Raw genomic sequence first — 71,890 nt, 5'->3', positions numbered from 1 at the left:
TTTTTTTTTTTGGTAATGGGCGTTGCAGGTTGTGGGAAGGCAGTAGTCCCGCCGAAGGAAACACTGAGTGTCGCTCGCTGACGCGCTGCTTGAAAAAAAATTCCAGGGATGTTCGAACCTTTCCCCCTCTTCTCCCCCGCCCACGCTCCCGGGCTACGCCCGCGGGGCGGTGTGGGCCAAGGAGGTTGTAAGAAGTTTTATACAACCTCCTTGGTGTGGGCATACGCAAGTACTTGTCTGGGAATTATCGCCCTTATGCATATTTCGAGCCGCCGAGGTGTGGGCGTTGCAATTTCTTTTTGTCCCTCCCGCGTGAGCATAAGCGCCCCCGGAAATGATGTTGCTGTTTCCGCTTGCGGCAAAATCTGCAAGCGATTATGGAAACCTGAATACAACGCCTACAATTAGCACCTGTCATCAGCTAAGACCCCTGGCCGCGTTGTAACGATTCCCGCTTCGGAAACCATATAGCAAAAGCTTTTTTTGTTTTTCAGGTATGGGCTGGACCACGCATGCGCCCTGATACTGGCGGCGCACACAACACGATGGACCCACAGCGACGGACACATGCCGGAGAGTGGACCCCGAAGCATTATACTGTATCCAGAAACCTTCATTGGTTTGTCAAAGCATTAAAGGACTCCGGTTTGAGAGAGAGAGAGAAACTCTTTATTAAAGAGGAAAGTGCAGAGAGGTTTGCCGACATCAGTTCGCCGGCATGCTACTCTGCGGGGAAAGGAGGAGAGGGAAAAAGGTAGTAGGTGTAGTGAAGAAAAGGAGAGTAGTAGTAGTGAAAAAAAAATAAAATCTGATCCTTCTTCAGGGTATTGAGTTCAAAGGCTCTTGAGATGGAGGAACGACTACAATTTCGTGGACACACCAATGTCCTGGAGGAATTCGAATAGCGCGGACAAGATTTTGCGCTGAGCGGAGGGAGATGGCCATGGTCCAAGTACCAATCTTAATGTCAATGGTCCAGGGTGGAGGCAATCAATTTTATGTTGTAAACGGCACCTTGAGTCGGCATAGGCAGAGCATTCCAGTAATATGTGTTCAACAGTTTCAAGTGAACCCCAATTGTCGCAATATGGGCTTGATGTCTGGCCGATCCGATGTAGATAGGAATTTGTTAGTGCTGCATTAAGACGAAGTCTATGCAGCAACGTCTCCAAGTGGCGGGGTAGACGCTCTGGCAGCCGCATTCTGACATATGGGTCTATGGTATATAAAAAGCCGTAATGATGCTGCTGCAAGGACCATAAACGGTTCCTTTCCGACAGAGCTAGTGTCTTCGTCATTGTGGCGGCATCATGCTTCGTGAAGAAAATCTTCTTTCTTTTTCTCATTTGTAGGCCCCTGCGGGCAGCCTCGTCCGCTTTCTCATTTCCCATGATGCCGCTGTGGCCTGGGAGCCATTGGAAGGTAACGCGATGTCCAGTGACGTATGCCAGATGGTGCAAATACTTTACGTCGCGCTGGACATGTTCGTGAAAGCTGAAACAGCTAGCGCGTTGTAAGCTTTGAAGTGCTGCTCTCGAATCAGAGAAAATGGTCCAACTCCGGTTTGGCTTACGTACTTATGCATAGTGCGGTTTTCATCTGGCTCCTTTACACGACACGAGAGCTATGCGAGAAAGCCACACACACGGACCGACTGCAATTGACAGCCTCCCTGGATGGACTGCACTGGACTGGAAAGGACTTTTATGGATCCGACCCGTATAAAAAGAATCTAAAGAGATCATGAACACGCAATACAAGTTTGGTTCATTCAAAAGACTGCTTTGCCCCATTAATAATGGCGCCCATTTTAACACAAACTTCTAAGAAATATTTTAGATTGGTAGCAAAACAACAGATGATAGGGGCGGCCGATAAACCGCTTCCTCGCCAAGTCCTTGTGACGAGCTTTTCTTTCATCCATGTTATGGCGTCAGAGTAACCTGTTAGTGTGACTGGCAGTAGTCACCGATCAAAGCTGCTACCAAGGAATTCAAGTGTGTGACTGTAGTGCTACGTCTAGTAGCCTTCCTCTTGAAGAATACGTTCCACTTGAATAATACACGAAGTCAACACAACTATATTTGTAAACTATGTGGTTTGACGCGCCTGTGCTACGAGGCACGCCGTAGTACAGGCTTCCGAATTAATCCCCACCACCTGGGGTCTTCAGCGTCAGCCGAATTATCGACACACAGGCGTTTAGCTTTTTGCCTCCACTTGAAAAGCAATTACAACGAATGGGAATCGAACCCGCGACCTTGGGCTAAGACACAACAACGCATTTGCTACTTATCCATAACGGAGGGCAACTCTGTTTTTAGAGGGGCTGTTCGATCATCAGTCTCAAACTTACGGCAAGCTCCCCGAGTTCTGAATTCACAATTGCTTAAGCATGCTTCAGTAACTGCTGCTGTAGAAAAGTAAAAAAAAAAAAAAAACTTGTTTAGAAGAATTTGCGATTTTTTTCTGTGACATAAAACTATCATATATAAGCACTTCTGCTGCTCTAAGCTTCATTTACATTATGTTTTATATGGGGGAACTGTCACCTCATATGATGAATTCAAACACATTGCAACGATTTTGTTATTACTGTGCAAGCTGAAAATTGAAAATAACTCGTTTCTTTAAAAAAAACGCAAACGGCAGTTTCTTGCCGTTCATGTCAGTTGTAGAAAGGAAACTTGTGTACGACAGCGCAAGGGAACACAAATTAATGTGATTTTTTAAACCATCGTCTGCATGCCGTCATGGCGTGGTGGTATCTTCCCCGATTTGCACCTGTGCGTGTGTCGACGTTTTTCCCAGTACTACTAACAATACAAAGTTTATTTTTTAACAGCACGTAAGCTGCGAATTTCCCGCAGGCACACAGAGGAATCCTAAATATTGTTTCGGCGAATGGAATGTGTCCTGCCCAAAATATATATAGAGAGAATAGTCTTTAATGATACTGGTGAGGTTAGCCTGGCCAAGGCGCCTAGCTTGCTACACCAGATGTATAAAAAAAATGAAATCGATGAAGAGATGATGATAATGACTGTGATGAAGATGACGCGCTCATTAAGAGAGTCCTGTTTAAAGAGTCTGATCAAGTCCTGTGCTTCGCAGGAAAGACAGTAGAGCTTTTGTCGCTCGAGATGCTCGTTTAGAGTTCGTCCAAGGGCCTAGCACGTCACTGAAAGTTAGGCCTTAAACACATAAAACCAATTGAGATCAAAATTGGGGCAACTGGGGATAACAATTGCGCCCCCGATGCCTCTCCTCTCCTATACGGCAAACGAGCTTCAAGTTCCGCAGCCTCAACGCCTTTCTATCACGAAAGCTTTATCTCGGAGTCTAAGGGTTCGAAGCAGGACAAGTTTATTTGTTCTATGCCCGATGCAGAAAAAAAAAAAGGAACATTGCGTTTTTTTTTTACATCAATTTTACACGCCATTCGATTAGAAACTAGGCAGCTATGTCAGAGCTATGGCAGAAGGGACTACGTCGGTACGAATCTGGAAAGCGTTTACCACAGCCGCTTGAGCGACATTACGTTGCCGCGATGCGATGTCCAAAGAGAAGCAGGATCACGGGGTTGCCCCAGTGACAAGAAGATAACAAGCGCTGCCCAAGAGCACCTTCCTCTACCCCAACAAAAAAAAAATGAAGGAACCTCACACTGACGCGTAGCATGTGAAGGTAGCGAAGCTGTGCGCAACCTTCACGACCGTCGTGGTTGGTTGGCTGGTTGGTACCAAAAATAAATGGCGCGTACCCACTCTGGGGGATTGGCCAAGTCAGATTGGGTAAACTGGTTAAAAATTCAATCTATGGGTAAAATAAAGCTGTGGAGAATGTGAGGGAAGTGATGTTGACAATTTTGAAAACCAAAAAAAAAAAAACTATAACATACTGAAGTAAAAACTGATACTGCACGTACCAGAAAAAGAATGTACGAGATGTGTTTTAACAGGGTAGGCGACCTGATTGTGAAATAAAAGCGTGAATGGCGCGACAAACATCCCCGTGGCAGAAACCTAAACCCGATGACCCAGATGACAGTAAATTCGACACAGACAAGGAAAGACCCAAGCGCCGCAGGGGAACCTCCAGGAATCGATTTCGGAGAGAGGAGAACCACCGGCAAGACAGCAGGAAATGTTCAATTGTCTCCTCCTCCTGACAAAGCTCGCATTGGGCCGAAGGCGCTATGCGTGCTCGGTGAAGGTAGACATTCAGATTGGGCACTCGGCAGCGAAAGCTGGTCAATGTGACCTCGCACAATCGCAACTGCATAACGTCCCTCTTCCACGAATACCGGATGTGCTCAATTTTCGGGGTAGCCAGAGATACTGTCTGGGGGCAAGCTGTCCAGCGAGCTATACCTGCGAAACCTGGATGCAACAACTTGGGCTATGGGAGGCACAGCATCAACCAGCGGTCCATTCAATGCCACACCTGCCAGATAATCAGCGGTTTCATTAAGGTGGATACCCCTGTGTCCTGGAACCCAGACCAGGCGGATTTCTTGTACATAGCGTGGTAGGAGCATCGAGAGCATTGGGCTTAGAGGAGTAGAGCTTGGAGTAGATAGGGTGGAGCAGACTGAAAGCGAGTCCGTCACAATAATCACTTTCGAATGGTCTTCATTGACCATGTATGGTGGTTTAACTCCACGATTTGCTTCTTCTTCTTCGCGGCCGCAACAACCTTTGCTCCATCATTATTGCTATAAGTGTGAGCTCCTTTCAGTTCTTTGGAAGTGGTAATCATTGGACATCACCTTGGAGGTGCGTACGCTTGTCTTTCTCCTTCCAAACAAGTGTTGCCACAATTACAGCGAACGCTGGAGTTTTCTTTTTGGCCAGTCTTGGCCAATGGGTATGCTTGGCTTGACAAACGTGCGCAGGGGACGCTGGGCGATCATCGCGAGGCACGCACACACGAACACTAGGCATTTTCTTGGTTTTGTTAACTGGCCGGCGCTTGTCCCGAGGCCCGCGCTCACGTGCGCGCGCTCACGAGCCCGCTCGGCAATATCTCGGTATTTTTAACTGCGGACACGAAAAATTACGATTTGCTTAACAGCTTCGCTGTAAAAAAAATCATGCCCCCCTTCATCGAACGACGACGACGGTTGAACGTAATGCTTTCTCGTGATGGATTTTTCGGTTGGCCAATCCCACACTGCGAGTATGTGCGAGTAAGAGAGAGAGAGAGAGAGAGAGAGAGAGAGAGAGAGAGAGAGAGAGAGAACTTTATTTGAGCCCCATGGGGCTAGTCTGGGTGGCAGGTGTCCGGTGGTGACCATTGCAGCTCGCTCGATGACCTTAGCCTGGATCTCACGATCTGAGCTGCACAACGCCTTCGCCCAGTGAGCTCCGTCTGTGAAAGGGGGAAATGGGTTTTGGAAGCACTGCGACATGCAGTGGTCTTGGGTATCGAGGGACCGTCAATCGGGGCACAAAGGGGTGGGGTACAAAGAAGGGTAGATAAGGTGAAGTCGATATCGGCAGGGGAGTGCGTAAGCCTGGGTGAGTCGCCACAGGCGTTCCTCTTCATTGGAGAAGGTCGGAGCGGCTGGGGGTAGTTGGCGGCGGGAGAGGCGGTAGTGCGAGGTTATGTCGTGGAAGGTAACAAGTATGTCGCGAGCTGATAGGGCTCCGTGGAAGTGCTCAAGGCCGGTACGCACCACCTTTCTATGATGCCCACAGCAACTCTAGGTTGTGCACTCCGTAATCCTAATGTTTAGGTTTGGGGTGTACGACATGAATCGGTAGCTGCTGTTTGGCGTTCAGCGAGCAATTTTTTGAGTGGGTGCCGGTTTGAAGCGTAAAACCCCAAATGTGACGTTAGGCCTACCGCCCTAACCATCAACGCCATTCTCACAGTACGTCCGCCTGAGTGTAACGGCTGTCGATGTTCACCTCACCACATGGCGTTGGGCCTGTTTACGTCGCGCTGTCGCACGCCTGCGCCACCTCCTCACTCTGCAGGGAAGCGTTTTAATTTAGCGCTTCACCCACGATCATCATCATCGGCAGAGAAAGTTGGCTTTTCTGCAGGGCGTATTCGCGTTACAGACGCCATCAGTGAGAAGTAACACTAAAACTTCACTAAAGAAATTGGAAACATGCTGCAAACAAAAGAAGCAAAGAAGACGCTGACAGCGCAGTCTGTCTACTTCCCTTCTCTTGTCTACGTATTTTGCGCATTTTTTTTCACCGTGTAATTAATAGCATCTTCGATAAACCGTACCGGTGCGCACCGGGGCGCACCGGTGCACCTTTTCATCCTCGACAAACAGCACCGGTGCGCACCGTCTGTCGATCTGTCGAGTCGACGGTGCGCCGGGGTGCAATCCCGAGATACATCCCGGACGACGCCGGTGAAGCGGCTTCCTCCGCCGTCTGCTGCAGCGACAGCGCATCGACGCACTCGTATGAAGGCGGAACAGGATGTATATTAAATGCAGAGCATTTCTTTAACTCACGATGTCACCCGGCGTTGTCGGCGTGCCTCGGCGTCCGCAACAGCCATTCCAGGTGCGCCCTCTCCCCCACTCCTCCTCTCCCGCATCACGCTACCCTCCTCGCTCTCAACAACAGGTCCGCACCCCTCCCCCTACACTATATAAAAAAATAATACTTACCGGCGCCTGGTTTCGATCCCACGACCCTGCGGGCGGAACGCAAGGTACATGGTGCTCTACCCACTGCGCCACAAAGCCGACACAGAATGGAAGGCTACGAACACGCCCTATATCTTTGACTCATTCAAACTACGTCAAGAAGCTGCTGATACAACGCATTCACTACCTGTGATTGATTGTGGGATTTAACGCGCCGACGCAACGCAGGCGATGAGGCGCGCCGTAGTGGAGGGCTCCGGATTAATTTTGACCACCTGGGGATCTTTCTCGTGCGCCGAAATCTCGTACACACGGGCGTTTTTGCTTTTCGCCTCCATCAAAAAAGCGGCCGCCGCGGCCGGGAATTGAACCCGCGACCTCGTGCTCAGCAGCGCAACGCCTTAGCCACTGAGCCACCGCGGCGGGTGCATTCACTACCTGTGGGCGGAACGCGAGGTGCATGGTGCTCTTCCCACTGCGCCACAAAACCGACACAGAATGGGAGGCTACGAACGCGCCTTATATCCTTGACTCATTGAAACTACGTCAAGAAGCTGCTGATACAACGCATTCACTACCACCAACTCCCCAAACACTAAACGTTAACGCAATACACCCACCCCCTATGCGACGCATTTACTCGAGTCCCCCTCGCGGGGAGATGGGCCCTTTTTTACTGCTGACAAGGATGAGTTGCTTGCGGATTCATCGGGCAACGATGCGACGGGCTCAGAACGGGCGCTGTAATGGCCAGCGATTGTAAAAGACGCGAAAGAAGGCTGCATGCATGGCCAGCCAGTGGGAGCTTTGCATTTGTTTCATTCGATTGAATTACGCGTACAATTACTGGAATGTCTAGACCACGAAGACCTACATGCTTTGCTGTAGCGGAAGGGCGGAACATAACAGGCACTCGCGTAATATGGTGGTCAGAACGAAGATGAGAAGCTTGTAGGTACAGTCAAACCCGTTTATAGCGAACTGCAATATGCACCGCGATTAGTTCGATATATCATATAGCCGAACGCGCGCCTATAACGAGCTTATGGAGCCCCCCGCCCCCTCCCTAACTCTGCCATCCGCGTATGCAGAAACGAACACAATTCAGTAGCCATTACCATACCAAAATAATCCATTTATTGCAAGTATCAAAGCTACTTTTCGCCTTAACTGCCCACGTTGCAAAAAAAAACGGTGATTTTTGTTTTCACTTTCGTTTTGGCGGCTTCAACTAGCATAGCATTCTCTACACGAAACATTGTTTGCACCAGTTTGAGCCCGCGTCCTCAAAAATCTAAGAAGCATTGGCGGAGCACATTGACTGCTGAAAGCGCTTCATTATAAGCGTCGGACGGATTTCACTCGCGACATCATCGGGAACGTTGGCGAGCTCTTCCCACAGTTTACCGATGCTGCTGTCTTGGTCCGGACTCGCTGACTGGGCGGGTTCCGTCGCGAGTCCCGCGCATCGGTAACAGTTAAGGAAAGTATTGGGCGTCACGTCGCTCCGTGCGAGGCGCGATGTCTCAGTCGCGGCTCCTGCTCCGTGGTCGCGGCTAGAGCCACTAGCGTAGCTTATTTAGTGGCTCTAGTCGCGCCCAATCCACATCTCAATCGCCGCTCCGAGATCATGCATTTTGGCGGCCATTCTAGGCGCCCAGAGTTCGATATATCGGATGTGAACTTCGTTATAATGAATATGTTTCCCATGTATTTCCGTAACTGAATTATTTTTGTTCGATATATGGCATAATTCGTTCTGTCCGGGTTCGTTATAGCCGTGTTTGACTGTAGCTGTTTTGTGGAAACGGTGGAAGTACGTTAATCCGTGCAACTGTGACGGATATGAGTTTTGTGTGCATATAATCATTGGCTTTCAATAAATACCATTTGTAGTAGCGCTGTGCCATTTTACGCTGCTTTATTGCCAGTTGTGAACGTATTTATGAGGTGCTTTCATAACTTAAGAGATGGCACTTGGGTAGAACCGCTCAGTTTGTTCTCGATCAACGCACCGTGCGGGAAACTGCGCACCGCGCCGGTTTCGGAGGCAACCCCGGTGCGTGTTTATCGAGGACGCCATATGTTTGCCTTCCCCTTCTTGCTGCAGTTTGGCCGCACGTCACAGGAGTAGTGCGGGGAAGCCCGTCGCGGGTAGCGGAAAACGCTGGTTCATTTTTTCGAACAAACTAATTTGCGAATTTATTCGTCATTTTCCAAGTCTTATTCCAACAGAGGCCTAAACGAATATTGCATTATTTGCATCGATATTTGAAAGTTACGAACATTCGCACACACCTATTAGACTGTGAGCGAAGTTCGTGCCCGTACGTGTGCGACGGTGAAATTCAAGCATCCCTCCTTGGACGCCCAACACGGTGAAACACACTGGCAAAGCAGTTGCGTCGCAAAGGGGAAAGGGGGGGGGGGGGGGGAGGGGGCGGGGGGGGGGGGGAATTTCATCAGAAACATCAGAAAGGAAAATTTTTGAGATAATTCCCAGGGCAGTGCTTTGCTTTTTGAGGCTAGAGCAGGTTGCCTGCGAACTAAGAGTTTTGTGAGGAAGTATTCACAAAATGATGGGGTATGTGTGGTCTGCGGAAGAGAAACAGAAACTATGCGGCACATAGTTTTAGAATGTGAGGGTATCTATCCAAATCTACATGAAGGGAATATTGGGCTTTCAGAAGCCCTGGGATTTAAGGGTATCAGAGAGGAAGTTAACTTCGAGGCCGTCGAGGGGACGAAAAGAAGATTAGAATGCTGGTGGACGAAAAGCAGAGAGGGGAATATTGCCTAGGACAGTTACCACCTGTAACAGGGGAAAAAAAGTATTTCGGGCCTAATAAGCTTTAGTGCCTGCCCTAAGCAGCGCTAGTATTAAACCAAGAGTGTAAAACATGATTATATTAGTCCTTTTTGGTAAGATGACATGTCATCACCCCGCTTCAAAGGGGAGACCAATAGCAATCATCATCATCATCATTCTCCTGGGACAGTATTTCGCACGCGACGTAATGAAATTGTCTATTTAAAACAATTCAGTGGATGGATGAGTTTATTCTAGCAAGGAGGTAGGCTATGCGAACAAGGGTAGGGGTAAATGGTTGAAATAAATCTTGTTCACGGCACTTAGACAGTTCACTTGAGCACGTAAGCTGTCGTTGCGGCCATAGGGATACCATACGCACACTGCTGGAATGGCGACGACACTCAGAGTTAATAATGAGACATCCCTTGTAGTCATTTGTAACAATATTACTAATGCCGAAGAACGACTGTGGCGCCTACTACAGACGAACACGCTGTCATGTCGCTCCATACTGCACCATATTCACCCGAATTTATTTCCGTCACCTAATTGCCCTGCGTGTGGTGCGAAGGACACAGTCGCCCATCTCATATGGACATGCACTGAAGACCCCTTTCCCTTGATCCCCTCAGACGAGCTCTGGGAGAAGGCGCTGGGCAGCTCATACTTGCAGACCCAGAAGAGTCTCGCGGGAAGAGCTGCCATGGTCACCGGCAGGCTGCGGCTCTCGGTCGCCGAACGCACTTAACCAAGCTTTTGAATAAAGTGTTCTCTCTCTCTCTCTCTCTCTCCCTCCCTCCCTCCCTCCCTCCCTCCCTCTCTCTCTCTCTCTCCCTCTCTCTCTCTCACGGTGTAGCGTTTCACCGTGTTGGGCGTGCAAGGAGCCTGGAGGGGTGCAGGAATTTCACCGTCACACACGTACGGGCCCGAACTTCGCTCGCAATCTAATGGGTGTGGGCGAATGTTGGTAACTTTCATCGATGCGAACGTGAAAACGGTCCCACCCGTGGCAACAATAAAGTTTAATCTGATCTGATCTGTGAACATGACATGTGTAAGCGATCTTGGTGAATGGTTTAGCTTTTTCTGGCGTCTTTGCGGTGACGCGTCGTAGACCATGTACTCTGCTCCGCTTGTCAGAGTTTCAGTAAGCCAATGAAGGAATAGGAAGGAATAAAGCGACAAGCGAAACGACGGGGGCAGTGGGCGTCGCTTTGCGCCCTTGTCATAGTGCTTTTGTACAGGGATACTGACGCCCCGAAACAGCTCAAAGCGGCGCCCCAACACCGAAACACATGGCGCTACCCCGTCGTTTCAAAACGACGCCCCTTTTTTGGAGAGTTGGCCCTCTGCTTGGCGGCGTCGTGTCGTTACCTGGCAAGGCCAGAGACTCGCTCTCTCTTAGCTACAGTGGTCTTACAAGCATCCATTCGCTTGGTATCAACTGTACGATATGGTGCGCTCTGCCGCTGCCTTCATTTTCCCCCTACCCCGCTCTGGTTTGGTGCATGACCCCCTATGCTGCCGCAAGTATATCTTAGCCACTTCTTTCTCGGCTGCTAACAGTGTTTTCATGCTCACAAGCGACACATCATGGGGCTGTTTACTGTTCGAACCCGCCGCAGTGGCTCAGTGGCTAAGGCGTTGCGCTGCTGAGCACAAGGTCGCGGGTTCGATTTCCGGCCGCGGCGGCCACTTTTCTGATTGAGGCGAAAAGCAAAAACCCTCGTGTGTGCGAGATTTCGGCGCGCGTTAAATCAATAACATATAGTGGTGTAGGAAAATGGAAGTTTGAGAGAATTATGCAGCAACACAGCAGCTCAGTCTTCAATGTGATTTAGTGTTAGCAGCTATACGCCTTAACCAGAGGACATATTTGTGGTGTCTGGCGGATAAACCAGACGGTGCCACCGTCCCCGGACGCACGCTTTCCAAGAGGATGATAAGAAGTAATCTGACAAAATGTGGGAAGAAACTGCCTTGAAAGCTTACGTTCACGTTCGTCACGAGCTCACAGTGACCGAAAAAAAAACAAGTATCCATTTAACTGGGTGTTTTTAATAAGAAGCAAGAACACTACAATATTTACCGTAAAAAAGTTGTGGTAGAGGTACTTTATGACACACAGGCATGCTTTTCACTGAAGCTACCCATATATCACCCCATTCTTTGATTAACACAATGAACATGTTCGATTCAGTCTACACTTTGTGTTCTTGTTAAAGAACTTCACTGAAGTGCTGTTCATCCTGCAGATGCGGAACAAGCCAGGTCGTTTTCCCTCCGTTTATGCAAGAATCCTGCGCCTTCTGTTTGCCTGGTAGTGCATGAAAAGCAGTGCAGCAGCTCTGCACTTGCCTGCACTGGGGCCGCCTCGAGCGATAAATCGAATTACCAAGCGTAGCATTAGCTGCCGACTGAACCGTGTGGCATGGTTTGAAACCTACAGCGCCCTGCAGAATTGTGGATGCTAGCTTAAAGAAAACCCCAAAAAATTGCCCTTGCAGACAACTAATCAAGTTACCTACTGTAAGCAAATATGTTATCTAGCTGTCACTTCAATGTTGATCCGGAGAAAGAACGCAATATGTGTACCCGCTTCATCCGAGTACAAGAGAGAGAGAAATAGAAAGAGAGAGAGGGTAAACTGTATTCTGCCAAGAGAGAGCACATGGTTGCCCAAGAAACCACAAATGTCCGTGGGACGTACGAAATACAGCCGAACATCCAATGCCCGTTTAGGACGTCCACTGTACGTCCACTGTACGTCCATGTTTGGATGTACATTTTTGGACAGACAGAGGACATCTAGAAGCGGATGTACAAGTCCGAATGACATCTACCAGTGGACGTATAAAGTTACTACGAAGCTAACGGATTCCTCATTTCAGGGTCCCGTAGGAGCTTGCTGCCTACGAGACCCCAAATACCACCAGCCAAAGCCGAGTTTCGCTGCTGGAGCTGGCCAGTTCTCTCCCACTGCTCACGGGAAGGGTTTGGGGTTGAACAATCTTTTTTTTTTTTTTGGCAGGCCCACACCATGTGGTTGTGGGTACAAATCTCACTGCAGTGTGGGCAGGTGGGGCTGTAGAAGGTGGTGTTGATGGTGTGAAATTTTGGTAGGTGTGGGAACGTGTTTGTTTGGAACAGCCTGAGTTTATATGCTCCTGTTCCTTGGACAGTCAGTGGGTGGGAAGGATGATAGTGTTGCCCACACATCTTGTAGCGCTGTGTGATGCCCTGGTAGGTTACTGGGGGATGAGCCGCTTGCAGCCAGTTGTCGGGCAGTGCCCGGTAGGCTAATTCTCAAGCTGTCGTGTGGGCCATGACATTGCCGCAAAGGGACGAGTGGCCAGGGGCCCAAACCAGGTGGAACTTGCATTGCGGGGGTCACTAGGGAAGGATTCCTGCAGCTGGTCGTGATATTCTTCTGCGCAGGTAGCTTCAGCATGCTTCTTGAGAGTCAGTAATGGTTAACTTTGGTTAACTTTGTTGGTAACGACGGTCATGAAAGATTTAGGAAACACTAACAACTTTGCTGTAATAGATAAATTAGCAGAGGAACCCTAGGCATATTCTCGTTAGATGACAATGCGAAAGCGTTTCTTTTCGTTTGGTTTGCCAATTCTTTCGCCAATAAACTTACAACCTCAACATTGGCAACGTAGATCATGGGCCAGCATCTCGGCCTGCAGTATGAATAAACGAATGAATGTGTGAACGAATTGATGAATGAATCAATGAATGAAACTCACAGCAGCTAGTGGTTGTGAAAGCATCTATGCTGCTGAGACAACGCCTTCCCTGAAACCACAGGCCAACCAAGAATGTGTGCTAAATTTATGATACCCAAACTTTTATTGAGTTTTTATTTTAGCCGATGGGAATTCAGCACACATCAAGTGTTTGTTGTATTTTTTCTGATTCATGCATCTATGAGGATTGCATCGCAGCCAATGGCAATCGACCACGCAACAAGCATTAGCTGCCACAGACACTTTTGTAGACACTGGCCGGGTGTGCATTCTGCAGACAGCAGCCCCGTGCAAGCTTTCACCAAACCAGCCAAGCAACATTTTCCGGTGTTCACTGTGATGTAGATGTTAGCTGACGCAGGTAATGCGGTGCCACCGGTTTCGAGGTAAGTACAGCGATGAAAACCTCTTGTATTTCACGTTTTACGATGCCTCTTGAAAGAAATGACAAAACTCATTTGCACTAAAAGGGCTCCACAATTAGGGCTGTTTTTCAAGCGCCTTCCAGGTTAATGGCTACTCCAGAGTTTGATGCAAGAACACTAGGCAAGGGCTCGCTCGTTTCAAACATTCCAATATATGCGTTTCCCTGGAGGGAGTGTGGTCCCAAGAAATGGTGGCTGTTACTCATGCTTTTGCGTTTCCACCATATTTAAAATCCCCCTTCTCCAATATACACGCATCGGCAGACGCAAAGACATGGTGTGGGACAGTGAATCCCCCCTCAGAGTGACACTACAATGCAGCAACCGTTCCATTTCAGACCGTGCCATCAATGCACACTCGTAATTGTAACATTCCTAGTTCTGGACCCCACAATTTTCCACTTCCATAAAACATTTTGTATAGGCTTCACAAGTCCTACTTGGAAAAAATATTAATGTAGAAGAGGTCTGCAATTTTACAGCAATTTTACATGGGATACTGCAATTTTGTACAGGATCATCATATCGATGTGCGGTAATAATCGCAACGTTCCTCATGCTGAACCCCACAATGCTCCACTTCAATATATAAACTTTCTGTACATACCTCACAACAGCTCTCTGAGTTGGAAACGCTTCATTACCATACAAGAGCATGTTACTGAAATTTTTAAAGACTAGTCTTTCTTAGGCTTCTTCGTCTGTCTGTCGATTCAGCCACCCAGGCAAAGTTAAGACATTTCGAACTAGACGCTTATATAGCTAAACCATTTCTAAACGTCCAAATCTAGTGGCGCCGTTCATACTCGTAGAAATTGTTGAGCCCAAACAAAAAATTACGCATTTCTGAGGACAAAAATCAATACAGAAGTGACATTTGCAGTGTTCTTTTAATTAAAAATACATGGCTCCTTGATCACAGAAAAAAATACGCCCAGAAAAATACAAAAATACAAACTAGCTGTTTGGCAGCATTCCAAGAAGCCGAACGGCAACAGTAACGAAAGTTCCAGTAGATGGCGCATGGAACAGGGTAAATTTGAATTGACTTGAGCAAAACTCCACTGCGTTTATTATTGGAAGACCGAGTAGGGAGAAGAAGGGCATGAGAGGTGAGCGGGAAAGAAAAGGGAGGCATTGACTGGGCAGGGGCGCCAGACGACTATCATCTTTCGACAACATTTACAACAAAGTGAGCAGATGCGCGGCCAAGTTTTAGGTGCAGGGCGCTTTAGGGGCTCGCCTTGGTAACGGTCGATGTCAAACAACTGCCAGAATCAGTCGGTGCCGCGAGATAACAGACCCAAGTAGAGCCCAGCGTTCCGTCGTAGGGCATCTTGCAGAGGCTTCGAAAACCAATCGGTTTAAATTGTCAGAACTCATGAAACGCTGGCGCTTGTCATGCATCTCTTTGTTGTTTAGCGCAGAGAAAACTGCGAGCACATTTTAGGCGAAATACAGTCGAACCCCGCTACAACGAACGCCGCTTCAACGAAATTTCCGCTTCAACGAAATTTCCGCTTCAACGAAATATTTCCAATTCCCCGTCAGCCAGCCATAGAAGTCCATGCAACAAAGTCCTCGCCACAACGAACCATTTGTCAGGCTTGCTTTTGCTTCAACGAAATTTTCGATGATTTGGACTGGGTATGAACAATTATTTTACAATAAAATAAGCATAGCGCCAGCTATCTGTAACTTTTTATACATTAGTTTCACCGAAAACATGCGCGGTGCGGCCACACCGCAAAAAAAAAAAAAAACTCGTAGGCGGACGCCATTGTTTGATGGTGATAACGATGTGGCTGGCCGTCTTTACATGAGGCGCAGGCCCGGTTCGCCAAGCCGGAGCTACAGCCAATCCGTATCCAGTTGAAATCGCACAAATGTGCTCCGCTGCTGGCGCGGCGCCGTCATGTATGCGTTGTGAGCAGCTCTCCTTGCCGTTTTCCTTCTACCATTCTTAATAGCCAAGAGCAAAAATCATGTTTGCGTGTTTGGTCTTAAAGCCAAGTCATCCTATCTTAGTCATGAGCGCGCAGTTGTGTTAAATGCAAGCGCGCGCGTCTAACCTGCCAAGGTCAGTAGCTGCCGCGCCGTGTCAGATGATAAGATAACGGCACTGCTCCTGCTACAAGTGAGAGGGGGGCTTCCCACGGCCTAGCAGCTATCTGCAAGTAATCAGCTCGGTGGACACGCCTTGTTGTACAGCAATACGTTTTGCGCCTGCATTTCTTCACCCCACTCCGCAACGCGTTCTTCGCGTGCAGTGAAAGAACAGATAACCATTGGTATGTTCGTTATCCGAATAAACATGACGTTATTGCGCATCACTCCTTTTTCTAAACATTGTATTATGCTGCCAATGATGCGGAAGCATACGGGGCTATTTTTCTGGCCTTTCCGTGGTGTGTTGCGGCAGATTTCGCCTCAACGAATTTTCGCTTCAACGAAATTTTTCGCACGTCCCGTCAATTTCGTTGTAGCGGGATTCGACTGTATACATAATTAACCAGCAGCACCTCCGTTCATTTAGTTCGCAATGCTCCTTGGATTGGTTTTTACGATAGTAAGAGAAAAAAGTGGCAGCGCAATGCCGGCACGTGCGGGAGGAAAAGCAAGCACAAAAATAACATAACTCCCGCTGGCGCATTTTCAGGCAGGGGGCGCGCGAGCATTGTGAAGGCGGGAAATTTGAATTGCATTGAAAGGTAGCAGTGAGCGGATAACGGCGCCACAGCCCATTATGGCGAATCACTGCTCTGCACTTCCGGCAGCTTTCACGTTGAGTGGAACGGCTTTAATTTTTTGTAGGATAACTGATTAGTTGCCGCAGCACTCCCGAGTAACTCAGCCAACAAAATCCAACACTTACCACCGTAACAAAAGCTCGTTTATTCAACACCAGAGACCGTCACCGACGCTTCACCACCTTCCTTTTCCCCCTCCACCTTGCACTTCTTAACCGGCGGCTGACACTCAACCCCACGGAGGACGTCCAACGAAAGGTCAAAGGACACCCTCATCATGTCCTTGTTGGGCGCAACGTTCCGGACAAACGACACCTGAACGTCCTTGTCCATCGGCCTCTTCAGCCCCTCTTCCGCTTTCCTCTTGGCCCCCGCAACACCCTCCTCACCCTTTACGAAGCAGTAGCAGTGGACCCTCACACTTCCCTCCTCACTCTTCTTCTCCAAGTCATCCGTTGCACTCCCCAAGAGTCCGACAAACGCGTCCAGAAACTCCGTCGCGAGCGCCGGGAGGTTCATGCAAACGTGCACGCGCTTGCCCTCCGTCAGGTGTGCCCCAAGGTTCCCCCCTATGACCTCTCTTATAAATTCGCGACCGTCAAGGTTGTAGGTCGTCACTCTGTTGGTGACCTTGTTTAGTTTGACGTTGTGGTTCAGCCAGGCAAACGAGTGAGGGTTGAGGTCGTTGGCGAACACAGCACAGCCCTTGCGTGCAGCGGGGATGGCGAACGGGCCGACGCCGGCGAAGACGTCGTACAGGACGTCGCCGCTGCGTAGTTGCTCGATGACGCGCGAGTGCTCGGTGCAGAGACGGGGGTTCCAGTAGACGTCGGCAAAGTCGAACTCGAACCTGCGGCAAGAATGGGAGCGTGTAAAGTATTACGCGTCAATCAATAGGTGGTATTCGTTGAAAAGTTTAGCTGTCACTTTCTTTGCTGGCAGCACTGGAAACAGCCACGAACATGCCTGATGCGCCACAAACATGGTACGGCTTGTGCCACCGTGCCCGCACGCCAAAGAAAAAAGCACCGGCGTGCGTCGTCTGCAGCGTTTCAACCCGGTTTTAAACGGTGGTGTCAACAGAGATGTTATTAATCGCAATCACATTGGACACGCGGCTTTACATTGTGTTCGGTGAGGTAGAGCTTGGAAGGTCGAACACAGTCATGTGCTTAGCACATACAAGTACCGCCATCCCGCGGAACCCAACGTAACCAGTGATGGCGCACTCACATAGTTGCTTGCATGTGTGCTTCGCCAGTGAATACAACCTATAGGCAGTGATAAGTGCAGGGCTTTGCACTGTCGAGTAATGCATAGGTTTGACTACGATGCACTGAAACCCCACTGCAAAATTTTTTTTTCCCATGTCCCAATCCATAGCTAAGCAAGATATTGGTGTAAAAAACATTCAATAGAAGCCAACAATAAAGTGCAGAATGCGTGAACATCCTGAAGAAACATACTCTCCAAAAGATTCTAATTTAATGTATCAAATACGTAAGCATTTTTGTGTGGACTCAACAAAAAAGCATACAAAAATGTTACTAACAAAAGGCCCTGTGGCAGTCATATTTTCATAACAAACCACTTACACTGCTTGTGAAAAAATGTTTTATCACCAATGCAGTCAGGTATAGTAGTTCAGCAGACTATCGCTTGTATTCATCGGTGAGGCGCGCATGCAGGCAACCATGTGAGTGTGCCGTCACCCGTTACGTCGGGCTCTGCGGGATGGCGGTACTTGTCCGTGCTAAGCGCATGACTGTGTCACACGTTAACAAACTCTACCTCCACGAACGCAAAGTATTGCCTCTAGTCCAATGTGATTGCGATTAATAACATCTCTGTTGACACCACCATTGAGAATCACGTTGAAATGGAGCAGACGACGCACGCCGGTGTTGTTGTTTTTTTTCTTCGGTGTGCGGGCGCAGTGGCCCAAGCCGCGCCATGTCCGTGGGCCATCGGCCATGTCTGTGGCCGTTTCCAGTGTTGCCAAGTGAAGAAACTGACAGCTAAACTTTTCAATGATTACCACCTATAAAGCGGGTAGATGTCTAGTGCTCTGCAGGGATATATGAGGTATAAAACGTCACTACGTCTTGATGCTTTGATACAGACTCCTCATATTGCTCTTGAAAATATGTTTCCCTAAAAATGCATGTACAGTCGTAAAGCCAACTTTAATGGGGCTTAGTGTACTGTGCTCCATGAGGGTGGATTAGGTCATATGCAGGCATTTCATAAAATGAGCTACAGCCTTCGCACCTTATACCACACTTCTTACACCCAACCTAAAAAGTATCTTTCCAGCAATGCATTTGTGTGTAGCCGTTAAGCCGACTTCAGGGGGGCTTGGTGTATAGCTGGGTGGCTTACATCTTCATCCAACAATTCCTACTTAAGTCTCAGCTAATTTTATTTTATAAACCAAGCTTCGGCTTCATGTGATAACTGCCTTCATCAGACCTTGGGAATGTTTTGCCCACAAATTTGGCTACAACAAACCCAAACAAAAATAAGTAACTTGCTGAAATGCAGGCAGCGATTTAGGCAGCCTTGAAAACGATCAAACCGTTTCGCATGTGGTAATTCTAACAGATTCCAAGTCAGCCCTACAACTTTTGCAGACGGGATTTTCCGTAAACAGAACTCGCCAACGCTCCCTTTATTCCTTTATTCATTCCGTGTTCACCATAAGAAAAACAAAAACAAAAAATTTGGGGGGGGGGAGGAAACCCGCTCCGCCAACCTATGGCAGGTTAACGGACAATAAAAAATAAACAAAAAGGAGCGAAAGCCCAAAGGTATTTTTCCATAAAAACCAATTTGTTCATGAGAAAAAAGAAACAGTGATACTTAGCACAAAACTAAACTCTCCACAGCTCCCAACACTCCCTATGTCTCCTTCAGCAGGTAAATGAAAACTGCCTTACTGTTCGCTTCCAGTGGGTCCCTTCACACACAGGAGTGCTGGGAAACGAAGCCGCTGACAAGTTGGCCGATAAAGTGACAACACCCACCGCGGTGGCTCAGTGGCTAAGGCATTGCGCTGCTGAGCATGAGGTCGCAGGTTTGATTCCTGGCCGCGGCGGCCGCTTTTCTGATGGAGGCGAAAAGCAAAAACGCCCGTGTGCACGAGATTTCGGCGCACGTTAAAGATCCCCAGGTGGTCAAAATTAATCCGGAGCCCTCCACTACGGCACGCCTCATCGCCAGCGTTGCGTCGGCACGTTAAACCCCCACAATCAATCAATCAGATAAAGTGACATCGTGTACTCGTTTTTTTTTTAGTGGCCCAGGATGAATGGAGCGTTCTAAAGACCATCATTAAAGAGCATTTTCAATCCCTTTGGCGACCACAACACCAACCTTGTGTTGCTAAAGGAATGAAGAGGACGGAGGCATCATTACTGTCCCGCATCCAGACAAATTTAGCAAGAACACCAGCATGACTTCATACGCTAAACTCTGCGTCCAACGTGTGGTGTAACAGGTGGCAGACATTTTGGACTGCTGTGAGCATGTAACGGAGTGGTCAGCTTTGTTTAAGGAACTTCGAAGGTGAGCCTCCCCGCAAGCCTGTTCGGACAATGTCATATTCCCTGAAGGACAATGGATTACATCAAGATACACTTTGCACCTGATCCTCCAGTTTATAAAGGACACAAGCCCCCGTGACTCGCGGCGATTTATATTGAAAAGGTGCTCATCGAGGGCAGCAATCACCGGCCCAACATGCAACGCTAGGCCCGCGCGTTCATTAAAGGCCAACTGCACTAAAAATTTCGACCGCACGAAATCGCTGTTCCTGCATAGTATGACTAAAGAGACGCCGATGTACGAAGTATGACGCCTAAAATGTGCGTAATCACGCCGCAAGCGACCACCAAAAATCGACGATTTAGATAATGAAACTGGGCAAAACGCGGCCATTACGGGCAGGCGGAAGTGACGTATCAGCCGTCGGCGCAAGTGGCCAGACGGCCTGGCCCGACGGCGCGAGCTGTGCGGACCGGCCGACGCGGCCGGCTCGGCCAGCCAAAAGGAGAGTGTGAGCGCGCGCGTGCGGGGGTGTGGGAGGCGCGCGGAAAAGCGAGCTTTTGTCCCGCAAGCACGACATTACTCGTGCGCTCCGACAGCAGCACACCGCGTAGGCATTATGTCGCGACGACACTCGAAAAGGAGAGAACCGTACGGTTGACAAAGCCTCTTCGGAGCCATGAAAGCCAGGCGTACCGGCGCGAAATACGAGTTTCCTGGATTCTCCCGCTGCGATGCAGGCCGATCAGCCTGGACGGCTGGCATGTCACTTCCGCTAAATGGCTGTTTGCGCGACACGCCGGCAGGTGCTTTGTCGTCTGCAAGGGCGTTCTTTTGAGTGCCTGAAACTGAATAACCACGCATTGCACAGAGCTACCGGTCACGTCGCAGTAGTTCCCATGGTACCACCTACTACACATTTCGAAGGCATTTAGTCAGGGTGAAATTTCAGTGCAGTTGGCCTTTAACACCCCCACCACCCCCACCATTACAGCTTCCCTTAGGGATGGACGGATATTCGGTGTTGACTAGTATTCTATCGAATTTGTCTCTATTCGTTATTCATTTCAATCCGAATGCAGGTACTCGATATTTTCAAATTATTCAGCCCTCTCAAACAGGCAGCCAAAGCCAAGCTTTTCGGTCAAGCTTTCCGAGACGTCATCCCAGGCTTGTAGCAAGAGCCCGCCAATGTGGACATTTCTATCATCAGTGCCAACTTGTTGCCTTGCCTAGACTTGCGTTGAGCTCTTGGCTGCCATCACACTTTCCGTTCAAAGGCAGCACTAAAGTGATACCGCTGCCAACATAGCGGCACCAAGCCGGTACACTTGTACTGCCAATTCAATACGTAATTAGCAGAACACTGTCCAAAATGGCGGCCTGCAACATGTGCTTTGGTGGGCTATGGTCACGGATGCTAGTGGCTACAATACTCTTTTTTTAGTGCAGCTTCGAGGTAGCATAACTCTAAAGCCAAGCTGTGACTCACTTTTCTATTTCGGCAACTACTATTCTATTCCATTCTATTCTATTCTATTTTGGCGCTGTTGTCAGCAGCCGGCAGGGAAGCTGCTTCTCCTGGAGCATGTGGAGCACCCAGTATTTCTTCCCGAAATCTTGCGAATACAGTAAAGGAAAGCTGTGCACGTAATTTCTGAATAAATACTCAAGCGGTAATAGTTTCACAAAATGCTGCGCCTACGTGACTTCTAATTCTTCGTCGGGTCACAATTCATCCGTTTTTCTTCGTAATTTGTAATGTGCACTCTTCGAAACATTCCATTCGAAATTATTCGAGCAAATCACTACAGTCGAATCCCCACTGCAACGAAATTGATGGAACGTGCGAAAAATTTCGCTTAAGTAGAGAAAATTCGTCGAGGCGACATCTGTCCCAACACACCACGGAAGGGCGAGAAAACCAGCCCCGTATTTTATGCACAACATTTACCGCATCATGCGACGTTTAGAAAAAGGGGTGGCGTGCAATTACGTTGTGTTTATTTGGACAACAAATGTACAAGTAGATGGTTATTTGTTGCTCACCCACACGTAAAGAGCGATTTAAAGGAGCCATGAAGAGAAAATACAACTTCGTTTAATTTGAAAGAACTAGGATTCAGTAACTCACTCAGCTCCAATAGAGCCACAAAAGATGTTTTTTTAACAAAAAAAAAAAAAGCAAGAAGTATTTAAAAGCTTTCAAATTTTGCGCCGCAGTGACGTGTTATGAGCAAGAATGACGTCATACGGGCCAACAATAAAACAATTTTCAGTGCGTTAACTGCACGTTAGCATTCAAGTGATGCGGTCACATGGAACTAGAGGCCCCATTACAGACGTCCAGTCATGTGTCGTCGCGACAGGTCAGTTAGGCGGCCGCCAGTCGCACAAACAGGGTTCCGTGACGTCGTAGAAAAGTTGCGGGAAATTGGCTAGGGGGTCGCGACTGCTTCACACGTTTTCTTTCATATCTCCGTTATTTGTTCGAAGATTGCGATGCTATTGGTATGATTGTTATCGGGACTAAGCAGTGTTTCTAATAAACCCAACTTGTGTTTTGTCTTCATGGCTCCTTTAAGGGTGGGAAGAGGAGGGAGGGGAATGCAGTCGCAGAACATATTGCTGTACACCAAAGCGTATCTACCAATGATTTGAAACGGAACAACAACACACGAATGAAGAACAGAGTAGACGAGACAGGCGCTAGCTTCCAACTATTTTTGGAAGTTAGCGCCTGGAAGTTGGAGGTTAGCGCCTGTCTCGTCTACTCTGTTCTTCGTCCGTGCGTTGTTGTTGCGCTTCAGATCATGGCATCTATTCACCAATTAGCCCAGCAAGAAGTTCTTCTCATATCTACCACGCTGATTACTCGCAGATAGCTGCTAGGCCGTCGGGAGCAGCCCCCTCTCGATTGAGGCAGGAACGGCACTCATTATCTTATCCTCTGACTGAGCACAGCAGCATCTGACTTTGGCAAGCAAGTCGCGCGCTCTTGGATGGCGAAGGTTCAAGACTAAACAAGAAAACACGATTTTTGCTTTTGAATTCAAGGAATGTGCTAAGGCCCTCTTTATGTGCAGGTAAAAAACAGATAACCACTGGTATGTTTATTATCTGAACAAACACAACATAAGTCACTCCTTTTTCTAAACATCCCATTATGGGGTCTTGGTGCGGATAATAATATACGGGGCTATTTTTCTTGTCCTTCTGAGATGTGTTGGAGCAGATGTCGCCCCAACAAATTTCTGATTGATTGATTGTAGGGTTCAACGCGCCAACGCAACGGCACAGTGGAAAGCTCCGGATTAATTTTGGCCCTCTGGCGATCCTTAACGTGCGCCGAAATCTCGAACGCGCGGGCGCATTTGCCTTTCGCCTCCATCAGAAAAGCGGCCGCCGCAGCCGGGAATCGAGCCCGTGTCCTAGGGCTCAGCAGTACAACGCCCTGGCCACTGAGCCACCGCGGCGTTGGCTCAACGAGTACGGCTCAAAGAAATTTTTTGCTCGTCCCGTCAATTTCGCTGTAGCAGACTTCACTGTACAGCTTTATTTGCTTCAATATTCGAAGTGTTGAATAATCACACACCCCAGTATTTTGTCTTAATGGCCCCTAAAGTTTACACCACCTGGGGACTTATAACGTGCGTTGAAGTCTAACACACTGGCACTTTTGTTTGTCGTGCCAGTGAGCCCACAGCGGGTAATTTACAGTGGCATCGGTGATGTCATTTGGATCACCTCCTGCTTAAGGGGGCAAACCAATTTTAATGGAACTGCACTGCGTTATAGAGTTTCTTGTGCTGATTTCGAATCTGCCGTTAGATTTTTTGTAAGTTGGTTATGCCGTATTTACTCGATTCTAAGCACCCCCTTTTTTTCATGGTCCCGGTACTCAAAGTGAGGGGGGGTGCTTAGATTCGAAAAATCCAAAAACCCACCTCCTTTCGGCGGCAATATTTTGACAAAATTGGCATGGGAAATAACATTTTATTTGACATTTACGAAAAGAAAACTAAAGGGTAACCACATGGACCCTTTCAGACAGTGAACCCACTGTTTCGGTCCGATAGTCCCTCATACCCCTGTCACACGGCAAATCTAATGTCATTCAAACTGAATGACATTATGTAAATGACATTCGGCTCGGCCATGCGGGTCTACACGGCGGAACAAATGTCATTTGATTGTGATAGCGGTGACGATTAGCGAGCTCGCAAAACCGCAAAATTACATTTCAAGCGCATATAGAATGTTTTCACACGTAATATTTTTTTTAAAAAACGTAACAAAAAAATATTTTTTTAGATAAAAACACGAAAACCACCAATTTAGGTGACATCAGTAGACATCCCAAGCTGGGACAAGTCTGCAAAAAATCCGGATTAGGGTAGCGCGCGCACTGGGGACGAGATCTTTTTTGTTAGTACTTGCTGGTCTTTCCTTATTAGAACAACAATACAAAAAAGCAAATATAAGTTTACTGACAGTTTTTAAAAACAGTATTCTTTGGTTTGTTACTGAATTTTCCGGTCTAGGGACGCGCTACTGCTGTCGAGGCTACTCATTCGGCCGCCAACTGAGGTGTAACTGAGGTCCGGGACCTCAGTTAGCCCGTTAGCCGGTAAATGTCATTCGCCTTGAATGCCATTCGGTATTCTCGTGTAGCGCCGAATTAATGACATTTAGAGCGAATGACATTTGCCGTAAATGTCATTAGATCTGCCGTGTGACAGGGGTATCACTCGCTCTCCCCATTGCTCTCACTTGAGTCCGTGGCACTACGCGAGCCGCCACTCTCTGTGTCCCACAGCAAATCGTCCTCCGTTCCGTCCAAGTTGTTCGTGATAGAACACTTCTTGAACGACTTCGTGATGGTGTGCACTTCAATCCGCTTCCACGCATTGGAAATCCAGGTTGCTATCGTCGATGGGGACGCTTTCTGCAACTTTCCCGTCGGCGTCTTCTTCCGGTCGGGGTCCCGCACCCACTCTTCGTACTCCTGGCGAAGGTACGCCTTAAACGGTTTATTCACCGAGACATCCAGGGGTTGCAACACTGGCGTCATTCCACCTGGAATGACGACCAAGTCGCAGTTGCTCTTTTGCAGCCTCCTCTTCACCTCCGGGGTAAGATGGCCGCGAAACGCATCCAACACCAGCATAGATCGCGTGCCGGATGGTCCGCCGAGCATTGCCCCCGGGCGCCGCTGCCACACCACTTCGATCCAATCGGACATCAGTTCCGCCATCATCCACCCTTTCTCATGTACCCTTACGATTACATCACCAGGAAAAGGTTCATTCTTCGGCATGTTCTTCCGCTTCAGAATGATGTACGGTGGGAGCTTACGGCCGTCAGCGGTGATGCACAACATCACTGTGACGTGCTGTTTCTCGTATCCGGTCGTCTTCACTCTCACTTCTCGGGCCCCTACCTCATTCACTGTGTAGGCACTCGGCATGTCAAAAAACACTGGTGTCTCATCTGCGTTGCCGATCTGGCCAAAACTGTAGTTGTGATCCCGGCGGAGGCCTATGACATACTTCTGAAAAGTGACAAGTTTGTCGTCAAAATCTCCCGGCAGCTTTTGGCAGATCGTTGTGCGGCGTCGCAACGAAAATCCGTTTCTTCGCATCATCCGTTCAACCCAGCCGTGGCTTGCACGGAAGTCTGCGCGGGGAATCTGCATTCTGCCGGCGATCTCCATCGCTTTCGCCTGGATGGCGTCGGCAGTCACAGCAAAACCACTGCATCGTTCGCTGCGAACAAATTCGCAAACTTCCTTCTCGAGTTGGGGATGTCGGCCCTTTCGCGGTCCCGTAAACTTCCGTGTCACGGCGCCTTTAAAAATTTGGTCCCGCTGCTTTCTCCACCTGATGATGCATGCACGGTCCACGCCGAATTCCGCGGCAGCACTGTGGTTTCCATTAGCTTCGCCAAACGCGATTCCAGCTCACTTGAACTTCAAGCTGTACGAAGACCTTTTGGAAGTCATACCCACATCACAAATATGGAACAACGACAGAACAAAGTAACGCCTGCGTGCGACCTCTGCGCACCGCAAACCGCCCAGATATGCCCGCCGCCGGACCGGACCCACCACCAAGCGCCGCCGACTTCTGTGCCGCCATCTCTTGTGTGTTTCGGGAACCAGAAGCGCACAACCACATGTCCAGACGGCCTCGGCAAATGGTTAGGGGAGGGAGAGGTCTTGTCGTCACGTTTTGTAAAGCCGCTCCCTCCAAGCGACTGAGAGGGTGTTGCTCCAAGTGGAGGCGTTTGCTCGGCCCCTTTTCATTTCTCTGCTGCGCCTCCCTCGCCATCTCTCCCCTACGTCCGTTCAAAGAGCAGCTGATAAAAGTTGGCGCACGCAAACGCCGAAAATAAGCCGTAGTCGCCTTTTTCCGTGCCAATTTTATTCACACTCAGAACTACTTGCTAGTGGCCTCTTTGGAGCAACCGCGCTTGGCGGCATTGGCTACGCGCGCGTCCTTGAAAACAAAGGGGTGCTTAGATTCGCAGGCAAACTTTTTTTCTGAGTTTTTTCCCTGATGTTAGGGGGGGTGCTTAGAATCGGGGGGTGCTTAGAATCGAGTAAATACGGTAGTATTTTGAGTTAACTAATGATTAATTGCCATTTTTTGGGGTCACAGTTACGAAATAACCGCTCCATACAGAATGGCAATTACCACGTGGCTAGGCAGATAAATGAGTAAATACATACAACGTTGGAAGAACTTTTTTGATTCAGCTATTTTTGGTCGTTTTACAACACAGGGAACTTCGCTTCTCCCGTGCTCTGCCAGAAATCGCTCGCAGGTGGTGTCGATTGAACACAATGATAATTTTACAAAACCTCCATTTGAAAAATTTGCTTCCAACATTGCATTCCCCACACATTTCGGTATCAGAAGCAAAAAGAATTAAAGTTGTACCTGCTCTGGGTGCCAAGATATCTGAGGATGAAATGCTAGCTTTGCATTGCAAGAAAAGTGCCGTTTCACCATCGAATTCTGCGCTAACTGAACTGTAGAGTGCACTTTAAAATGCTATTATAATATAATAACAACAAAATATGGTGTGTTTGATGAGGAAATTTACAGACTGATAGAAAAATGGCCGTGGAGGCCAAAAATTCCCTTTTTGAGAAAACGCTTTTCTTGACCGTTTTTCGGCCCCGAAGACCCAACTGCCCCCTTAAGGTATGAATTGCTGTGAGAAGCAGTTCTTTTGAAAACACCCTCCATTTATACACCTTATGCGGTGCATTTCAACTGCCAGTTTCAGTTCCCTTTCATTTGCAGTGGCATTTACACACACAGCTTGCAGCATGTACAATGTAACCGGTTACAGCATGGGAACAAATCTGATGCGGCTTTTCGTGACTGCGTGTTGGTGATATTTTCTTTTTTCCTCGGCACAGCTCGAAACATTGGCATACTGCTTAAATAGCACCCACTCATGAAAAAAGTTTGCACTGACCACATTTAAAGTTGTCGCACAAGATGTTTCAACACTTTCTCGACATTTTTCTACACTTGTTTGTAAGGCAAGGTTAAAACCTCGTGGCTTAAAATGGCCTTGAAGACAGAATAAAAGTTTGGTTCATTACAAAAGACTGACTTGTATCAAAAACAATGATACCACTTGTATTGCAAACTTCTAAAAACTAATCAAGATATTACAGAAAAAAAAGAAGGCAGCTCACACTAATGCGTAAGACTTGAAGGCAGCGAAGCTGTATGCAATCTTCACGACCATCACAAAGGTTTAAGTCCGCGATTGCAGCCGATTTGCTTCTTCTTCGCTGCCGCAACGACCTTTACGCCATCATTGTTGCTATAAGTGTGAGCTCCTTTCATTTTTTAGGAAGTGATAATCACTGGACGTCACCTTAAAGGGGCGTACGCTATGACGAGCCTTTCTCGCTCCGAGCGAGTGTTGCCACGACTATGGCGACCGCTGGAGTTAAGAAACTTGTATTTCGTCTTCATCGGCTTTTTAAGGGGGACTCACCTGATAACATCAAAATCTCGGCAAATAGTTATCAATGTTCACAACAGCCCTGTCTGCTTATTTTAAAGATACTGAAATAAGAAAATAAAATGCTTGCTTGAAAGCTAGCGCCGTCTAGTGAAAACCGGATAAACCAAAATGGGTTTCTTTTGGTTTTTTTTTTTTGTTTTTTGAGTAAAGAAGTGATATATTTCTAACAGCAAGAAACTAGACCATCAGGAACATTTTTGTGAATTTGTAAAACCTTTCGTATTGATGCACGGTGCTTTTTTAACCCGTAGGTAATGAAGTATAGTATGTCCCATAGGAACCTGGTCAGGTGAGTTGCCTCAACTTTCGCAACATGGCAAAAAGAAAAATACTGGCGAAAAGCTTGCACTGCTGTCGCGAAGACCGGGCAAATAGCGAAGCTGGAGTTCCTGCCTAGCTTGTTCTAGGTTTGGCTAAATTTATGCCCGATTATGCTAGGACACTCGGCCAAGTTTTCTGCGTGGGGTTAGTACCCTTCAAGAAGCAACAAACATAGAGTAAAACCTCATTACAAGACACAGTCACGGGACCGAGGAAATGTGTCTCTTGTGACCAGAATCTCCTGCATGCAATGTTGCCAACACGGCAAACATAGGAAAACCAACAAAACCATTTTCGCTCCCACATAACCAAGTGTCTCTTGTAACGAAGTTTTAGTGCGCATGCAAGCTTGTCACTGAGAGGATCTTCTGCACCTCAACGACATTTGGTTGCTGCTTCTCCGGCGCGATATTCGAGATTGGACCAAAGTTGTCGCATCCACCGACTAGCGGTGCGGCAGCCTTCATGCCGCGGTTCCTCTTTTTCAGGTGTAAAGCTTTTCTGTTGGCCCATCTCTTCCCTCAATAAGAGACCTGGCTGTTGCAGTCCACGTGGATTTTTGAACTTGCCGCCGAAATTTATCTGTGAGTAACAGGCCCGGATAGTTTTGTCTGCAGACTTTCAGATCTATCCCTATGTGGACCGCGTTAGCACACAATGCACCCGCGGCAACTGGCTTCGCAAACTCGACGTTTGGCCTACCTACTTCAGGTATGAACACACATGAACTGGTGAGGAGAAAAGCACGCAGGACATCATGCCCCGAACGCTGGGCAGAGTGCCCTCGAAGGTTCTTTTGCAAACAACAACGCACCAAGCTGAAGCTTCAACAAGCCCGCTGTTAAAACTAGCGGCAGAAGGCGAGAAAAAAAAGACACGATGCCCACCTCGCACCGTTCTGCTTGACCAGGACCTTGGTGTCCTGCTCCCCGGCCAGCAGCTCCATGCGGAAGTTGCGGAAGGTGCTCTCGATGATGTTCACCTTGGTCACCACGCACCGCACATTCTTCACCTTGTCCAGATACACCTGCACAGGTGGTGGTGGTGATGACACACAAGAAAAAAAAGTCCCACTTCTACAAATACCTTTGAAAAAAAAATTTACACTTCTAGGAACACTTGTGCTACATTTCTTGGTATTTCTATTTGCCATTTTGCCAGATATTTCCAGCAATCTTTCTGTGGTTTTTACCTAGGGACCTCGCAATGTATTTGTACCCATTGTACTCTCTCCGGAAATAAAATTCAACTCAATTCAATATCCCTGGTCCTCAATATCCCTTGAGAACGCTGATGCACAGGATACTACAAACAGTTCCCGAGAAGTGTCTTGCACAACTACACTCGATGATACCGGACAATAAACGTCTGAGGGCGCCTAAGCACTTGTTATGGGTTGTGAATGCAAAAGCATTAATGACCCCTTTAATGCCAGAGATGCTGTGCGTCTGCGTCACATCTTTGAGGACTTTCTAATCTTGCTGCCTAAGACATTTTGTTTTGTGATGCACCTTAACACTTTCGAATGGCTTCAATCTGTTTTGTACACATTGCGCTGCTGATTGGACACCATATTTCGCTACTGCCAAGTGTAAGCGCTTGCTACAGAATGCCTTGCGCTATGGAACGCTTCAAAGATGTGGTCAAGAAGCCATTTCACTGTTACCAACACTGCCGCCAAATTTTTCTCTTAATGGGGAATTTAATGCTTTAGTAATAAGATTGTTCTGACTGCACTCTCAACAAACTGAGCAAGTATGTCCTAGGGTGGAAACTTGGCATGAAGGGGCAAAAGAAAATGGCTTGATTGGGCACACTAGTCTTAAACGAAAAAAGCTTATTTTTGCAGTTATGATGATGAAAATTGCGGGACATAGGCACTTTCTCATTCCAACTGTAGATATAAAATTTGCTTTTGCGTAAAACGACAACTACATCACATTTATTTGTATTTCATTATTCGATTTTTTGACTGCCTTAGTAAAAGAACTTCCAGAGGGATGCAGCTGAACAAGGTACCAGTGAACTGTGCACAAATCAAGGAGTGCAATAAGGCTAACACGATGATTCTATCTGGTCTGTAGCAGAAGTTACGACCATTTGAAGTTTGGGCCTGGAAGTTTCTGGTTGCCACCTATCAAGCCTAAGTTTGAAATGGCCGTAACGGTCATAACTGTAAAATAAAGTTTTTTATCAAAGATAAAGTTTTTTTATCAAAACCTGCAGGCATGCCTCTGCCACTGTGAAACCGTCATCTCATGGGTCCCAATCTCGGTATACTCAATGCTATTCTGAACACTTGCGCGGCTACTGTCTTCCAGCACACACAAAACTCTCGGCTACAGGTTCCGCCAAAGGTGTTTCACACCTAACCTAAATGTACCAAAAGCACTGCAACCATAATTGGCACAGGTGCGTGGTAATAAACGTGTGCACAGCCAGCAAACTAAACACTTTCTTGACGGAAAAAGCTTTATCTAGATGTCGTAGCACAGGGACATACAAGTTCGTTGTTCTCCCTTACGCCCAATATAAAAAAGTGAACATTTCACATTCAGAAGCGCTTCAATGTGTGCGCTTTTTTGTGGGAACTGTAACAGTAAGTGACCAGGCTTCCTCATCAAGGGGGTGCTTACTGGGGCAGGATGCAAACCGCACAAGATGGCCAATTGTCAAGGAGATACTCAGCACAAGCTCTGTTTCTTGTGCTACTTAGCCACACGTCTCCGGTGCATTGCGGGAAAGCCACCTGACATTACTGAAGGAGGCCAGCACATTTTGGCAGTGATTGTAAGCTCTCGCAGTAAAAATCATCCCCAGCCTGTCTACGGCCACTGCAGGGCAAAGGCCTCTCCCATCAATCTCCAATTAACCCGGTCCTGCGCCAACTGTGACCAATTTATCCGCACAAACTTCTTGATCTCACCTGCCCATCCAACTTTCTGTCGTCCCCTGCCACTCTTGCCTTCTCTAGGGATCCACTCTGTTACCCTCAATGGCCAACGGTTATCTTGTCTTCAGTATCAGTAAAAATAACTGATGCCAAACACATTCCATATATAGTAAACTCTTGCTACAACAAAACTCATGCGGCACGCGGAAAAATTGGAGATAACTTTGTTGTGAAGAGGACAGGACAAAATGGGGGGGGGATCAAAGCTGCCATGTAGGTAAGCAGTACAAGCACAAAGGCTCACAGGTACGTCGTCTGCTCCCACAACTTCCAGTTTGAGAGCTCTCCGGGTCTCCCATCTGCGACGGCTTTCACGGGCGTGTGTTGGTGCTGTTTATCTGTTTGCACCGGAAAAAAAAAAAATGCTCATGCATAGCGCTTCAACAAATAATAATGATGAATGCTACCGGGGTCTTTTCTGAAAGGTAAGCACTTTGTGACCAATAAACACGCACACACGCACGTGCAAGGCACCGGCCGATGGAAGGCCAGGAGAGCTGTCGAACCAAAAGTGGCTGGAGCAGACGACGTACCCGTGAGCCTCTGCACTTGTACTGCTTACCTACATGGCAGCTTTCTTCCGGTAGGCTCGCTATCTCCTCGCTATCTCCGCATACTGTAAATTGTTAGATACAGTAAAACAACTGCATTACTGCTTCAGAGTAGGTTGTAGTGCACGGTAGAAGATAAGTAGATTAAACTCAATTGGCAGGGGGCTAGCACAGACTGCTTTGCCAGCCCATGCCAAACGGCCTTTTTGGCTGCTCCGAGCCTGCCGCAAAGGGCAAATTTTCCTGCTCCCAGGACTGCTCCCAAACCCACGTACCATGTTCACCACCACCTAGCTTAGAACTCAATGAATATGCATACCAGATAAAACGTAGTTCCCCGAAGCAGAGTACCGTTAGTGCGTTTTTTTGGCAGGTTTGCTTATCGATTGGTGCAGCTGGCGCAGCGTTTTAGGGAAGCAAAAGAAGAAAGAAAGGATGAAATCAGTCACCTGACGCAGCGAGCACCCCTTGCTCTCTTCTAACTTCGGCACACAAGAAAAAAATAGGCACCCTTTAGTACATGGTAATCACAACTGTCCTTGCTGGACGCACCTCGGAAGATAGCAAGAAGAAATTCTTGATTGATTGATTGATTGTAGGGTTTAACGCGCCGACGCAACGCAGGCGATGAGGCGCGCCGTAGTGGAGGGCTCCGGATTAATTTTGACCACCTGGGGATCTTTAACGTGTGCCAAAATCTCGTACACACGGGCGTTTTTGCTTTTCGCCTCCATCAGAAAAGCGGCCGCCGCGGCCGGGAATCGAACCTGCGACCTCGTGCTCAGCAGCGCAACGCCTTAGCCACTGAGCCACCGCGGCGGGTAAGAAGAAATTCTTCCATGCAGTTCACGCTTTAGATCGTTGTGCATTGGATTGCATTGTGACATGTATTGGATTGAGAAGTGACTGCTCCCCATGTTGCCTCGTAATAATAAAAATCCAACAAACTTGTTGTAATTTCACGCAATACACTGAAACTTTATCGTGACAATGTTTCTTTACATTTGTTACACCTAAAATACACGACAAACACTTTACATTCTTATGAAAAGACAGGGCCATTGATTCTCTCCAGAAAAATCAAGGATTTTCAAGGACCCTGTAGAAATTCCAGGACTTTCCAGGCCTTGAAATTGACACTTCTGAATTCAAGGGTTTTCAAGGACCTGTGCAAACCCTGAAACAGCCATGACGCGCCTGCGACACTCTGGCCAACGGGGGCTTCTTCCTCTGGCCAGCCACACAGCTGGAGAAGCGGTCGAGCTCTGCTGCAAACACTTCACCCATTTGCTATCCCATGTGCACGGAGAGCTTGCGCTCTGGCTTGCTCTCAAGCTCTTGACCGTCCGGCCACTCACTGGACGCTGCAACGTCCTTTTCACGGTTGTACTCTCCGGGATTTTGGTTTCATTATCGCCAATTTTAGCTGACCACTTGTGGAGTTTACGTGCATATTTCAGCTCTTGTGTTTTGCATGTTCCTTTCGTTTTCAGAAGACCATATAAAAATTGTGTTTTCAAGAAGTCGAAATTTTGAGTGCAGTTGGCCTTTAAAGCTGCACTCGCCGTTTGTAAGACCGCACTTGCAAAGACCCTGCAGCAGCAGCTGATGTGAAAATTTTTTTGGAAATAAAGACCGTGCCTTTGTTTTTAAGTGCTGTGCATTTGAGTGATGATAAATATAGGGTGACTTAAGAGGTAGGTTGCAATGTGGTTGCATTCGCGCATGTTTTGGATATAGTGCGGTACCGCTTATAGTGCGGATTTTAGTGGCTCCCGCAACATACGTTATAAGCGGTCTACACTGTATGAACTAAAATCTATTTTTTTGATTTACTCTTCACAGCGGTGCTCATTCTCTCCACCAGAGAGCAACCACAACGCCAGCTTTTTTTTCACATAATGGGCGCTTAATAGGACACTGAAGTAAATTTGTCAGGCTCCTTTTTTTGCTTTGACTGCGTAGACTGGCTCAAATATACACACTTTTCATCATTTATCCGGGCAATAAGGTGGTGTTTATTTCATAAAACCTGAAAGTATAAAAACTACCACGCGCGGTTTGCAGTGGCCGCACCAACTACCAACCGAGGTGACGTCAATACAAGGTGTTACGTAATTGGGCAATGTCCAAGTTTAGAATTCAAACCTGTTTTGGTTTAAGTTCTGTGAAACAACATGCTTGGCATCCAACGTTATCGTTGGGTGGGCATTCTCGATATCTCAGTAATCGGCATAACCCGCTTCTGCCATGTTGCCGGCTGTAAAATGCCTCAGATAAGCCTACCAGCACGGCTTGGAATCATAGCAATCACTAGCCAAAGTGTACGCAGTGGATGAACACCCTCCACGTCACCGCAGACGCTCAAATGCCATTCGCTTTTCCCCCATATTTGGAGTTTGCCTCACTCAGGCCTGTATCGTAAAAAGCGTGTTCGCACCAGGCCAAGGGTCTGTTGATTCTGGCCTGTGCCCACTGCCCGCAAGCAGTCGGTGCTTATGGCAACAGCACGCCAACGAGAACTCACCAACACGTCTGTGTCAATCTGCATGCAGTTCTGCGAACTCAATTTAGAGCAGTGAACGTTACAGCGCAAAAAATGGTGAATTCAGTATAGGAAACACTGCCCTAAAACCAATAAATCAACTTAAAAAAAAAAAAGAAAAGAAAACACGCACCATTGGGGATTCGAACTAGCTGACTTTCAAAACAATATACCTAGTGCTCCAGACCACTTAGCCACAAGCCAGCAATGCCACAAGTGCAAATATAAAGTATATAATGTATAGCCACTTCACAATATTGTTTAGTTTCAAGCAGCTTAGATGACTATACAAGTGCAAATATAAAGTATATAATGTATAGCCACTTTACAATATTGTTTAGTTTCAAGCAGCTTAGATGACTATTTCTTCTACAGTCAAGTCCACTTATAACTACACCGTTTCTAACACTAGGACAGTTGCAAGTTGGGTGAGCTGGTAGGTGTTGATACTTAATCACAGCACGAAAGACAGGACAGACAAAAGAATAACCACAGAACCAGCGCTGACTTTCAACTGAATTTATTGAAAACCTGCCACAAACATTTATACTGAAGGCAAACAACGCTGCACGTGTCAAAGTAACATGCAAAAACAAAGAGAAGCAGAAAAAAGAAAAAGAATAAAGAAAAAAGGGAATATGACTTATTTGTCATCATCCATGAACTGGATGTCTTTACCAGTAAGCACCACTGAAGGGTGGCTCACGCACTTCTAACACTATATCGGATATAACAATGAACAACTATGGTCCCGTCCACTTTTCTATGCGATCTTTAGTAAAATAAACAACTTATTACAATGCTCCTGTGTCAGGATATCGGATACAACAATTGAATCCGGTCCAAGCATGCACCGAAAATGCGAGCGGCCATCAGCTCTCCGTGTCGACCACGCTGGCGGCATGTGTCGCGATGTGCTTCGCATCCCGCCCACCCCTCAGAAAACGAAGCGACCGCACCACTTACGAGAGACGGAGAGGTGGAGGAGAGCAGTTTTCCTTCCGAACCCCCCTCCCCTGCCACTGCTTTGGTCTTGTCTTTGCACCGCTCGCTCGCTCACAAGTTCGCTTGTTGGGTCACGTGCGCGCCGCTTTGCACTTGACTGGGTGCCTCTTCAACTGCCTCCGTTTTTCCGTGCAAGGGACGTCAGGGCCGATGTTCTGGGAACGTCAGAGTGCCTCAGAGAAGAGGTGATTGTTGCGCAGGTACCAGCTGCAAGCAGCGGTGGCAGTGACAACCCTGACGATGTGGTTGCACAGCCTACTCAGGTAGTGTCTTCGCAGGAGGCCCAATGCGTGGTACAGTTCCTCAAGGTCTTCATTTCCGCCAAGACCCTTCGCTCAGCTATGTGAAGCACTTATAGATGCTCTTTAGCTCTTTCGGGACCGCTCCATAGGCCATCGATCACATATGATCGATGGTTTCGCGAGCCTGCACAATACAAATTTTCGCTCGGTGGAACACCTAGCGACATCTAGGAGATAGTTTAAAAACTGGAGTTTTCTCTTTTGTGAAGTTTCTTTTTTTATCGCCAGGCGGCAACGCATCAGATATTTTATTCTGACGGGCAGTGGTTTCGAATGTAAATAAACATGGCGTCATACTCGCGTCAGCGCGATAAGAGATCCGCCACGTCTCGTCTCGCATATCTTCGCCTTCTACTGTGGATTTTAAGGGGGGACGAGGGTCTTAAAACTAACTTTTTTATTTATGGGTAGAAACTTATGAAAATTTGCACACGGATGTGCTTTTCTCTGTAGATTTCAAATATGCAATTATATTTGAGCTGGTGCTGTTAGTTCAAAAGTTATCATACAAAGTCTAAACCACAATTAGGTAATTTCTCACGCAGCTTTAATGAACTTTCGCATTGCATTTTGTCGCTTTTAATTACATGAATGGATAGCCAGAGAGTTCCCATACCCGATGACATTCTTCGTTTTTCTCTAAAGTCACGGCATCCTAAAAAAATATGTCAAGTACAAAAAATGGCAGTATTGGATATTTTGGCTCATCAAAATAACTGCAAGTCATTATTTATGCGTAGCCTAAACAGAAAAACTAAGAATGTCATCGGCTGCCTCAGGCTGTACTGAAAAAAATGGTACCAAGATTGACCTTATGAAGCAAAAAGAAGTTTCCAAAAAGCTGCGTAAGGCTGAGGGAAGTGACCAAAAATATGAAACTGAGAAAACTGCATTTGAAGTTTGGCCATGCGTTATGAGATGAACCGTCAGTAGTGTAGCTTCAAAATTTCCCAGTAACAAAGACATGTTCTTCCCATTTTCAAATCTGTCTTTGGATTCCAAAAATGCCAACTAGAACTGCAGATACAAAAGGCCAAATAACGGACCCCATCAGGAATTTAGCAAAATTTATCGACTTCGAATCGGTTGGCATTTTGTTAGCGTTGTGAAATCTGGTGGCGTCTTGCTGGCGTCGTGAAAACTGCAACAGTCCTTCGTGAAGTGCCATCATCTATTACAGTGCACTGTGGTACCCAGAATATTGTACACGGCAAAAGTGTGAGGGTGAAACTTGCTTAGGTGCCCCCCTTTTTTTGTTCTTTGGTGAGGCTATTTCATTCGCGGTTTTTATGCTGGAAGTTTGAGAGGATACAGTGGTGGGACACTGCGCAGTGTGTTTTCCGCAAATGCATCATGTTGTTAGCCTCAAAAGGGTCTTTTGGGGAAAATAAATGTAGCCGAAAGGCAAACTTTCTTGGCCTATGGGGATAAACCCATAGACGCCTTTTTCCTTCAAGCCGTGCATGGTGCGGCTATCTCCATCGGACATCACGGTTGTGTACCGCAGCCCATTCTTGGAGAGCGAGCGCTTGAACATTATCATGGCTGCCTCTACCTCCATGCGTCCTGCACCACAGTCAATGTTTCGCTGACACTCATGGTCTGCCAGCCAATCTTTGTAGCCCTCATCTGAAGCTTTGGGTCCGATGGCGCAACCTAAGCAAAAGTTAGAGAGGACTACATGATCAATCACCAAGCCGGTGTACACTTCAATGATGCAGCCCACTCCAATGTGTGACAACCATCCCCTTGTCATCCACGTGCCATCAAACATCACATCTACGTTGTTTGGCGGCTGACCAAGGTCCGAGTACAAGTCCTTGATGGCACGCACACTATCAGCTTCAGAGGCTGCTGCAGTGTCCTCGCAAACCTGAACCACTTTCCTCAAGTGCGCTTGGAATGAATGTCTTGTGGTGCAGGCCTCTGTGGGACAAGTTCATACCAGCACAAAAATCTGACAGAGCAGTCACCCCCTTCCCGATGCTTTGAATACTTTTCAAAGCCCTCATATTCACTTCAAAAAGAGTGATATTGCCAGATCCTTCGGTCGTTGGCGAGGAAAAACGTTCTACACGGTGTTCACAAACCGAGCACGTCACCTCGAGCTTCACGGCGAGGCCGTACTGCCGGTCAGGCTTCCTCAAATCCAGCGCCGCCAGCCCGCACTTGCCGCACCTGACGTGCGCAAAAAGGTCCTTCAGCATTGCAAAATCACTAAGACAAAATCTGTGCCGGATTCGTCCTCTGAGTGCGCCAAATCCACTTCAAGGAGGTCGAATTTCCGCTGCGTTGCTGACTTGGTCTCAATTCCGCGCTTGACCTCGTCCGCGTGTTCCGTACGCGCGGCGATCTCCTCCGCCGTGTAATACCTCGTGTCAAGCCGGCAGGACGTGCTTGGACCAGGTATGGATTCCGGAGGTGGTTGGTCAGGCGATGGGGCAGGCGAGGCAATACGAGGCGGCGAACGATTCTCATCCGGCGGAGTCGAGCGGCCCGAAGTCGCACCACGCGACCTTGGGATAGGCGGACGACGCTTTCGCTTCCCGTGTGCATGACGGGTCGTCTTCTTCAAACGTACGTCTCCTGGCATCATTCACGAAAGTACGCGATGGAAGAATTAGAGGAAACTGTAAAAAAAAACTGCTCTGAGCGAGCGCTGCGCCAGAAGAGCGGACTCCGTCAGACGAGCGTAGCAGACACCATGATGGCGACCGCTATGACAGCAGTCGCGCCGACCAATGGGAGGGGTCGTACGGCGAATTCAAACCGCGCGCGCCCGCTCTAGCCAATCGGCGGCCGAGAAGGTGCCTTCGGAAAACTGGCAAGGGCGGTCGTTCTACTCAAGCGACGCCATTTTGAGATATCGCAAAATGCGCACAAAGAAACAAGCTTCAAAACAAGACCAAGATGGCGGCGATCGGTCGGCTGCTTCGCCCGCGGGGCGCGCGGGAATTTGAAGCAACTTTTGCCCAATTTGGGGCATTTCGTGGCCCTCGAGGCGTTTCAAAACATCATTTTAGAGTATTTCCCGATGGAATTTCGCGTTGATATTTTGAAGGCAGGTGCTTGAAGGTACAATAATTCCAAAAATTCGATTTTCTCAAAATCGATATTTTGGCCATTTTTGACCATTCTAAGACCCGCGTCCCCCCTTAACGGTGAGAGTGGCAGTGAAGAGTCGGAATGCGGCTTTAGAGATCGATTTTCAGCTCGAGTGAGGATTCGGGTGTCAATCAGCTTGGAACATCAAATCGCGTTCAAAGGTGGGTGTTGGTTTCGATTTGAATTGGCTCTGGAGTAGGTATGTGTGCTCTAAACATGTTCTGGCTGGTTTATATTGTTACGGGGCAAAGACGCGTAAGGTGAAGCTATTTATAAGTCAAAATAAGCTGGGAAGCACTGGATTAGGCAGCAGCGTGAGTCCGGGGCCAAGCGTTGTCGTTCTTGTCGTCTTCTATCAGCGGCGCCGCGCCCACCGCATGTTTGGCGCGAACAGGGATTGCCCCGTCACATGTTCGCTAGGGTGTTAACTACCTATGGTGGTGATCTCCTGCCACCAGCGCAGAAACGGACCAAGTTTTCGCTGAGACGAGAGCCCGGCGTGCACCTGGGTGACGACGCAGCCATGGTCCTAGCGCCAAAGAGATCACGCAAAACAAAAAACCAGTTTCACCTAGCCGCATCAAAATTTCGCGATGAAGAAACAAAGCATTGTGTTAGATTTCGTATATCCTGAAATAATTTTATTCTTTTTGTATATTCTTATATTTACGCTTTTTTCTATCTTTTTCTGTAGTTTTTTTTACGAAGTTCTTACTTTCAGATTTTTTCATGGTTCTATCGTCAGTGCTGAAGTAAAACTTGGTATTGTATGTCAAAGAACATATAATTAGCTGCATTTTGGTATATGCTAAGGCAGGATTGTGCCTTTGTTTTATGTAATAAAAAATTTGTACCGAGACCTCCCTTTTTCATCACTTTTTCCGGCGGTCCCGAAAGAGTTAAAAGATGTGCACCAGCTTCACGTGCAGCAAACAAAGCTGACCGACTATGGCTTCTTTTCTGCAATAAGTAGCAGTATGACCTTACTCGCATGCGAATACCGTATTTACTCGCGTAATCCTCGCACCCCTAATGTGAGCCACCAAAACTTGGATTTTTTGGTTCCTCGCATAATCCTCGCACCCCCAACTTTGCAGCGGCGAAAGTTGCCTGCTCGCGAAACCCGCATGGTGCACGCGCTCTCCAACACGCGCCCTCCCCCGCCTCTCCATTCGGCGGAGAGCGCTGTGTATCCAAGGCCATCCAGGCGCGTTAACAACCTGCATGGCTACTCCCTAACAGGCGCCCTAACACGCTACTCACACTGTCCTTGAGCCGGTGTCGCGCGTGTTTCGCGTGCGCGCAACTAGACGGTGTTTGCGCAGCCCGCTGTCGTGTCGTCGTGTCGCCGTCGTGGTCCCGCCGTTGAGCGGCAGCAGTCAGTGAGTCACTCGCGTCACTGGTGGATAGCTCGCTGCTATTTTGAGAACTTTTTGATCTATTTGTTTTGTGCTTGGTGCCGCTTCGCCATGGGGAGGAACGCCAGCTACACTGCCGCTTTCAAACTGAAAGCAAAAGAGTACGCGATTGAACACGGCAACCGTGCCGCAGGCAGGCACTTCGGCGTCACCGACTTCAGCGTGCGTTACTGGAGTAGGGCACGCACATACAACGACGAGATAGGGGGCGCGCCAGAAAGCAAAGGCGGCAATTTCGTGATCGCTGATCGACGGGAGACTGTTTACGTTGTAAATAATAAAATAAAAAGAAATAGCTGCTGTTGGCAACACTGAGCTTACATATACAAAAAACGACCGCTACATTTAGCGGGACTGGCATAAGGCAAATTGGCAACACTGTGCACCGGATTTTTTTTTTTTCCCGCATAATATTCGCACCCCTAACTTTGCATTGACTTTTCCGGAAAAAAAGTGCGAGGATTATGCGAGTAAATACGGTAAAATGTTTGAGCTCTGTTCGGTCTTTTTTTTTTTGCAACCCGCTTATAACAATTATCAGTTATAACGATGGAATTTCCTAGGCACGAGGATGTTGTTATAAGTAGACTAGGCTGTATAGCGCTCGTGCAGAAAGCATCCCCCAAAATTCCCACAATATCTCACGTCTACCAACTGCAATTTTTAGAAGGAAAGATGTTCGCAGATGTGTGGTCATGCTGCTGGCGGCTGTGCTAGTTCACCCAGTGCAAAAAGTGCTTCCCACACCCTGCTTTTACGCCATACGATAAAATGTTCTATTGATTTCAACACCTTAGTACCTATATTGCCTTCACTGACTCTTTTTCCGCCTTCAACTGGCCTTAGATTTTTTTACTAGCGTACCAGTCAGCGAAGCGTGGCATGTACGCTTGTGTGGAGCGACTTAGACTTAGAGCCTGATACAGTCTACAAACTAACAAACTAAAGGCATTCTTCCGGGCACAAACGTGTCGTGGCTTAGTTTCAACTGAGCGAACAAATTGCGACGACCCGCCAGCCAACAAAATGCCGGGCTGACTGATTCTGTCAGAGGGTCAGCGAGCTGTGCGGTAGCGCAGCCAAGCCAAGCCAAGCCATCTTGTTTTGACGTGATACGAAACTTCATAGGAAATTGGCAAGGAAAATGCAGAGAGGAGGACAGCGTTTTCAGATCGATTTTCCTATTGAATAAAGTCGCTTAAACGCAGCGAGAGTGGTCAAAACATGGCCTAGATACTCCAAACTACAATTTGCGCTATCCTGCAATGTTTACAAATCCTTTTAATGTCCCTTTCAGGTTCCTGCCTTAACATAAGATCCGTGCTGGCGCACCAGGGGTGGAATTCTCGGTTTTGTCCACTTCAGGTGTGTTACTGTCTCCACTTCGAGGGAGCCCTGATTGGCTGAAGGCGGACAACCAGATGTGACGCAGCACAAGCAAGTCAAAATGATTTGTCAGAGGCCTTGCAAGTGCAATTACGTCATGACTAGCACGTATGCAAAATGTACACCATCAAAAACAATTCAAACAATTGAACAGCAGCGGCCTCAGTGCAACACCCTGCGGCCCTCCCAACACATGCACACACCTGCCCGATGAGCTTCTTGTACGGCTGCAGGTGGTCTCGCAGGTTCAGGTGCAGGACGTGGCCAATCACGCTGTAGCCCGACGCGTCGGGCTGACCAATCACGGCCCGGAGAATGTCCTCCGTTGTCCAGTTGTCGTACGTGAGCGACACCCCGCGCTCGCACAGTGTGCTTACCCCGGCCTCTGACAAAGCGGCACGGGCTTTCTCGTCCACGTCCTCAAGTGTTGAGACCTGCACCAAGGGAGGCAAGGGTCATTGGTGAACTTGCACTTCCATATTAATAACTTGGCACTGTGCGCTTGAACTTGTGCAAGTATCATCACCAGGAAACAAGTTCCCCGGAGAAACCTCTTATTCATGCCTACTGCACCTTCCTTTACTCTAAACGCAGCGGGGGAGGTTTTGTCACAATTAGTTGGTGCTGCACTGCCTACTGATCTGCCAAGAAGGACACTGTCAAATTTGCTCGTTTATAGATTGTGTCTGCATATGCGTTTGCCGTGGCCATAAAGCTCAGAATAAAAGAAAACATGCTCTCTTTATGGTTCTGCACCAACCATCACAGAGACGTCACACTTGCTTGTAAAGTGACGTCAAAGCTGGTCAGTGTTTCCAATTCTGATTTTCATTTACTGTGTGATTCAGGTTGACTACCCAAACTGTTTGGGTGCCATTTTCATTTTCTTTAATTGTTCGCCTGCTGATTTTGATTTACTGTGTGATTCAGGTTGACTACCTTATTTGTTCATGTGCCATTTACACAGGTTTAAACCAGCTTCCGATCCATTCGATCCTACCCTGAGGAATTATGAGTGTTCCACCGCAGCCAACATCACTACATCAATAGATAGCACGTGCAAGTGTTTGCTTTTTTTAATATCCGCTTGAATAGTTCATTATTCAAAATTCATTTTGATCAATTTGAATATTCGATAACGTCAAAGCATTTTGGCCTAACGAAAAGCAAAGCTACCAGCTGCTTGGGCTGGCTACTTGCGGGCAATCTGGATGTACCACATGAAGTGAATATTCTAGCTGCATTTCTTTCTGTGTTTGCTGTGCAGTGGCGGGAGAAATTAAATTTTAATTACTACTAATACAAGTGATGCTTCTATTGCATGAACTTGTTTTAAAGCACTCCCAGGCAGGCAAATAACATAAGAGCATACTAGACGTTCATTAGTTTGACATCGTCCCAGTGAACCACACATACGTAAAAAAAGTAAGAAAAGTTCAGAATATACCATACACCTCTAATAGAGGAATTACAAATGCTACCCTTCTGGTTTCGGTGTGTGGAGATGGCCACAAAACAGCCGATGGCTCATACAATAAAAAAACAACGTAATTGAGTTAGAAATAAACTTGGGCAAATTTGTGTCTGGGCGGAATTAGAACCAGCGAACTTCACAGTGCAAGACTGGCATGCATGCTCAATATTAGTACAAGGGGCGCACCTACCTGACTAAAGGTGGAACTAGAGAAAGTTTTGCATCTTCTGACTTACACGTGCATGTTCGATAGATGTACTAAGGCCTGCCTGAGCAACTAGTTAAAGGCCCACTGCAATGAAAATTTTGGCCTCTTGAAAACCCTATTTCCATGGTCTGCTTAAAAAGAGTGCGAGATACAAAACAGAACAGCTGAAATAGCATGTTCACGGCACAAAAGACCAGCAAAAATCAACTATTTTGGAACCGAGATTGAGGACAGCATGGCCATTACGGCCAGGCTGAGGTAATGTTGCAGCCGGCGAGCAAGCAGCCGGCCGGCCAGAACAAAGCTGCACACAACGGCTGCGCATGTGACAGCCATCGGAGAAGCTAGCCCAGTGGCGCTGGACCACTTTGCTGACTAGGTGGAGGACCAAGCACCTGGCCAGCCAGGATGTCTCTTGCGCTTCATGGCTGTTTGCGCAATCCACCGGCAGGTGCAGCATCGCCTATGATGGAGCTATTTTAAACATTTCTAACTGATTAACAATGCATTTCACAGGGTTTGAAGTCATGTCCCAGTTGTGTGGTGGTACGTATTGTACGTCCAAAACCGATTTCGCTGGGGTGAAATTTGACTGCAGTTGTCCTTTCATCATCAGCATCATCACCAGCCTATCTACGCCCACTGCAGGGCAAAAACGTCTCCCACGGATCTCCAATTATCCCGGTTCTGTGCTAACTGCGACCAATTTATCCCCGCGAACTTCTTGATCTCGTCTGCCCCCCAAACTTCCGGCCCTCTGCCCTGCTTGCTTTCTCTAGGGATCCACTCTGTTACCCTTAATGACCAACGGTTATCCTGCCTTCGCATTACATGCCCTGCCCACATCCATTTCTTCTTCCTAATTTCTACTAATATGTCCTTAAAACGCGTTTGTTTCCTGACCCACTCTGCTGTCTTCTTGTCCCTTAATGTTACACCTATCATGTTCCGTTCCATTGCCCGCTGAGTCGTCCTCAATTTAAGTTGAACCCTTTTAGTGAGCCTCCAAGTTTCTGCCCCGTAGGTGAGTACCGGTAAGATGCAGCTGTCATACACTTTCTTCTTCAGGTACAATGGTAGGCTGCTGTTCTTTATCTCAGAATGCCTGCCGAATGCACTCCACCCCGTTCTTACCCTTCTAATTGGCCTTTAAAGTATGCTACTTGAAGAAATAGATATTTAAGGGAGTGGCAAACTATGCCCACCTAAATGTATTGTTTGCTTGGCAATGCCAATGTAGGTTTGGGGTGAGTCGTAGGAACGGGAAAAAAAAAGAGGCTAATAATACTGGGGGGACACATTTGGTTACTAGCCTCTAAATGCTTTCGCAACCACTACGTCATAAGGAGTGCTTAGGTGTTCCAATAATTTTTATACGGAGTTAAGCAGCAATAGCCCAATTTACGATTCCTGCCGCACTACATCCGAGAACGTCAAGCCAACATGCTGACTGCCCATTTTTATTAGCAGCGAAGCTGTTTACCAAATCGTAATTTTTCATCTCTGCAGTTAAAAATAACAAGAAATTGCCTAGAAAGCACACGTGAGTGTGGGCCTCACGGCCACCGCTCAGCAGTTAACAAAACCAAGAAAATGCTGCTAAGAGCTCGTGCGCGCGTGCCTCGCGTCCCTGGTGCATGTTTGTCCCTGGCACATGTTCGCCAAGTTAAGTATACCCACTTAGTGAGATTGGCCAAGATTGGGCAAAAAGAACTGTGGCGTTCGGCATAATATGGGCAACACTTGCTCGAAACAAGAAACGCTGCAGCGTTCACCGTAACCGTGGCAACATTTGCCCGGAACGTGACACAGACGTGCCATAGCATGCACCCCTCCAACGCGACGTCCAATGATTATCCCTTCCAAAAAAATGAAGGAAGCTCACACTTATAGCAACAATGGTGGAGTAAAGGACGTTGCGGCAGCGAAGAACAAGCAAATCGGCTGCAATCATGGACTTAAACCTTCGTGATGGTTGTGAAGGTTCCGTACAGCTTCGCTACCTTCAAGTCCAACGCGTTAGTGCGAGATTCCTTCATTTTTTTTGCACTGCTAATTATTTCACAGTTCAAGAAATTCATCCACCATATCACAATTGCAGCACGCTTAACAAAACGATTCCTCTAGTGTGGAGATGAGCAACCACCGACCTTAGCTGGGTCCAGGTGAAACCTCTTTCTGTTGCCGTCAGACCCATCCTGAACAGCCTTGAAGTTTGGCAGCTTGAGCAGGTACTTTCGCATCTGTTCCATCACCGATGCGACGTTCCTGGCGTCCACTTCGAAGCTCGGCGCTGAGACGACCGCGTCGAAGGCCTCCCGCTTCAGTTCCGTCATGCCACGAACACTTGCGGGTGGTCGGGCAGCTCGGGCCATGTTCTGAACAGCAGCCATGGTGTGGGGTAGCCGGCTCGCTATGCGGCTAGTCTGCGGCTTGAAACGTCGCCAGCAGCTTGTCAACTGGCACGGAGTGTCAGGAAATGTGGTTCCGATGAAACGGTGAAGCAAAGATGGTGAATGGATGCGGAGCTGGCAGACGACCTGGGAAAAGACAGCAAGAAATATTAAAAAAAATTAAAGCCGCTCCACTCAATGTGAAAGGTGTCAAAAGTGCAGAGCCGTGACTCGCCGTAATTGGCTGTAGCGCCGTTATTCGGTCACTGCTACCACCCAAAGCAATTCAAATTTCCTGCCTGTGTAGTGCTCACGCGCCCTCTGCCTGAAACAGCTCCAGCCGGAGTTTTGTTCTTTTTGTGCTTGCTTTTCCTCCCGCACATTCCAGCGTTGCACAGCAACTTTTTTTCGCTTGCTATCGTAAAAACCAACAGAACGAGTGTCCCTAACTAAATGAACGCGGGTGCTGCCGGTTAATTACGTATATTTTGCCTCAAATGTACCTCCAGTTTTCTTTGCGCTAAACGACGGGGAGATGTAGGACAAGTGACAGCGGTTCACGGGTTTCGAACGCTTATGACTATATAAACTGCTTGGCTTTCGAAGCCTCTGTTCGACGCTCTACGACAGCATGCCGTGTGGCTCTACTTGGGTCCAGCGAGCGAGCTACGACAAGACGAGCCCTTAAAGTACTCTGCACTTTATAAAATCATAAGGCATTCAACTTTGTAAAGGTGGTTGATCAGCAGAGGTTAGTAGCACATGACACAGAGGTGACACACAATTTTGGAATAAGTTTGCCACGGTTGAATGCGGTTAAACGAAGTTTGTCACGAAGTAGCTCAGTTTTTGCACCGAGAGGACACAGCGAGAAGGTACACAACTGCACTGTAAGACCAAACACTGGCGCTACTCGGTGCAGTCACTGCTGTAGGCATGAACGCGTAGTGAACCTGAATGCAGCTAGCACCTCTTTCGACCATTTCCTAATAACACGTGCCTTTTACTCTATCCCCCTCTATGGATCGAACAAGCGATTACACACTTTCCCTGCACAACTGCATGAGGCACTACTTTGACCTTGGGTGAGCTTGAAGGTCAGATGCATGCCATGAGGAATGAGTCGTTCCTCGGTTTGACGTGGAGTTATGAGCTTCCCTCAAACCAGTGGACAGACACGATAGAGGGTGCTTGAAAGCGTTTACGGGTCAGCGTTTTGAACAGTGTGCGTGACAATGGCTTCTCTTAGCCTCTCCTTCACAACAAAGTCAAGGGGATTCATCCATATTAGTAACGCAACTTGTCGATCCAGGCTAAAGCGTGCATATTCGCAATGGGCAGCACACGTTAACTTGTGGCTTGGTGTCACTGCAACAACACTTCCGTGAACTGGTGCTCCATCGTTCTCATTTTGCTTGTGGCAGACGTAGGAGTAGCTGTACACTATTCACCAATGATTGCCAAGTCTCTTTTTTTTCTTCTCACAATGGACCTTTTTTTCCGTACTGGTCCATCTAGTATTGAAACAAAAGAGATCCCAAACTAAACCCATCATTGCTTTAGGATCTCTGCGATACTTTTCAAAACGGCGCAAAAATGTAGCCCACCACTTCACCGAAAGTCGCAAAAACCCAAACCATTATGGAGAGCCCAATGTCATTCAAAAAAGGATGAAAGAAAAGTAATCAGTTAGTCCCTTTATTAATTTAATTTTAATTTCACCATCGGTGAACAATTTAATAACATTCTCTTAGCTGCGAGCAAGATAGGCAAAGTTACGCGCGCAAAAAGTCGGTCATTGAGAGGCACAAAATAAACGTTGTGAAATAAAATAACCAAACAAAAAAGGGGCCACGCATCTGCTTCTTCCGTTGCAAATGTCAACGAAAGACGAAAGTCGATTGGGGGCCCTGCCAAGTAAAGGCCTCCCTTCTCTTTCCCACTCACCTCTCATGCTGTTCCTCCCAATATAACACGCTTAAGCTTTGCTCAAGTCATTTTAAATTTACCGCGTTCCTCTCCTCCAAGTCACGTTCCCCGATGCCAGCGCTGCCATCGGGCAGAGGTGTGCGTGAATCGCAAACCCTACTACAACGTTTATAGAACCACATTGCCCTACTCCACGAGCGTGCCAGGTGGAACGTGGGACCTATCTTGTGGAACCTTTCGCTGCTGTTGCCGTTTGATTTCTGAAATGCCGCCAGGAGCTATAGTAGCGCGGGCAACAGCAGGTGATGGTATTCCGGCCATTGATGTAGTATTTCATTTGCTATCCTCAAAACCAAGCATCCATGAATTTTTAATAAAGGAACACGGCAAATACCACTTATGTATTGATCTTCTGCCTTATATTTGCGTAATGTCTTGTTCTTGTTCAACAATATAGACAAGTACGAACACTGACAATGAACTTCAACATTTAAATATGGCTGTGGGTATATAAGGCTATTGCGCAGCTTCTGTTTCACTTTGGCTGGGTGGCTGAATCGAGTCACACGACAGACAGACCAAAATTTCCGTGTTTCAGTGGCCCAAGATAGGCTATCGTCTTTCAAAACACAATTACATAAACAGACCCTGACCGATCAACGACTGCCCATCTAATTATTACTGCATGAAAAGAGTTATATAATAAAAAGAGTTACAAGAAATGATCATGCTCGAATATGCGTCTCCAATTGCATGGAACAGCATTAAATATTCTATGTAAAGCACAACCAACAAAGCATACAGCATAAAAACATTCAGCATTTGAGTTATCAACATTCAAAACTTACTCCCTAGGGTTTGGGTAAATATGTTGGCTGTATTTTTGCAAATCATCAACTAATGGTGCAAATACATATAAAGGTACGACCTTTCCAGAGTTTTAGAGGCCAAATCAGACCTCCTCGCAGCCCTAACGAGTTCACAAAACATTACCTAAGTTGTAGTCGCATGCAAATGAATACGGGATAACAGAAATAGAAGCGCTGGCTCACAGTTCGTTCTTTAATGCGTTGGCATCCTAATTAATTAGAATTTAGCCACACGCAACACGAAATCGCGCGCGAAATAAAGTCTGGCGGTTTTGGATTCAACGTGCCCAGTAAACGCCAGTGTTTTCGCGCAAAGTCAACGTAAAAGATTTTGCAGTAAGCTAGCCAACAGTAACAGTGGCGCTATTCGATTTGCAGTTTCGGACTGAGGAGTAAATCAAAGAGCTAGGTGACTTTTACATCACGCGGCATAAACTGACGCATTTTCGAAACGATCTAAACAAAACGCAAGGTCGTAAAACCCGATACCTTGCCGCCACACTACCAATCGAAGCTTATCGAGATTCAAAAACGCAGCCTCGAAAAGACTCATACTGGTTCATTACGCACTACTGATACTAATTGACACGCATTTCCCGAGTATTCCAACCCTACATCCCGCTGGACGCAAAAATTGAAGCAGCAACACTTTCGGCGCCCGGGTTTGTAAACAACCCAAACCACGTGGTTTTCCCCGCAGCAACTGAGATCTGGGTCTCTCACCATGAATCAAAACAAAGCACGGAAAACTCCGCTATCGTTCAGTCCTCGTCGGAGTCGACGTTCTGCGGTCCGCTTGCCGTGTTCACAGCCGTCGCGAGGTCCTGACCACTGGTCGCCGAGCTCAAACGCTCACGAATCAACTCCGCGATCGCCCGCTTGGTCCGCCGGTCGAGCTTCTCCAACTTCTTCGAGACGTCGCGTTTCAGGTCCCAGTCGGGCTTTCTCGGCGCGAGCGACGCTAGGTCGACGTCTTTGGCCAAGTCCTCGTGCTTGCCGACCGCGACCTTCTCCTTGATCTCCTCTTCGATGGCAGCGGGAGAAACTTCAGGGATAACGGCTTCCTTCAACGTTTCGTCTTCGGGCTTGTACGATCGAAATACGGGCTTAGGTAGCGCCTCGTGAGCAGATGCGTCGCCGTTGTGACCCTCTTCGGTTCCTTTACCGGCTGATTTCTTCTCCCGCAAGGCGCGGAGGCGTTCTTTACGCTTTAAAGCTTGCTCCTCGAGGGAACCGACGCTATCGTCAGTGGCCATCACTCACAAAAGGTGGAAGTCGCCATTTTGAGTAACTTTTTGTGGCTGCGCATGGATTGGATTCGCGGTCGCCTTGAGTGACTTTACTTCGTTGTTGCCAAGTTTGCTTGAAGAAAGTCGCGGCTTTTACGTTCTTTTTTTGACGTAGTCTGCCTGATGTAAACTAGAAAATTGCAACAATTACGACATCACCTGTCTGTAATCACAAGCAAAACATCCACAATTCAATGCAACATCCAAAACTATTGACAAGAGTATGCACAAAAGCTAATGTTGCCGGTAAATTGTAGTTTTAGGCACAGTTCTGGTTTTAGGATCTCAGCTGAGGAATTTCGCAGGAACGAGTTTGTGTCTTCTACCACGGATATAAAAATTGCCCGCCGGTGCATGAAGTGCAGCAGCTAGGTTACATCATGATCAACCTTGCCTTCGAGATTTCATTAATAATTCAAGTCTTCAACACGCGTGGAGTTGGCGTGTATTTCTCTAGATGCGAAGCATCTCATGCTCGGGGCTGTGTCCCTCCCTCCCTAGTTGTCGTTGTCCGCCGTCCGCACTCTACTGCGCATGCGCGCCTCTTCAGCCTCATCAGCGTTTGGGCTTACGTCAGCGAAGTCCACTATAAAAAGAAATAGTTAGGCGGCGCCCGCGGGTTTCGATCCCACGACTCTTTGGCCGCAACGGGAGGTACGTGGCGGTCTTCCCACTGCGCTACAAACCGAGACGGGAGCATGTGCTACGAACGCGCCTTATGTCCTTCCCTCATTCAAGAAGCTACTGATACAACGAAGGCACGCGAAGCTGAACGTCAATGGAAACGACGAACTGAAAACTAATGGGAACTTCAGTCGACCCCATAACTTCTTCGCACACTACTCAGGGTTCCCCTTCGGGAAGATGGTGTAATTTTTTTTTCTCTTTTCTTGAGCTTGGGCCAACTAATTTACGATGTCGAAATTTGGCTAATGTCATTCAAATAAGAGTACAACTATTTTATAGCTTGACACTGCTTTGAGGCACAAGTCCTTGGTCCTAGCATAATCTTGAGAGTTGCTGGTGCTTCTTCCAGCCATTGGATGTCTTCAAGAAAGTGAGATCTCGGTGCCCTGTGTGCCGCGCATTCTAATAAAATATGTTATACTGTTTCTACAAAACAATTATCGCAGTACGTTACTCCAAGGCGATAGAGTAATTAACTGTTTCTGTAAGCGTAGTTCAGTCGTGGGCGATTAAAAGCTGGAGCATAAAAGTCTCCAGCTTGCGAAGGAACTGTTTTAAAATTTTTGACTAACCGCTGTTCTAAAAATGCGTTATTACGATTTCTAGTCACCTGAATTAAGTATACAGCCCGTATTCAGGTCATGACGCGCTACAGCCCGTCATGACCTGGTCAGGGGCGGATCCAGGTTTTTTCTGAGGGGGGAGTCAGCTTCTACCAGTGATTATGATGATGATTATGATGATAAAAACGAGATGAGGATAGTAGTTTTTTTATTCACTGAAATCTTTCAAACCACAAATACAAGAAATAGAAAAAAATATTCAACTAGACTTTTTCTACGACCTGAAGGGTCATCTTCTAGGGGGTACAAATTCCCAAATTGAGGGGGGGGGTCAGGACATCCGGACCCCCCCCCCCCTCTGGATCCGCCAATGGACCTGGTGCCCCTAGAGAATCCTTACACTTCCTCGCACGTGTTGCAAGAGCGTGCTTTTTGATACTTTAAAGAGGCTTACTGGTTCTGTGAGTTGTAAAATGGATCTTCCCCTAACGTAGCTGTTTCTGACACGTGTCGGCCGCGGAGCAATAGTTCATTCCACAAGCTACATGCAGCACCGCAGAGGCTACATTGTTGTCAACAGTCCACCCATTGATGGCGCCTAACTCACCGTGAAGGAAGCGACAAAAGGCGCCGGGGCCTTGCGGTTCTATTCGCCGAGAGGGGAGGAGGAAATATCCTTTCAAGGCCCCGTTCGTGGTGAGTTAGGCTTCCTCGAGCTCAGTGCTGCTGACTGGTGACAACAATGTCGCCTCCGCAGTGCTGCACCTAGCTTGTGGAATGAACTGTAGTTCGTGGTCACTGGCCATGGTCCCAGGTGCTATTGGTGGCGAACCAGTGGCATGAAGCACCGTGAAAACATCTACGTTTTGCAGCGGAGCTGCATAAGCTCTATGGTGCTATAGAATTTTCTCGTCCGTGAACTAAAACACACAGCGGTGCGAACTTAACGATGTATCACCTGTTTTGACAGCTGCCAGCGAGTACGACCGAACGCGGTGCGCGGCACAAGAGAGAGCAAGAGAGAAAGCTTCAGTGAAAAAACTGAAGAGGTCGTCGATCAGCCCCGCTTTCGACGGGTCTTACTACTCCAGGCCGGGGTGGGCAAAGTGAGATCAAAGGAAGAAAAAAAAAAGGAAGGGACGGGGAGCCAGCATATGAGGCATCGCGATATATTGTCATAAACATGATAATGAAACAAAGTAAACACTGCTTCACAAAACATGACCCCCGTGAAAATGGAGAGAGCATTTCTAGCAAGAAATCATAATTTTCCGGCTTCATTTCTGACTAGATTATTAAATTCTAGCTGGAATCGATAGCTACTATCTAGAAAATTTCTTTGTCTAGCTAGAGACGATTATTTCCAGCTTGTGGGTTTTTTTCTTCTAGCTGGACTGACAAATGCTAGCTGGAAGTAAATCTCTAGAAATGAACTAGAAACGGAATTTCTAGCTATAAATTCTGCCATTTCTAGCTAGAATATTTCTAGCTAGAGGAAATTTCTGGTTCAATATTCCAGCTAGAAAAAACATATATTTTCACCCGGGGACATAACCGGAACTGTATACCCATAACGAGATGAGTGCACACGTAAAAGTGAGAAACTTCACCATCTCTCCCAAAACAAAGTTAAGAGAAGCGCGAAAGCCTTCTCACATCAAAACTGCGTCAAAAGTGCGTCAAAGCCGTCGCTGAAAGGGCGTCCAATCGATCGTCAAATTTTCGAAGACACAAATGGAGGAAGGACCCCGTGCGGCCATTGTCCGCGCACGAACGATCTAAATGTGTCCGACACGTCGTGGCTTATGACTCGATAAAGGTGCGTTGTAGTACTCCCGGGTTAGTGAATCACATCATTACACGCCGCTATGTTCTATTGACCCAAACTGCAAATTAAAAATGCCACCTGGACTCTCAAAAAAGAAAGGGCCCATCTCCCCGCAAGGGGGACTCGAGTAAATGCGTCGCATAGGGGGTGGGTGTATTGCGTTAACGTTTAGTGTTTGGGGAGTTGGTGGTAGTGAATGCGTTGTATCAGCAGCTTCTTGACGTAGTTTGAATGATTCAAGGATATAAGGCGCGTTCGTAGCCTTCCATTCTGCGTCGGCTTTGTGGCGCAGTGAGTAGAGCACCATGTACCTTGCGTTCCGCCCGCAGGGTCGTGGGATCGAAACGAGGCGCCGGTAAGTTTTTTTTTTTCATATAGTGTAGGGGGAGGGGTGCGGACCTGTGTTTGAGAGCGAGGAGGGTAGCGTGATGCGGGAGAGGAGGAGTGGGGAAGAGGGCGCACCTGGAACGGCTGTTGCGGACGCCGAGGCACGCCAACGCCGGGTGACATCGTGAGTTACTGAAATGCTCTGCATTTAAAATGGGAATAACCAATTCTACATCGCACGCGGTTCAATGTCGCATGCACGTGCAACCTGCGTCGCCACTCTTCCCACACTGCGATGTGCGAGGAAACACGCAGCGCCTGCTATGCGAATGTGCTCTGTTCAGTTCACGAAGGGTGTCTCTTGAGATGTCTTTGTGACTGCTGCTTTCCGTGGACATTCAACCAAAGGACGTCATAGGCCCGTGGGAATGTCTCAAAAGCTCTAATCCCTTACAAGACACACACAGGCCTATGGACCTATCTCTGAGTAGCTGAATGCCTCTGCGCGCACCAACTTCTTCAACATCATCCCAATCATCTTTATCGTCTAGATCTGGCGTAGCAAGTTAGGCATTTTAGCCCGGCTAACATCGCCACACTTCATTAACTCTCTCTCTCTCTCTCTCTCTCTCTCTCTCTCTCTCTCTCTCTCTCTCTCTCTCTCTCTCTCTCTCTCTCTCTATCTATCTATCTATCTATCTATCTATCTATCTATCTATCTATCTATCTATCTATCTATCTATCTATCTATCTATCTATCTTCAAGACCGATGCGTGTATTGTCTCACCTTGAACCGTCCTTTTTTTACGATTTTCAAGTAAGCGTTTTGGCACAATAAAAACCCGGTGTCACGCACGCGTATTATGAGAGCTTTTCGGTCGACCAACCAGTCTATGGGGAAATGCATTATTGTTTTGACTGGACGCCATCGGTGTCCCTAAGAAAGCTTTCGCTTTAAAAAAAATCGAGCGAAATGTATGCCCAGAGGGTTCACAGGGCCTCACCGAGCCCTGAATCCATCACGGAGATCGTGCCCAGAGGCCCAGACCAAAATAACTAATGGACCAATTGTAAGTACCACTTCAAATTACTGAGATTCATTTGGAATCAAACAAAACCTCAAGTGGTCCTCTGTTGGACTTCCTTGATTGAGTGATTGTTGGGTTTAACGCGCCGACGCAACGCAGGCGATGAGGCGCGCCGTAGTGGAGGGCTCCGGATTAATTTTGATCTTTAACGTGCGCCGAAATCTCGTACACACCGGCGTTTTTGCCTTTAGCCTCGATCAGAAAAGCGGCCGCCGCGGCCGGGAATCGAACCCGCGACCTTTTGCTCAGCAGATGTTGGACTTCCTTTTTTCCAGTCGGAATGTCTAGCTGAAAACTTATCCACCGCGGTGACTCAGCGGCTAAGGCGTTGTGCTGCTGAGGCCAAGAAGCGGTTTCCATCGTGGCCTCGGTGGCCGCTTTTTTTATGGAGGCGAAAAGCGGAGGCGCCCGTGTGGCGAGATTTTGGCTCGTGTAGAAATCTCCAGGACGTCGAAATTAAATTCGACGTCTCCAGGACGTCGAAATTAATTAAAAGCCCAGGTGCAGCTTTGGCGCGCCCCACAATCAATCAACCAGTTGAAAACGTCATCATCCAATCGGACTTCCTTCTCTCCAGTTGTAATGTCCAGTAACATTGTTCGTGCAGTCGGAAACAGCTCGAACCTGCCGTTTTACGTGGGATACTCGAATTGTGCCTCCAAGAAACGTTGTAAGATGCGTGGTGTGCAGGCGAAGGTTACATCGTAATCGTATGCGACAGGCGTGTGAACTCGCGCGCGGGTGGCACAGCGGAATTCTGAGTTGTGCCCGTAGCAAAAATGTACATTTATAGCCCGAGTCAGCCGTGACGTAGTCGCCCTTGCGAGGTCCATGACCAGTGACGTCACAGAAACTGGCGCTTCGCCTTGACTGTGCTACGTCACATCCGGGTAGTCCGCCTTCAGCCAATCACGGATCGCTCTCACTGGACACTTTACAACGGGCGTGAAAGGGACAAAACTGAGGGTTCCGCCCGTGGACTGGCCGGATTAAAATGTTACTGCGCTGGGTGACGTGTATGCCGTGCAGACGGAGCACGGGATCGTGGTAACCATATGCGCCGTGTATGCACCAACCAGGGCAGTAAGATCTGTGCGATGCCGACAGGTTCATGGCTACTCGCTTTGCGTGGAGCCGTTGCGGTGACACTGCACCTGTGGTCATAGACGGTGATTTTAGTGTGGAAGCGTCGGGTGGTTTGACGAAAAGGAAGACGCCGACCGCACAAAACGGCGTCCACAAGTCTGACATACGTATAGAGCCAGTGCATTGGCCGAACACTGCGAAAAAGCTGAACACAGCATCGACTTCGACGGCGCGCCGGTGCTTGGCACCGAAACATACCTACAACTACAAGGAATCCTCCCCAAGTCATCGCACATACAAGAGATTCGGGGGTGGCGGAATAGGTCCCTAGGTGAATACCTATACGGACGTATTCCGCATCCCCCCAATGTCCCTCCTACGGCCTCCGACTGTCAGCGGCAAGAAACGAGTAAATAACCTTACAAAACTACTACTGCTTGCGGTCGAACACAGTCACCTCTGGAAGGAGATGAGTAGGGTACGATACGTCGGCGCCGCTTGTAATAAAAGCCCTGTTGGCGCATTTACGTTTTCCTCAAGTTTCACCCAACCGGCTGCAGAGCTCCGTCGAAGATTTTCACATTTAAGGCCTTGGCTTAGGCGCTTTGTGTTGTAGACATCTTGGCTAGCGATGCCACGCCCATTCGTCCCAACCGACCACCAAACGGCGTAATGCATCCGATTTGATATTGTCCAAGATTGTGACTGCAGCTGCAAATCGAGTGACCCCAAAACCAGTGTGAGTCCCATGGTTACCAAGAAATGCAGTAAAGTCTTGTCACCCGCTGGTCATCCACCTTCGCAGGGCGGAGTGGCATTGAATTTTTTCTTTAAGGTCTGTGGTGGCCTTTGTAGACGTGTATACTCTGCGAGAAGGGCTATGCTTGGTGTGTTAGCGTGATGAGTGGTGTTACGAAACAGCGCGCCGCTGTGCTTCAAGCTTCATGCAGCGCTTTTGGGCTCTGTGGCGGAGCCTCCACTACGTGCGCCTTTCGAGCGGGCGCCTCTGTGTTGGTAACTCAGGCTTGCCATGACAGCCAACGGATCTTAACAAGCCGCTACATGCCTGGGAAAGGACGGATCGCTGGCCCCTTGCTGTCTGCGTGATTCAAACTTCGGCGGCGGCAAACGCGACGTGTGGCTGCATGCCCGAAGGACTCGGACACCGTTGCGGAGACCTCCTCTCTTCCCTCTCTTGGGCTCCCCTCACGAACTCTGGAAAGAGCGTTGTGTGTGTCTGTACCATGTCGCGTCGTGTGCAAAAACCAATGGGAAGGTTTGTTTGACCGTTAGCGCTCTGGGTATAAACAAGACCCGCCAAGCGCTGAAGTTCATTCCTGTTTGAGCAGCAAATGAATGCTGTCACTCTGCTCGAGTCCTCTACTGTAACCTCGCCCTTCGGGGCATTGTTCTTGTATTACTTCGGCTCACCTCTCGCCGTGCAGTAAACAAGTAAGTTTGCCTTCGGCTTCTTGTCGTCATCTTCAAGGCAGCAATATTTGCTGGCCGCTCGCTTCACCACGCCACCACACTCATGACGGAGGCGACGGAGCTCGGCTCGGCGACGCCTTCCCGAATGCAACCGTGGACAATATAAGATGACGCAAGAATTCCCTGCCAAGTTTCGTATACTATAAATTCAGCAACATAAGCCATGACTGTGGAAATGGTCCACATCGCGGATGTCACACAGAGCACTGGGCTTGCCGCTGTGTACTCATAAGGCAAATGGGGGCTTTAATTTTGTCATAAGATTGATTAGTAAGCGTGATGTTCGGAATATAATGAGTCATCTTGTGGCCGCCTGTATTTTGATGTCATTGACTACGCCCAGCCTGTAGGGGAGCACCGCAATCGCTTCGAGAATAATAACAATAAAATCAATCAATCAATCGATCAATCAATCAATCGATCAATCAATCAATCAATCAATCAATCAATCAATCAATCAATCAATCAATCAATCAATCAATCAATCAATCAATCAATCAATCAATCAATCAATCAATCAAGTTTATTTGTAGTGCCAAGGAACAGCTTTGTGTTGGCGCACACATGAATACGAGTACAGGGCAACAGGTTAAAGGAGCCATGAAGAGAAAATGCAACTTGGTTTAATTTGAAAGAACTAGGATTCAGTATCTCACTCAGCTCCATTACAGCCACGAAAGATGTTTTTTAACGAAAAAAAAAGCAAGAAGTATTTAAAAACTTTCAAATTTTGCGCCACAGTGACGTGTTATGAGGAAGAATGACGTCTACGGGCCAACAATAAAGCATAATTTTCAGTGCGTTAGCTGCACGTTAGCATTCAAGTGATGCAGTCAAATCGAACTAGAGGCCCCATTACAGACGTCCAGTCATGTCTCGTCGCGACAGGTCAGTTAGGCGGCCGCCAATCGCACAAACAAGGTTCCGTGGCGTCATAGAAAAGTTTCGGAAAATTGGCTAGGGGGTCGCGACTGCTTCACACGTTTTCTTTAATATCTCCGTTATTTGTTCGAAGATTTCGGTGATATTGGTATCATTGTTATCGGGACTAAGCAGTCTTTATAATAAACCCAACTTGTATTACGTCTTCATTGCTCCTTTAAACGCGCGCGACGACAAGGTAGGACAAGTTAAACTAAAGGGAGGGACTAATGCCCGGAAATGCACAAACGGAGAAAACAATATTTTTGCAAGGAAGGCACATGAACGTAGCGTCCATGTACACGTGTAATAATACCAGGTTCGATTTACTGATTTCCGTGCGAGGTAATTACCCGTATATAACTGAGCAACTTAAAAAAAGTTAAATGGAATGGATGTCTCTATTTTGCAATGTCATTTTAATGTTCCCGCCATCTGAATTTTGACGAATAAAAGCCGGAAAAAAAAAGTTTCGGAGCAAGTGGCTTCTCGCGTGACGTACTCGTACAAAAACTCCCTTATCGACGGGAAAAACAATGGAAGATCTGACGTCGCAGCATAATTAGCGAGACGCGGTTATCACACGGCATTCCGAGCGCGACCAACTCGGTGCCTTTGTGAACAATGCACGCGGTCTTTTGTCGTGTGATCCCTGCTAGAATACCGCAGAGCCTGTTTGAGGCGGCTTGGTTTCAGACGTGAACTTCGATCGATTCATCGATTGTATCGATTGATTCATTGATTGATCAATTGTGCTTTTCTTGTGAACGAAATCCCAGCGGCGAAGCTATGGGCGTCAAGATGACTGCATCGCCTGGAATAACTCAAGGTAATCTAGCTTGAGGAGCATGTTCAGCTAACGCTCAGCATGTACGAATTTCAAGCGCTCTAAGGTCAGCGAAACGTGTTTATATAGTTAACATGAATTTATATTTTTTTCTCTTTGCCTTGAAGGGGCCCCGTAAACAAAATAGAAGTTCGTTTCATTGAAGAGAGTGCATTGACGAAATAGCAAGGATGTCAATTCTAACATGAAGTTAAAATTTAGCTGGATATTAACGAATAAGGTGAAGCAGTAGTGACTGACTAGCAACTTTTTCGCCAGGTCCTTATGACGTCACAAGGGCTTGCTTATGCGTTTAGCAGCCGCCCACCAAATCCGCCACGAAAGAACATCACTGTGCGATGGTGGTGGTGCCTTTATGGTACCGTTTGATTGTATCACTTTATTTTATTGATTTACTCATACTGTTGGCCGGTGAGGCTGATACAAAGTGTGGTTGCATAATCCTTGTAAAGCTTAAAGCTAACGTGATGACTTTAGTATCCCGCCTATCGCGTTACTAATGATTCGTGTAGCGCGATATTCTAGGCCTTCTAACTTTTTGTTGTTGTTTTTCTTTGGTTAAGAAAACTCCCCTTTTGGGTGAAATTCATTACGGAATGGCTGCAAGGCCGTATTATGTACCTGCAATTTTCAATGAATTGCCTGACGAAATGTTTTCTTCAAGTATGCGGAAAGATTTGCGTGCCTCTCTTCTAGCATTAGAATGCTGCTGAAGTATGTAGGTGTGCGCCGTGACCATTTGGTTAGTTATTTGATTTCTAATTGCTTCGTGGTGGTGAGGAAAATGCGAACAATATAGCTATAAACCATGTTGATTTATTGTGTTTGTGTTGTTATGTCTGTTTGTCTGTCATTTCTGCTTTTTTTCTTGCCCTTTTTTCCCTCCCTTTTCTTTCTCCTCTTTTTTCTCTCTCTGTATTCAGTTATCGCTATGAATGAGTGCTTTTGACAGAAGTGAAGGCAGATGCTGCCGGGCGACACCGCACAAGCCCACCTGTTGGCTTTGGCGGGCCCATTTTATTATGTACTCCTGGATAATAAATTATTATTATTATAAATTGAGTTCGGAGATACCAAAGGTTAGTTCTGTAAAATGGAACAAAGGTGCATTTTGTCTTCGCAGCTAGCCCAATAAAAGTAATCGAATCTGCCGGAAATATGGGAAATTTATAGCCCAAAATATCGCACAGGGACGGCGGAACCAGCCGAATCCAACATCACGACTTGGATTTCGGAACTGGACTATCTCAAGAAGTACTCGTCTTCAGAGTCATTACTGGATAGCTGTGAGTACCGTCCGTGATTTTTAATTATTCACGTTGGTTATATCTATCACGGGAACCTAGCATTTAATTTTCTTTCCGAAATATCTCGGTGCTCTTGTGCGCGCAATTCGCTACCAGGCGTGTTGTTACTGGAAATTTAAGTATATGTCCTTTGATCTACTTGAAGATCAGTGTCGTTTGAAAGAGCTGTGCCGTTTAAATGACGTTCGAAAGCCTTGTCCCTGTGTTGTGTTGTTGTGTAGGATGAGTTGTCCGCAAAACCGAAACCTAGTGCGTCTGTAGCAGACGACTCCGTCGTCTTTTCTCTTCGCGAAGCCTCATCTGACGACCGCGCGATAACGCGAAGAGAATGATCGACTCGCTTATCGTTCGTTTGCGGTCGATGAAAATGTTCGCGGAAACTGCGTCGGGAGGGCGTCGTTCCTATTCAAGCCCGGCGCGTTTCTCTGCTGTGTCGGCATACCGGAAGTGAAGCGATTAAGCAGGAAAGGCGGGCCCCCCAATCAGCGGAAGTCCTGCCCACGCTCTTTTTTGTTTGCTTCCGCTCCGACGGCGTCCTAGAGGGCAGAGAGGTTCGTTGGAATGGGAGCACTTCCAACCCGTCAGCGCACGTTCGGCGCATCTACTCGTTTATAGTTCCAATTACTACCGCTTCAAATTTGTTGAGGCAGAAAATGTGGCGCTGCAAGTACACCTTAAAGCGGAGGGAGCGAGGGTGACTAGCAGCGCCATTATTTTACACGTTTTACTGCGTGCAATTTTGCGGCGGAGGGAGAATGAACTAGCGCTCTGCTCGAAGGAAGAGCGAAATGTGGCGCCTCGACGGAGGTCTCAGTGGGCGCCGTCGGAAACACGGCGCAGCTGGTTGCTTCAGTAGTGGCACAGCTTCGTTCACCGTGCCTGACGACTCCGCTGCCGCAGCGAACGTAGCAAACGTAGGCAGCCAGCGGTAGCCGTGGGATTTGCTCGTTCGGCCGTGCGTGCGTCGTGTGCTCGCTCTCGTGCCCGGCCGCTGACTCCACAAGAATCGCGAATGGATATCCCTGCCAGCGGACGTCATCCAGCGATGAAAACACGGCGATGCGCCGTGTGAGGCGGCGAGGATGGAAGACTCTCCGCTCCGTCTCAACGGGCGGACCCGTCGACGCTTGTCAGGTGGGTTTAACGCTTTTTTCCGAAAGAACCCGTAGTCGGCGTTAGGACTAAGCCGATACGCGGTGATCCCCTAAAAGCGCCGGATTAACGCCTCCTCGGATGTGATGCGGAACGCCGATACCGGACGCTGGAATCCGCGCGGATTCCGCAGCCCTTCGGAGATGCACGCCGTCGTATTCGTCGGTGGGTTGTATCGAGCGCTCGCCGGAGCAACGCTTCCAATGGCGATGAACGGACTGTTTCGGTTTTAACCGGAGCGCGCGACTGTGTAAACAATTAGCTGATTAACTCGCGCGGAATGTGTCGAACCGTGTTTATCTCCAAGCCTTGTGAGGAAGCACCATTGATTTTTTTTTTCTGTCTCCGCGATTGCCGGAAAGAGCAAGGTAGCCTAAAATACACAAGGATGGATGTAGAGTAAGGATGCGGGAACAGCGAAGCAATCTCCCCTAATCCGTCCACGGAACGATGATAACGCGGCGTCCGCTTGCGCTGGCCGGCAGATGTGTCATTTTGTGGGCTTAGTAGCTAGCCCTTGTAGGTCGTTTCAAAATAACTGCGATGAGCAGCGGAAGATGTAATCGCCCCGGTCCCTCGCCAAGTAGGTCAAAACTGGACCGGCGATTCGCGAGGTAATTGCGGGTACTCGCATTCGCTTCTAGCCCGCATCGGACCATCCTTCCGTCCGCTATTTCGTGCAACTTTGAGACGGAGAAACGAACAAACAAAAAACACGAAATAACCCCCTTTGCTGTTCGTACTGTGCACGGACGTTCGCCGCGATGTTTGAGACATGTCTTCCGCAGCCAGCGAGCGACATAGGTCCGACCGCCCTCGTGTGCGTGGGAGAAGCGGTGTTTTTATTTCGTGTTTTGTTTGCTGCTCGTCAAGGATGAAACCATCGGAGCGTCGAAAAAGCCCGTCGACGCGCGCCCCTACGGATGTGCCTGGCATGCCTCGCGGCATGACGACACAATCGCTCGCTGGTAGCTAGCTGGCTGTCGTCTGACGCTGCACCGTTTCGCGAGGTCTGCACCGTGTTTTTCTGGACGCTTCGTTTTGCTCTGCCGGAGGGAAGCACATGCACGCGCGCAGCAAAGCGATTTTTCGAGGAAAAAAGAAAAAAAAAAAAACACTACCACACGAAAACGGCAGTCGAGCGCGCCTGTTATCTATCGCGCACGGGCTGGGTCAAACGAAACCGTCGGACGTAACGACTCGCAAGCTGACCGGGATTTCGTTTCGGAGAGACCTTCTGGCCAACGCGCAGTTGTTTGGTCGTTTTGTTTTTGTCGTTTAGATAACGCGGCCTGCGGAGACCCAAAATGGTGACGTAATTAATCAGTGTGCCCTATTTCCGTCCAGCTTACGAAGCGTAATCTCCCGTTGGGGAGATAACGAAAGCTAACACGGCTTGAACTGAACACGTGGTATTAGTGAGGACGTATCCGTGGTTTACACGAAGCTGGAGGCTGTCCGAAATTCTTGTTCTGGCAAAAATTATATTTCTTTCTTTTTCGGAGTACTCAAGTTTGGATTATCTCACGTGCAAAAAAGAAAACGAAGTTTATGCCGTCAATACAGGATAGGTTCTGACCGAACTTGCGTCCGTTTACAGACCCGCTTATTTCTAGACTCGAGAGCTAGTGTAAAGTGCACTGTATCTCTCAACCTAACCTAAATGTCTTGGGAAAAAAAAATTAAAGTAAAATAATCCGCTAAGACGACTCTGTCATTGCGCCGAATTTCATTTACGTGTCGCAAGAAGTTGCAAACGTTACAGAATTCCCGTCTGCTGTCATGGCCGGCTACGGAGGAGTACGGTTACAGAGAACGGTTGCGTAACTTGTTTATTCGAAGCTATCCAGCAACAAAGTATACAGTCGAACCTCGTGATAGCGAATTATCGGCTATAGCGAACTAAATAGAAACTTTGGTTGGCCACGCTTCATTTTAGTGACACTTATTATTTTACAACGAAATTGAAACTGTGAGAGCCGCGCACACTATCGGTTATAACGAATTTAATATTGACCAATAGTCTGAGAAGCTACTTGGAAAAACTCCCGGCGTCCGAAACTGCAGAAGTAGAACAGGCCCCTTTGTTCATGGACACTGTGGAAAACTTCACCCTGCTGAGTGCTGTGAATATATCCACCGAATTCGCATCCTTCCTCGAAAAAATAGGAACTCAGGCCCGCTTTGTCAAATGAACGTTGTTCTGTCGTGATTTCCCATTTCATGTTCTGGTTCATTGAGCTTGGAATTTCAGAAGGAGAAAGATAAGGGTTGCCTTGTTTATAGCGGGTTCGAAGATTAAAATAATGTTTTTTTTTTTGTATCAAGGATCTTTGCGGGAGCCAGATTACCGATTGGTTTGAACTGAATTTTAGCTCTACTGTTACAACGAATATCGGATATAACGAACAAAATTACTGTCCCGATACTATACTTCGTTATAACGAGGTTCGACTGTATTTTACAATCTGGCGCTAAGATGTCTCTATCACAATACCGTGTTTTATCTACTTTCCTCCATAATTACGTAGGTCGCAGTGAAGTTGCAAAAGGTGAGGAATTTCCGTTTGCTGCCACCAATACCGCTTCGCTGGTCACCCCCATCTTCACAGTTGTGGAAGGCTCTTAAATTTTTGTCGCTTTAGTTGAGGAAGGAAGGAAAGATGATACAGTGCATGAACGGACGGCAGGGGGTTTAGCCAGGTTACACTCCGGTTGGCTACCCAACCTACGCATGGGAAGTGGGGAAGGAGGGATTTGAAGAGGAAGAAAGGGTACTGAAAAGACAGGGAATAGAGCTTGAGGAGCCAGAAGAGAAAAATGAAAGATAACTACAAAAACAAAACAACAGGCGAAAATGAAGCCTAAACTGAAATGGTAAACTTAACCAAATGACGAATGAACAATGGTACACAGTGTCTCCACAATCGTTCAGACATGCCTGTGTCCTTTAAACCGTGCACTAAACCGACGACGCAGGACGGGTCGCGCTAGGGAGGAGGTTACCTTGCAGGCGAGCAATCGATTACGGGCGGCTTGTTTTCGCGCCGTGGAACTCGTCGGCGTCCAATTAAGCCGCGGTAGGTGTTCGAAGCACATCATTACACGGCGTCACTGATGTGCCCTTGGCGAGCATCCCCCGTCGATTGTTCGGCGTGTCAATGCTCCTGTTCTGTGCAGCTACGGAATTTTCGGGTGCGACGAACAAGTGGGAAGTGTTGATTGGTCTCGCATAACTCCCTTTCGTACCTCTGAAGGCTAAAAGAAACAACGCCCGTGTGTACGAGATTTCGGCGCACGTTAAAGATCCCCAGGTGGTTAAAATTAACCTGGAGCCCTCCGCTCACCGCCTGCGTTGTGTCGGCGCGCTGAACCCTATAGCCAATCAAATCAACCTTCCTTATCCCACAGAGTTGTATCAACTGAAACTTTCGTAATATACTGAAAATCTGTGTGATGACATTGCGGTAAGCTAATTAGCGGCTTTCTCGGTAGCGGAAGTGGCGGCGGTTCAGCGGTGTTTTTTTTTTTTTTTTTTGTGGTGACGTGACCGTAAGCTGAAGTTCAGAAGCAAACAGCGGCGTCAGTCAGTACAGTTATTAATAAATAAAACTTGCGCATGTTTGCGAGTTTGGAGAAACCGCGCACAACATTATGTAACTTGAGCCAAATGAATTTCCGCGGGTTGATCCAGATGGGGTGAACGATTGGTTCTGTTGATCGCTTACACTTCTCTCTTACTCTTCTCTACCGCTACTGAAGTAAGGAACAGCCACCACAATCGAAACACAAACCAACGGACCGTATCTCCCTCGGGGTTGTGCGACTTCCTGCCGAAGACTGTACGCCTTGGACGACTGCTTTACGGGAATGGTATTTATATAAAGGTGGGCGCATATTCGAAACAACCGATTAGAGAATCGACTGTTCAGAATTTTCGAATGGGTAATCAGGGTATACTCAATTTTCGCATGAAATACCCCGAAAGCAGGCGGGCAATATGGGCGCTCGGGCCCCACTTTGCGTTTATTTATTTTATTTATTTGAATATGCTGCAGACCTTGGCGGTCGAGGCAAGATTGGTACAAAGAACACACTCAAATAGTACACACAGAATGGCCCAAGCATAAATATATAGAAAACGAATAAAACAATCGAACAACCGCGACAATACCAGGTTGAAAGAAAAAAAAAATATACGAGATGGTCGACAACTGAACAGCTGCATTTCTTCTCTCCATGAGAAAATACCACATGTACAAGTAAATACCACAAGTAAATGCCACATTCAGTACCAAAGTAAATATCACATTATTACCGAATTCGAATTTTGAATCCGATCGATAAACGATTGCAGTTTCACAGTTGAAAGCGTTTTCCGGTAATTGGTTCCACTAACAAATGGAGGAGGGAAAGACAGTGTCTGTGGGTATTGTTGTGGCTAATGGGTTGTCGAATCACTTCGTCGCGGTTTGTTCGGGAAGAGTGCTTACAGGGCTCAAGGAGATAATCGTCTCGTGGAATGTTCTAACGGCAGTGGTACCAAAGTTATATAAATTTCACGTCCACGTTTGAAGCCAGCGAGGACATCTCAGTACCGGAGGGTGTTTGTAGCGATGCATTTGATGAAATAAATATTCTGTACACATATGTCGTGAAACCTTCGCAATATTTGGGCATAAATCGACGTCATCGCCAGTAGTCGCGCATATATGTACGCAAACGGACACGACTCCCCGTTCTTTGAAACACTTTATCTTTTCTTATTGTAGGGTTTAACGCGCCGACGCAACGCAGGCGATGAGGCGCGCCGTAGTGGAGGGCTCCGAAGTAATTTTGACCACCTGGGGATCTTTAACGTGCGCCGAAATCTCGTACACACGGGCGTTTTTGCTTTTCGCCTCCATCAGAAAAGCGGCCGCCGCGGCCGGGAATCGAGCCCGCGACCTCGTGCTCAGCAGCGCAACGCCTTAGCCACTGAGCCACCGCGGCGGGTGTTCTTTGAAACACAGTGCACGAGGTGTTTCTGCAGGAAGCGGCAGCAGTGTACCGTGGCGGCGTGTTTGCCGGCACATGGCGAACGTGCAGTGCTGTCACCGGATGCCAGGTTGCGCATGCGCACTCGCGACTCATGCCGCTGGAACTACGGTCATGCATCAACGGGGATTGCGCGCGATCCCCGGGACGTCCTACGTGTTTACTGGCACTGCCTGTGACGTCACGTTCTCCTCCTTGAATCCCTGAATAGGAACGAAATATCCGGACCTGGGCGTCTCAATAAAAAAAAACTTGAGGGGTTCATATTAAGGCGAAACCACATGCAACGTTTTGGTCGCGTCTTGCGGCCGTCTGCGGCGCTTGGCGCCGGCGCGGAACGGGCGTTGGAGAGGGCGAGCAAACACAAAAGACGCGCGAAGAGCGCTTCTCCGATCCAAGTTGCCAGACTTACTTTGGTAAAGGCAGCATCGTTCTGTTTAAGTCATTCCTAATAAACTGAAGAATAATCAAAACTTCAACAAACAAAACACGTTGAATTGATGTTCTATTAAATAAAGTGCTAAAGAGCCGCCATGTTGCGTGCGGAGGGGGACCGGAAATTGAGGATAGCAACATCCGGCGCAGACGCCGAAAACGGACCGAAAATCTGGGATGCGAAGACACCGGCGCTCCGAGCGCGCTGCTGTGTATTTGGTGGCGCGCGCTGAACGCGCGTCGCCGCGGACGGTCTCCAAACGCGACCAAAACGTCGCATGTGGTTGCACCTTTAATATGCTCATGCTAATTCTCTACCAGATTTAGGGGAAATCCCCAAGGTGGAGTAAGTATCTGTGAAGGAAAATTTGACATCCACCTCAATGCAGCCATACGGTGGATGGGGATGCGGAGGTGGATGTCAAAGTTTTCTTCGCAGAAACTTACTCCACCTTGGGGATTTCCCCATAAATCTGGTCGATGAACACCCGTCCTTCACTTCGAGTTGTCGATCAATTCGCTCTCGCGCTGCAAACGACTAGCCGCCTGGTTAGCTCAGTTGATAGAGTGACTGCTCCGGTTAAGCGGGGGTCCCGGGTTCGAATCCTGGACCAGGACGAATTTTTCTTCAACTGCGAAGTTTGTGAGAAAGCTGTACAGCTTTCCTTTGTAGCCGTACGGCTGCATTGAGGTGGATGTCAAATTTTTATTCTCATGCTAATTCTGTTTGTGCTCTTGTGAAGGAACCGGAAAGTTCGAATACAACGAACTAGGCAGCTGAACATTGGGGCTCACGACAGTCTTCAATTCGCAATGTCAATCTTGCTGCGCTGAATTGTACCGGTATGTCTGTAGCAGCGCGCGAAACCTGTAATTTGTAACTGCGCGCGTTGAGCGTGACTGCAGTTGGTGCGTACGGTTTGAGCGGAAGTGGCAGTAAATATCGTGACGCAAATACGCCTGTATACGAGTAAACAAGCATACGAACTCGCACACATTTATACCGAGAGGGGTTTTACGTCACATCCGCACGCTAGTCTTGAAAGGTGAACAGTCGTGAAATACTCCCTGAGAGGGGGAGAGAGACCGAGCTCTTTATTAAAAGAAAGCAGAGAGGTCTGCAGGCATGTATTCGCCTACACGCTACTCTGCGGAGATGGGGTGGAGGAAGTAAAGGCCCTAAAGGAAGTAGGGGGAAAGAGAGGGGGAAAAAAGAAGAGGTAAAAAAGAAGGCTACATGGAGTGTTCCGTGGGTCACGTAAAAGTCCAGGTGGTCTCACAGGATGACGATGTAGAGTTCTACACTGTCTCTGCGACGCCGATGTCGTGTAAATAATCAAACAGTGCATCTAATACTTTTCGCTGGAATGATGGAGATGACCATGATCCAAGAAGAGCTTTCAATGATAAAAGTCCGTTGTTGAGGCACTCGATCTTCTTAGCGAGGTGGTTCCTTTCCTGGTTGTACACCGGACACTCTAATAAAATGTGTTGAACAGTTTCTGGCAAACCACAGTTATCACAATAAGGATTTGTGGTTTGACAGAGGCGATGTCGGTAGGAGTTCGTAAGTGCTGCGTTGAGGTGCAGCCGATGGTAGAGCGTCTCAAGTCGACGTGGGATTCGCTCCGGGAGCCTCATTCTCAGGTCAGAGTCTTTATGATAAAGAAAAGGGTGATGAGTTTCGGGTATGCATACTTGAGTCAGATGCGCTTATGTACTTTTTACAGGCTCGTTCCTGCCCTGAACTGCAAAATTCTGCTATATTTTCGGAAGTCTTGGCTCCTGTTCAGCGGATTCTCTGGGGTCTTTAGTGTACTATGATGACAGGACCAAGCTTACGGGTAAAATTGCGCAGATCGGACACCGCAAGAAGGAATTGAAGAAATGCTTGTGAGCTGGCAGGAAAAGCGTAGTATTTAGCGTATTGTAGTCGTCCGTGATTTATCGCGTAACAAACAGGGCATGCAAGTCGCAGGGGGTTGTATCAGTGGTGTCAAATTTTAGAAAAGTTCCCGAATTATCCGTCTAAAAAGGAAAGGGATGTTTGCTTCCAGTAGTGGTTACGAAAAATTTTCCTTAATTTTTAATTCAAAAGTTTGCCCTGTGGCATAACGATAGATGGAAATAGTATATCCGAGGTGCGCTGCTGAGACACTTAAAAATCCCTGGCCGTGTCCACTAACGTGAAACCTGGGGAGGGGCGAAGCATGCAGTGTATAAGTGTATTCTCGGCTCCTTGGCGTTTTTGCCAACGGATGATGAAACCGTTGAGGGGTAGAGGCGTACAGCTCTGCTGTGAAAGTCTCTTGTCTTTGAAGCACGAAGCTCTCTAGCGCGAGGCGTAAACGAGTGTCCCGGTGTCTAAGTACCGTTGACTACACGAGGCGACGATTACGGCGACGACACGATACGCGAACAGGCCCAGTCCGTAAGAGGCTTCGCCTATAAAAGTACTGGGAATATGTAGTACAATGTAGTCCATGCATAGTGGCGAACTGGTTCCAAACACATACTTTTGTTGTAGCATTCGCCTTGATCCTGGCCTAAAAGAGCCGAAGGCGTGGCGCTTAATTACCCTCTCCTGACAACGCGCCCATGCGTGTTGGCGTAAAAATGTATCCCTGTCGACGCTTTAGTGCTGTCATTTTAACTTGCTTTTGCTATGATTTCTTTTACGCGACACTGATGGAGCGCATACTTGACAAGCGGCAGCTTTTTTCACGGAACACATTTTCTCGCCGACAAGTCCACAAGGCGCGCTTCACTGTCGACGACAACTTTTTGCGGATTTTTTTTTTCTCATTAGAGCCACTGTGTGTAAACATAAACGTTCGCCCACTGAAATTACGTGCCAAGTATACTCCCATTAAGAATGTTGCACTATTTTTCACCCGACATTTATTTATTTATTTATTTGTTTAAAAAAAACCCTAAAGGCCTCTGGGGAGGGTATTACATAGGTAGGGTATTACATCGAACATATGTGTCCCTTTGTAATGCGTATGAAGAGAAATGCAAGGGGACTTTCCTGTTAGGAATTCATAAATACGGCATCTGTTTGGTATTAATCGTTCGGACTTCAGTGGGGAAAGTTTCAGTTGCTGGAGATTTGCAGATGACGTCATCTTGGGTACGGGAAATGGCTGCGGAGAATGGTCCTGGACTTGGGCTGGAAAAGCTGGGTTACTGTACTTAAACATAAAATGTCAAGTACTAAAAGTAATTTTAAACTGCCTTTCACATGAAGTCATGAAATACTAGAAGGGTTAGACGAACCCAACAACCCGGAGGAGGTGTCAGTGCCTTCCGAAAATCGTGTAGTCAGGCGCAGAATTTAGGGATGTGGGCACTAGGGGAGCGCTCTGTATAGGGTTGAGAGCATATATAGTTTCATACTAATATATACTAGAGGGAAATCCGGCGCCACTGTCCAGGGGAGCCGCGCTTCAGCGATCGTTCCCTCATGTAGCGGGAAGGCGCGTTCCACTTGTCCTTGGCATGGCTCACGAACAGGCTGAAAAGTTGGCTATGGCTGCAAAAAGGCAACAATATTACTGCAGAAAATTAATCGAATTTGTTTTGTTATTATAAAATAAAGCCACAGAAAGATTTATTTGTCAGGGATTATTTAGAAGCTTCATGGAAGATGAACGAAAAAACAATGTTACCCCCTTTGGCTTCAACACGAAAAAGAAGCCATGTGGCTAACCAAGCTAAGGAGGCGAGGAACGTCGCTAGCTGCAATGGCGCGGCCCACGGCGGCCCGTGAATGCAGTGCCAGATTTCCCTCTAGTATATATTAGTATGAAACTCTATGGTTGAGAGTACGTAGGTTTACTCTGCAACTAGAAAAAACGGAATGAATGAGATGATTGCGTGGGTTCACGTGCACGCTAACTATGCAGTACAAAGAAAATGAGAGTTTTATTAAGCTTGTTGAAGGAAAACGAAGGTCAACGCAGGGTGTATACGTTACCGTATACACCGCACCGTATGTGGTGACGTATGCGCGTAATACGTAGACATGGCAATAAGTGCTTAAGAGTGATTTTAGGCTCCGCACGTGGGATGCGGCTGACTGACGAAGGGCTGGCCAACAAGTTTGAGTAGACGGATAACGCCGGGTCTATAAAGGACACAAGGGGAATCGAGGACAAATAAGGTAGCAAACAAAGTGCCAGAAGACTTGAGGGATGTCTTCATCCTGCAGCAGCAGCCGCTGATTGTGACAGCTGCAGTGCGTCGAGCCCATATAAGCCGTGCGCTAACGCAGTTTACCATCGTTTGGTCCGGTGTGTGACCATTTAAAATTGGAGCGCTCTGTAAGGGCAAAACGAGATTAATAGTGATTCCGTATGTGGGTTTGTGGCAAGGAAGTTCCACAGCAAGGTTAGATTGTGTGTTGCGCAAAGCCTTTTTGTCGGTAAAGGGAAATTAGTACGCAAGGTCTTCACCAAAACGGTGTTGACGGCTTTTCAGTCCTATACGTTGCATTCACTGGCGAGGCACGTATGCAGGCAACCATGTGAGTGCGCCGTCACTGGTTACGTCGGGCTCCGCGGGATGGCGGTACTTGTGTGCTGGACGTTCCAAACTCTACTCCACCGAACGCAAGTAATGCCTCGACTCCGACGTGACTGCGATTTATAACGTCTCTGTTGACACCACCGTTGAGAATCGGTTTGAAACACTGCAGACAACGCACGCCGGTGTTTTTTTTTTTTTTTTTCTGCGGCATGCGGGCGCAGTGGAACAAGCCGCGCCATGTCCGTGGCCGTTTTCAGTGTTACCAAGTGAAGAAATTGACAGCGAAGCTTTTCAGTGAATACCATCTGTAGCCTTTCACCTCGCAGCATTTATCTATACGTAGCAAGTCTGCGAAGCCGGATTGACTAAACTGAGGGAGAACGAACGCCTGGTTCTGCGGCTACACTGTCCCTCTCTCTCCCTACCCCCTCCTCTCTCTCTCTCTCTCTCTCTCTCTCTCTCTGTCAATTTTTCTGTTTAAGGCGTGGGTCGGCGTTCTCACTGACCACCGGAAACGTACCCAGTGTCCGGCGCCCATTGTATTTTCACTGCCTTATTTTCTTGTATGCGTGCCCCGTGCCTGACTCAAGCGCCGTAGCTTTCGCCTGAATGCGTCTCTGAAGGCGACTCCTGTTTCGTGCGCAGTAAAAATTTATAGGCGGCTTGTTCTCTCGGGCACAATAACGGGGGGACCCTAAACGACGGTAAATGACGGCGCGTCGTCTTCAGCGGCGTCTGTATACGGCGAGCCGTCCCGACGCCTTGCGTTTTGTTGCCTCTACGGCGTAAAAAAGTTGCGGAGATAGAATAGCGTGCAACGAGAAAGCATGGTCTACAGCTGGCCCGATTCATATTTTATGGGCGAAGCTCCTTAGGGGCT

At 47.7% G+C, this 71,890-nt stretch overlaps 2 protein-coding genes across 2 annotated transcripts; both read right to left on the bottom strand.

The window, feature by feature from the left end:
- Positions 1-16,482: 16,482 nt before the first annotated feature.
- Positions 16,483-45,623, bottom strand: LOC144141118 (tRNA (guanine(37)-N(1))-methyltransferase). Its single transcript, XM_077672642.1, has 4 exons — positions 45,381-45,623; positions 41,752-41,982; positions 29,171-29,310; positions 16,483-17,211 (listed from the first exon to the last, which is right to left on the bottom strand). Exons 1-4 carry the CDS (start codon positions 45,621-45,623, stop codon positions 16,506-16,508), a joined length of 1,320 nt encoding a protein of 439 aa, XP_077528768.1. The 3' UTR covers positions 16,483-16,505.
- An 8-nt stretch (positions 45,624-45,631) lies between these two features.
- LOC144141119 (coiled-coil domain-containing protein 12) lies at positions 45,632-49,728 on the bottom strand. The gene is made up of 2 exons (XM_077672644.1): positions 49,145-49,728; positions 45,632-45,770 (listed from the first exon to the last, which is right to left on the bottom strand). Exon 1 carries the CDS (start codon positions 49,675-49,677, stop codon positions 49,183-49,185), a length of 495 nt encoding a protein of 164 aa, XP_077528770.1. The 5' UTR covers positions 49,678-49,728; the 3' UTR covers positions 45,632-45,770; positions 49,145-49,182.
- Between the last annotated feature and the right edge of the window lie 22,162 nt (positions 49,729-71,890).

Source organism: Haemaphysalis longicornis, unplaced genomic scaffold, assembly GCF_048455015.1.
Source record: "Haemaphysalis longicornis isolate Haplotype H1 unplaced genomic scaffold, Haemaphysalis longicornis Haplotype H1 scaffold_6, whole genome shotgun sequence".
In the NCBI taxonomy this organism is placed as follows: Eukaryota; Metazoa; Arthropoda; class Arachnida; order Ixodida; family Ixodidae; genus Haemaphysalis; species Haemaphysalis longicornis.
Note: the sequence above shows the minus strand (reverse complement) of the source record. Positions and strands in the feature narration are given on the sequence as shown.

Bases quoted from the DNA above. Each gene is read 5' to 3' on its own strand.
- LOC144141119 (XM_077672644.1), bottom strand. From the start codon at position 49,677: ATGGCCACTGACGATAGCGTCGGTTCCCTCGAGGAGCAAGCTTTAAAG.
- LOC144141118 (XM_077672642.1), bottom strand. From the start codon at position 45,623: ATGGCTGCTGTTCAGAACATGGCCCGAGCTGCCCGACCACCCGCAAGT. The intron at 41,983-45,380 runs GTCGGTGGTTGC...CCCTTGGTGCAG, and splicing joins TTCACCTGGACCCAGCTAAG to GTCTCAACACTTGAGGACGT. The intron at 29,311-41,751 runs GTGTGTGCATGT...CCACCTGTGCAG, and splicing joins ACAAGAAGCTCATCGGGCAG to GTGTATCTGGACAAGGTGAA.